Consider the following 70,533-nt stretch of genomic DNA (forward strand, 5'->3'; position numbering starts at 1 on the left):
CCTCCGTTTCGCAATACGTTGTTCCCTGTACCGCGCGTTCAATACGGACTGCCTCGTGAAATATTCAAGATCGATACTCGAAACGCTTGCATAAACTGCACCACTCGCCTAAGACGTTTAATTTTAATCTCTCCTTTCTCTTTTACCCTCTTCTGTTGTTACATATCGACGAAGAAAATTCTAAGATTACTCACAGGATGTATATACGTAAATATATCGGGAAAAAAAAGGAAAGCAAAATTCTCCAACCCCTTCTTCTTTCCTTAAACGCCTACGCGTGGATAGTCGACGGCCCAGTTTAATTTAATCCACCTTACAATCCGGCGGCATTCGAGGCAACCGAGGGAAAAAAGAAAGCGGGCACGCGTGTGACGGTGTGCACACGCGAGGATGGGGACACGGTGCTCGTGAAAGAGGGATAGAGCAGTCGATGGCGGAATTGGCTGCTGGTGCTCATCTCCACTGCCTAGAAGCCAGTGCATCTCCGAATATGATTAGCATATGTATGAGTCGGCCAACCCCTTTCCGCAGCCTCGAACGAGTGACCGCGCATGTCACCGTCAACGTTCTCCTCTGCCACCGTCCCCCTACCTCTCTCTTCAACGGTGGTCAACGTGCACGCACAAACGTGTAAACGTGTACACACAGGCACACACGAGTCTGCCCCAGAAACTTCAATAATACCTTCCACGTCCCTCAATTACCTCCTATTTAATTACAACGCCGCATAATTAACGTCGCGAGAACACCCCTCTGGGTGATGCGTCGCCGCTTGACCGGTCAACTCCTGGATACTGGCAAGGTCGTGTCCTATATCTAAGTTGCCACGCGTTGCGAAATCGAATCTCGAGGAAGGAATTTTCAAGTTGGCGTACAAAGTTGTTTCGAACGACGATCTTTCGTGGAAGGAATTTCAATTGTTTCGCTGACAATTATTCGTAACAATTGATCCATCAACAATTATATTTCTAATATAAAAGTTCGGCTTCCTGGTGGGATCATTGTTACTTCTTTTTTTTTTTAATTAATATCATCGAATTATAAAATACTGTCAAAGTATTGGGATAAAATCGTTGCTAGTATTTTTTAGATTTTATGAAGGATTGAAATGATGTAATCGATAATCTGTACGTGATTAAGAAACTTTGGTGTCGATGGAAGACTAGGTATCGATAAAATTTCAACCTCGTGCGTGAAAGAAGGAGAAAAGATGCGCGGGTGGCTTCTCACGGTTAAGGATAAATCGGGTGAAACTGTTTGAACAGCACGAGCAACGAAGCTCGAAATTCGTCGAGTACACGGAGAAAACGAGACACTTATCCGCTCTTCCGATGCACGTGTCCGTAGCATTCCTATGGACGCGGCTAAAAAGATCACGCACGCTCGATAAAACTTTCAACAGAGATCTCTGTCGGTTGCATAATGCACGAAAGCATGGACAGTGAGAAGCGGCTGCGAAGACGCGAGCAGTTTCTCACGTTGCATCCTTGCCAAGGAATTCTGTCCTCGCGCGTTGCTGACCTTCGTCCACTTAAGGAATCCGATGGCGACGGCAGGGAAATTAAGTTGGTCGAAAAGAATCGAGTCGATTCGAAGCGAGTGATTTCAGAAAATAAAATTCGATATAGGATAATCGTTCGAAGGAGAAAAGAAGGAAAAAAGTAAACCAGTTGTGAGTATTGCGTAATTTCCTATAATTTATAATTTCTTGCGACGATAATTCGCGTGTATCGTTTCACCTAATAACACGTGGAATTCGTAATTCGAAATGTAAGAGAGAAAGAAATGCTAAGCAATCAAGTTTTTCCCTTTTACGTTTCGTTAAAGCATCGCATCACCCTGTATAGATCTGTCATCCTCTTTACATCGTGGATTTAGCATTCCACCTTTCTCTTCTACCGCTGAAATCACCATTGAAAGGAAGGAAATTCCAACTCGGCGACGAGGACGCAGTTGGCCGCCATTCCAAAAAAGGACATCGTAAATTGTGAAAAGTGGAAGGAATGCTCGGATAAGCGTGCGAGATCCCGAGGGGAATACCTTAAAGCGAAAGGCTGTATACTTACACAATCCTCGTGTACACGCGCACACACATATATACATATATTGGACTCGAGTTTAGAACGATCGAGATATTGGACTAATTTGAGGATAATCGCAAATCGATGAACGATCGATGAATATAATGGAAACGTTCTGGGGCAGAATCGGAGAAACTGCATTACCAGGCAGAGAGCGTATATACAAATGGATAGGAGGTACATAATAGGAAACGATTGGTCTTTAATTGGCCACATCTGATTGGAAACGACCCTCCAGCCATTCGCCACTTCTATAGGCCGATTATAAACTCGAGAGGGGAGAGGAAGAAACGTCATAACGTTTTAAGCGCGGTTAATAGCGCGAGCTACCAAAAACATGAATTTCGCCTCGGTTGGGCGTAATCGGTTCAGTTTCGATCCTTGGCCAGAGAGAAAGGAAGGTTCGAAACTGCTCTTTACGAGAATCTCCGTGATTGAATAAAATTTGAATAACATTTTCGGAAACAATACTCTTAAACGAATAAAGTTAAAAGCTAATTGGCCGAGGTAAAATGTTTAGCCAATCGTCTCTTTCAACTTCGGGGATATTCGTTCGCACCTCCCCTTTTTTACCCCCTCCGCTGCGAATAGCCGATTTGGAAAAAAAAAGAAAAAAGATAATCGGAGCTATTGCGTGAAAGCCGGGTCGATGAAAATGAAAAACTGATTGAAAAGTGGGTGCCTTAACCGTTCTGATGGACTATCGATCGCCGCGACAAGAGCGAAAGATACAGTTTTGATCCGACTGGGCGGGTAATTGTCTTCCCCGGGATTGGCATACAATTTCCGGCCAAAAATGTCTCTTCCAGAGCGGATTATTTCTTGTCGTTCAACCTCTCGGTTAAGTGTTTTCCGGGAAAAAGTAGATACTTTCAACTTCATTCAAAATGATTCTGTCAACGATGAAAGTCGAAAGCAGACTCTTTTTCTCTCCCCTTCTTCTTTTTTCCATCCTTTGTCTCTTAACGAGCATCGCGAATCGATACCGGATAGATTCTATTAAAAACGAATAGACTTCCAAAAGTTCTCTCTCCAAAATCGAAAACTCTCTCGCTACCAATAAAAAAATAACGCTCCGTATCCTGTTGGAAACGTTAGGACGACGAAACGATCAACGATAGGGAAAGATTGGCGGAGAAACTGTGCCCTTTCACGCGGCAGCTTTCAAGGCGGCGGCGCGTCGAAGTGACGGACTTAGATTAACTTAGGAAAGAGGGTGGTGTAAGTTCAAAGGGGCGTCACGGCGCCATACGCCACCACGAAGTATTCGAAGAACGGCGGAGAGAGAGAGAGAGAGAGATTCGGTAATCTGAATCGAGAGAACGGCGTGGGAAGGGTTGGGCAACATCGCGCGAGAGAGAGCCGGAACTTTAACAAATTTACGCGCTGCAGGGTGCAAGAGGCGTGTGTGCGCGCCTCCTATCCCCGAGTTCCTTGCCTGTGACATTGAATAAACGCGAGACTTTCGTATCGATTATGGAGGAGATTATGGAGGAAAGGGCGAAACAACGAACAAACAACGCTAGTATCGTTCAGCTCTCTGGCCGATGGTGATCGCCTCGAATTCGTACATCTTCCCTTCCCTCCCTCTTTCCCTCCATTTCTCGAAAAGACGACGTTAGACGCGGCACGAATACGGAATTAGCTCGGAGGTAATTGATCCTTTAAATGAACATCTTGAGGGAGCTCGCCGGGATGAATTCGCGATGAGAACACGCTAGTGCGAAACGGTGTCGTCGTTAACGCTTTGTCGGGTGAAGGGACTTTATCAGTTCGCCGTAGACGCGGCGAAGTGTCTCGGAATTATACGGGTCCCAACGTTCATAAATCATGTAGAGCCGCGCCGCTAAATCATATTTCTGGGCTAGCAGCCTTAAACCTGCCGGGCTGCATGCGAACGTTACGCTTTCCGTGAGGAAACCACGGGGAATCGGGAAGAAGTGTAGAATTCGGCGCGTGAAGCGTGGAACAGGAGGATTTCCTTGCAAAACTTGAGTCGAGCGAGATTATTGATAAATTCGCGACGTCCGGTTGACGGAGAATTTCTCCTTCGATAGGTTTGGATGCTGGTCCTCGAATCTTGATTCGAGTTTTTTCACAATTTTATACCCGGTGTCCATACAACGTGAAAATTTGAAATTTCGCCCGACATTTTCACAATCGATACCGATATCGGTTTAAAATATTCAAGCAGTTTTAAAAGCTAAAAGGGGAAACATTGAAAGTTGGAGAAAAAGTAGGAGGGAATCGTCTGTCCAACGGAACGAACGTCGCGTTGGATTCTCGAAGTGAATATATAAAGGACAAGATTATACGAGGAAAGTGTACAAATATGTATAAATAAACGTATTGGGAGGGAAATACGTGTGCCGGCAGCGGGTGAAAGGGTGGCGCGTATCCGTGAGGCGAAGAGGAGCGAGCCATTTAATAATCAGTAAACTAGTTACAGCCTCGCATACATTCATGCAGAAGCGGCCTAGCTCGGTCGCATGTGCACCCTGAATTATTTACAGCGGAGGATGACCGCTCGCCAAAATGGACTTAGAATTCGCAATTAAGGTGCACAGCTCCATAAGCCCGAAACGCATTATCGCATTATTATTAAAATCGAGTAAAGCCGTCGCGTTCACCTTGCGGCCGCAAAATACAAAGACCTTGGTTCGTTCGCTTGAGCGGACCCCGCCTGGTCGGGAAGGAACGGGCGATCGAAGGAAAAGAGGAAAAGACGCATGAACGAAGAACGAGAATTCCGTGGGTGACGAATCGACGCGCAGCCCGTTGCGAGAACGAAACTTACAACAAGTTGGATTAAATTTTCATCGGAAAAGGGGAGTATAAGCTACACGTATAGGTTATCAGAGGGGAGTTGGACTAGGAAATTGTGGCACAGAAGACTTGTTTGTACAACAATTTTGTTCACGGGTGGGTGCAACACTCATCGCGAGCACACTCGCCACCACAATGCTTTCGAATAATCGAAATTCAATCAGAAAGCATTGCAATGTATACAAGGGAAGCGGCGATCAAGTGTGGTGGGTATGGTGAAATGAAAAAACTCGTGGATTAACGCGGTGTGCGTAGTCGGCATAGATACGCGATCAACTTTCTGTACCGGGCTGATTGATATTTAAACAAGCCGGAGATGTAAATAAACAAGCGAAGATGTAAATAAACGAGCTAAAAATACGTAAACAAATATACGAGAAATACAAACTGACACGCGTGTTCCAATTTTAATACAAGAAGTTTACACCCTTATAATAATAATCCGTTCGTAACGTGCAATATCTGACTTAGCTTTTCGAATGGATTTTTTTCTATAATATTTTCCGGATCAACAGTGCAAATTCAATTGTGAAACAGGTAATGTGAAAATTTAATTAATCAAGTGGATTTTTCCATTTTTGTTAAACCATTCGCCGTTTATTAATAATAGAGGAACGTTTCAACAAAATTCAACCACCTTTGAATTCATCGAGTGGACGGGCCGCGTTTGCTCAATTTTTTTCTCTCTCTGTCTCTCCTCTCTCTCCCTCTCTCTCTTTTTTTGCTCCCACTTTTTTACTATTATTTAGCACGGAAACACAGTGACTCCTGGACACGCAATAACGGAACAAAAATTTCCTAAAACGTTCCGCGACGCCAAGTGCAAAGGCTTTTTATTGAAACGCGCGGCCGAATGGATTGCGTACACATTCGAGACGGACCATGGACCGTGCAAATTTTATATAGGTTAAATAGGGCAAGTTCCAGAAATAATTATTCTCTCTCTCTCTCTTCATTCGTTGCCTTACTCACTTTTGTCATCGTTTTACACATGCTCCACGTTTGTCCTCCAGTCTTCGATGACCGTCCACATCGAAAAATCGTGTTTCCAGGAAATAAATGATTTTGAAAACAAAAAAAAATATATTCGCATAATTTCGAGATGAAATCGAAACGAGATCTCGTTATTTTACAAGAAGAAATATATTTCGAGGTATTCAAATTAACCAAGTAATTTATATTTTCGAAAAAATGAAACCTTCTTTCTTTTTCAAATTAAATATCTTTTAATTAACTCCTAAAAACGTTTGAAACGCTTTCTTATATTTATAGAAGTTTTTAAACGCGCGTTTTCTGAAAAACGTAAATGAGAGAAGAGAACAATCGTATCTATCGTGTGTAAAACGTATCGTCCCACCTTTAAAAAAATTATTAAGAACTCGACGCGATATTTAAGATGGATCGAATGGTAACTCAGAGGGTTGAACTACGATATTGGTTGAACCGTCGTTGCTAATTCCCAATTTCATGCGCGGGAAACTATAAATCGACGCGGAGGGGGAAGGAGGGGAGGGAGGGGAGGGTTAAACGGCAATAGGTAAACCGATCGGTGTACGCTCGCGTTCCTACACACTGCATAAATCCTCGATAAGCTGTAGCCAACTTTGCCCTACGTGCGAATCGCGCGTGGGCATTGCTTTTCGCCCCCGCGAATATCACCGTGCACGGAAGTAACAGAAAGTCTACGAATCGTCGAGCGGTCGAGGAAAACGAGCGCGTTAGAGTCGATCGTCTCCTCGTCAAAATTAATCGAATGCGAAGAATGATTAAATTTCTACAAACCGAAAGCCAAATAGATTCGATGCAAGGAGGATCACGAAAACAAGGCAATTGAAACAAGATTCCCTCTCAGGAATTCTCAATCTTATATATATAAGATAAGTTTTATACGAAATTTTAATTTTAATTAGCTCACAGATTTTCATTTTTATTTACTAGCTTTGATTAATTTTCATATCGTAACTGTATTACGATGTTGCTATTATAAATACGATGCGATAATGGTTTGACTTGTTGTAAATGAAAAAACTTTTGGTATCTTTTTTATGCAAATGCGAGAGGATATCGTAGATTTTAAGAGAGGGGTCGAAAAATATTAAGCAGCAGTGGATTAGACGGTAACGAGTAGAAAGAAAAATTTAATTCCAGACGTTGCACGCTTACCTCTCCGGCAAATTATCCTTCCCTCTCCCCCTCCCCCCACTCCTCTTCCTGGAATCGCGGAAATATGTAAGAAATGTGCGATATAAAATTCCTGGTCGGTTGAAACGAAAGGAAGACACTTTCCTTTTTTTTTTTTTCCTCTCACTATTCCCGTATTCTCGCGCGGTAAAGGAGGGGGAGGGGGGATAGGTAACTGCGCGCTAACTGAAATTAAAGTAAAGGAGGGAAAGTGCGCGCGAATTTAATAAGAGGAGTGGCCGGTGGTAACCCGTCGCGCAACATATTACAACGGGCGTAGTATGCGTCGAAAATATTACGCGTCCGTGTAATCTCTAACCCGTTAGAGGTTGCCTTCATAACGAATAATTAATTAGTCGAGCCCCTGGATATGGACACACATAGTCAAAATGTGCTCGATCCCCCCTCTCCTCCTCCTCCTCCTCCTCCTCCCTCCCCCATATATTCCGTTGGCAATACCTTAATTCCAGCCACCGCCTAGGAAGTAATTAAACGTCCGATGATTATCTATTTCCTACCCAGACCTCCGTCCCTATCTATCTCTCCGTCTCCCTCCTGCTCTCCGCCCCTCTCCGTTCCTCGCCACTGCTAGCCACCTTTGCACAATGACGATGCCGCCACCAGTTGAACCGGAAATTGCCACGGAATCAGGGTTAGCCTCGCACGCTCGGCAACATCACACATCGACATAACGCACGGTGTGCTTACACGTACACGCCATTATGGGGAATCGGGTACTTGGAAATTCCTGGCTGGGATGGTACCTGTGTACCTGAATTAGCATCCCTGCTCGAAACAGCCGTTTTGAACTTCCTAACCCCCTCCTCCTCCGCCCTACCTCGTACCTACCACCGGATCATCCTACTCCTTTGCCATCAAACGCACAAATCGCCTTCCGACGACGGGTTTAACGCCCGTACGTAGTTTCGAGAATGGAAAATGATGAGTTGCGCGATTCGGAATCGCATCGATCCGATAGTTGGATCTCGCTTCTTCGTCGTCTTTGGTGTTGATTTTGTGTTAGCCGTGAACGAAAATGTATAGGATTTTTTCAAACGTTTAAGCGATGTTTAAACGGGATAAATTTATATTCCGTCGATTCGGGATTGAGTAAGAGGAAAGAAGGGATCGGTGTAATGAATCGGCGTATGGAATAAGGAGGAGAGGATTCTATGAAAAGTGATCAATGAAGGGGGCAAATATTTAAACGGTGGAGCCGGTTCGATTTTAGATATTTGAGTTTCGGGAAAAAAATCCAACCGAACGCAGAGGGAATTTAATTTAAAGCCGGGTCAGGCTCTCTCGTCTTTTTCCTTCTCTTCTCTCTCTCTCTCTCTCTCTCTCTCTCTCTTTTCTCTCTCATTCCTCGGTGAACTTACGAACTTGTTCTTTAACTTGCATCGAACGAACGTGAGAAAGAATTCAAACAGCGAGTGGCTTCGGCTCGAACCGCGCCGCCTCGAACCCCGCTTTAATCCTACGCTCCTACCGTGATATAATTTACCGTGTAATCAAGTGAAGCATCGCAGTGGGTTACTCGAACCATTCCTTCCCGGCTCGAATTTTTCCGCTCCCTACGTTCGCGATAATGTAAGGTCGAGCAGGGTACACCGATGTTTCATCATCGTTTCGATAACGCTACGTTAATAGCGCGCCGTTGCACGTGCGCGAATGTAAGTGGTGGTGGTGGTGGTGGTGCACGTCGCCACGTATTAATTTCTCATCCGTTCACGGTATAGAGAATGAAACATGATCGAAATCATCGGCGAAAATGCGGCCCGAGTTATACACCTATGATGATAACGCGCCATCCACAAAAGAAACACGGTTTACACATACACGGAGTATCTTTTCTCGTTTTTCTTTTTTTTCCCCCCCTTTTTTTCTCTTTTTTTTCCCCCTCCGTGAAAAATAACGAACAACGAAAATGTACGCGCATATTCGACGAAAATTGAGACGGTGGCCGAATCCGTAACGAAACACTCTTTCCAACGAATCGTTATGAATGAAACATTTGTATTGTGTTTTTTTTTCCTCTTTAATCTCTCTCTCTCTCTCTTTTCTTTTCTTTTTTTTAATCTTATATAGCATACGCGGTGTAAATTTCAGGGGGATAGTTGCGAAATATTCAGAACACAACGTTTGCGTGCAAAACATGGGTTTTATTCGTATCCTCTCAAATCAATCGAATAATCTTTAAGAGAGAAGAACCACGTTATCTATTCGAGAGTAGCGGAGAAGAATAACGGGCTAAGGAATTCCTCCTGAAGACGTCCCGACGGTACTCGAACGTCGGCAATCCGTTTCACTATAGACAGAACGAAATCCGTTGTCACATGTTTCAATGAATAACGGAGCAAAGCGTTCATCTTACCCAATTTACTCACCATCCTTCCTTCCTTCCGTTCGAACAGGCGATGCTCCGTTACTTGCAAGCGCATATTATGTACAACGATGCGTGGTAATAGATTATCCATATGACGATGCATATTAGGTAGAGAGTCGCGTACATGATCGAGATCCGGAATATCCATACGAGGAAACTGCTCTTCCAATTCAGAGATTGATTCATGTTCGATAAGTAGAAGAAAATCGATGGTGTATCGATGGGTCCACTTCTTCGTCAAACAACGAACGATGCTCCGATCGATCGGAAACGCGAGGAGAACAACCGGATTGAGCCCAAAAAAAAGCAGCCGTTGTCACGTGCCACGCGATATTACGAATTCACGCATAGAAACGGAAAGACCACCGTCGCGTCCTTCTTTCCTCTCGTTCACGCGCGAGGCAATGAGAAAAGGAGAGAAACCTGGTCGACCGACACCGCTTTCCTCCGCTTTTTAATAATCGTCTCAGGATAAATCTCGAAGCAGCGTGAAATATGTGTGCGGTTGCAGCCGTTGCTCGACATCGACAGTTTCAGCAATAACTGTTTTCGCGGCTATGCAGCGCAGAGCGGAGCGTGACAAAACAGCGGAAACAAGCGACTGTAAACAAACGAGGATCTCGTCTCGTCGTTCCGCATTTCGTCGAGCATACTTCGAATTTGTTTACGGGGCGAGCGAGGTCCTCCTTCCGGACCCTTGGCCACCCTGATCGACATTGTATCAACGCGCACGTACAATAATTTTCGTGTTAGCCACGACTCGAAATCGTATACGCTAAACATTGACCGGCTCTTTCATCCGATTTATCCAGTCCATAATTCACATTTTCTTTTTTGCCGATTAAATGTATATATTGGAAAAATCGTGGATCGAATAGAAACAGCTCGATGTTAATTTCTTCGATATTCGTCATCGATCAGTATGATATTAATAGTATTACATCGTATCGTCCGCTTCACAGTAACAAAGATGAAATCGAATGTAGCATGAAATATATAAAAGGGACGATGTAGAAAGAGCTAAGTTTCTTTTCTTGGGAAGAAGAAAATACGATATCAAAGTTTAAAATATAGTTTGAAGCTCTCCGCACACATCATTTCGCTCTGTCTTTATCTCGCTTCATCGAACTTAAATTGGTTACAATTTATAATACATAAATTCGACATTTTTGTACGTCCACTTTTGCTTTATCCTTTAAAATCGAATCTTCCAAAATGTTTCCACGAACATCCATTAATTCTTCACAAATTGGATTCGATATTGTGATTGGATGAGAAAAAAAAATCTGTTTTCCAAAAAACGAATTTTCTTAGAAGCTGATATTTCAGAATATCAAGATTTCTGGATCATCGTCGTTCCTCCGGAACGTGACCTACCGTTTTTAGTTTGTGGCGGAGGATCTGTCGGAACTCGTCAAACCTCGTTTAAGACGAGGTCGGTCCAAAGTAGAAACTGCAACCTCATTCGTTAATTTACACGGTGGAAGTTATTGCCAAGAACCCCCCATCGGGCAACTGTCAATTCCTGGTGGGTGGCGCTTGTGTGTCGTGTAACGAGGAATTCTCACATAAATCAGAGTTATTAATGGATCCAAGGGTGTCGGGGAAGCGTGTTCCGGGGAAGAAGATCGACCGCGGTAATGCGCGTATGACCTCGACAAACATTTAACTAATCTTGTGTACTCAGCCTCAAACGAGCCCCCTAATTTAATAACAAACGTATGCTGATGCTAAGCATCCGAGCGTGTTGCATATTCATCCTCGATTAATGATCCTCATTTGGAACCCATTACGTAGGAAAAATCAAATTATCTTCATATTAATATTGATTTAAAGTGGTAGTAATCCACAGTAATAAATTATTTATCATACCAAATTATGATAAACAAAACTTTTCAAATATCGTGATCGTTCAATATAAATAAAACAGTAAAATTTCCAAAATCCGATGAATTTTAAAATTTTAAAATTCCGATCCCAGTCTCGAGCGAAAAAATTCGAGAACGAGTCTCCCGGGGAAAAAATAACGAAATTGTAGGAAACAAAGGAGGGACAAAATATAGAAAGGGCAAGAGGGGGGAGCCACCTATTTCGTGAAAATAATTACTCAGCAACTACCGCTCTTGTAGTTACCATTAGCAACGCAGCGAAGGCAATATTCCAAGCATCGGTAATCGTATTTAAAATTGACAAATTTGTCGCGATGTTCCTCCTATCGTGATGCTCGTCGAATCTCGTCTCCTTCCTGTATAATTTGTCCCGGGGTACCGCGCAGGGGGTTCGTTAACGACGAGCAATTTGTTCGTCGAGTGTTTATCGGGACACTCGTTTCAGGGAAATGTAATGAGGTCTGAAAAGAAACTGGCTCGGCGAAAGTATCGCGACTTTTTCACCGACATCGGTCGCTATCATTTTATTATTAATATACAATCTCGCGCTTGATTTCTTCTCCTCGATCGGGACTAGCTAACGATTGCTATTTAACGAGTTCAGAGAAACGACTATCGAGCAAGGGGAGGGATCTTGTAACGACTGGGAAAGAAGGGAGGGGGATAACGACTCGTTGGAAATTCGCGAGGTAAAAAATATTTAGGTCGGAGTGAGAAGCAAGAAATAGAGAATAAATGAGAAAGGAGGAGGGAAAGAAAGAAGAGTGAGGGGAAAGAGGATTTTTTTCCATTCCATCTTCGAAGAGACGTCGATTAAAGATAAACCGCGTTTGAATTAACGGGTGTGAGGAGAAAAATGCAACAAATTGCGTCTCGTCGATCCTTTTCCCTCCCTTCACTCTCCCAATTTCGTCTCGTTTCGGTTTCGTTTTTTGCGTGGGAGGGAGAAAATTTTGGCCGCTCGTTGTGCCGGTCGATTTAAGCGAAAAGAGTTGGAGTAACAGTTGGAGCGCACCGATGCGTTCGCAAAAGCTCAACGAGTTAAACCACGAACTCAATTGGACGTCTGAAAGAAACTCTGCAACAAATGCGCAAAGTCTGGCCCGGGCACAGCCAAGTGCTTAGTCGTTTGACTCCTCATTTCTGTTCCCGCAAAAACCTGGATAACGACCACCGACTTTGTACTTGATTCGCTATCGACGTTATAAAATACGACGTTATAAAACTTTCCTCCTCTCTCTCTTCCTCCTTCTCTCTTTTTCTCTATCTACGCCTCCATCATTGCATAACACGGACGTTCCGCTGTGTCAATATCGAAATCTCTTCGGGCGGGGATGTGCGAACAGGCTAGAAAATGTATGGAATAATATATCTCGATGGCGATAATCGGAAAATTAATTGAAACGATGCCAGGGAAAATCGCGCAACCGGGAGATCATTTTGACAAATAGTCCATTTAAACAAATAATTTTCGATAGTTTTGTATCGTAATTTCCATTCAAAAACAGGATATTATAAAATATAAAACGAAATATAATAAAATGATAGATATTTCTTATCATTAGACTTTTATGAAAAAATACGTATATTGTAATAATAATATTAATTATGGGGATATACGATTCCGATTGTGAAGACAGTATATTTAGAAGCAATAAGGAAAGGTTGTATCGCGTGATACATTGTTAAAAGTTGGCGATCTCGGTGGCACGCACGTATTCAGCGAAGGGATGGAAGAAGAACTTTGCAGAACAAACCGTTCGGAAGGATTACCGCGAAATAGGATACACAAGGTGTGGCAGGGAAGCATATAGGTACTTGTAAAGAAAACAATCTCGCGTGCGCAAGAAAATATTTTCAGAGAAAACGGTTCCCCCGCGTAACGAAATTAACCAGGTTGCGTACATGCATGCAACCGAGTATAGTAAAATTCCTAAAGCTTAATCCGCTTCGCGCAAAGATCATACGTTTATTTTCACGAAACGTGAATGAAATGGATATTTTTATCCTTCTTCTCAAATTCTTATTGAAAAATTAACATAATTTTATATATATATATAATAGTTATTTTTATATATAAGTTATTTATCTTTTTCTAATCAGTTAAACGTGATTATAGCGATCGAAGTAGATTACTCGGGAGCATTGGATACGTCGGCAAACTTGTAGATTTTTATCACACGTATGTTAAAACTCTATATTACAATGATCGCTAATGAGCCATTATCTCGTGCACGGAACAAGACGTTCTGCCTCTCTAAAATTCAGCTGACTATCACTGATTCTTAAGTCACAGCGCGAGCTGCCATCTGCATTTTTTAAACGTCTTGAGCATCCGTTAAGCGATGCACATACGAACGATGCTTCGTCGATGGCATCGTTTTAAGATTAAGGTCGACGGTGTTACACTTTCGCGTATTAACATTCTTGAGTGGCACAATTTGTCCCTTTCTTCCCTGCATCTAATAATCCGGATCGCTAGCGTTGCAACCCCGTCGTAAAATATTGTCACACTTTTATCTCGCGTTGGATTAAACGTTACTTAAGCCACACAAAAATTCTCGCCTAACTTTACTCGAATAATATTTTTTCCATCTTCCTTTAAAATATTAAATCTTTCTTCTTATATATATATATCCTTATAAATTAATAACTACAGGAAGAAGAGGGAAAGAAAATAACGATATATAATATCATCGTTACGTGTACAAAGAAAAATTGGTTAATCGCAGAGCAGTCCATAAATGTTCACAAACGTGCCTTCTAAAATGATTGCAACGAGGGCACGTGGCAGTCCATTCAGCCGTGCAGCAACCGATGTTGCCCGATCCCTCGTGTGCGCCCGATCCAGAGATAATATCGTAATTTTTATAAGCGCCCCTTCCCTTCCACCGATGATCCTCTATTGTTATATCTTGCACCTGCACCGTCCTCCAACCCTCGTTCGTACCATTGGAGGTGCATATTAGTCCACCACTTTCACCGGTTACTTTGCGATCGAACATTGATCGAAGGGGGACGAGGGTGAAAAAGGTCGATAACGGGTGGCCTACTTTCCCTAATTTATTTGTCCTTGATCGTTCCAAACACCGTCCAAAATGTTCCATCTCTCGATCTCGGTCTCGAATGGCCGTCGAATCGTATGGATCGGCCGCTGGCTGATCCATTCACGAACGGGCGAAAGTGTGGCGTGGCGTCCGCGGATCGCTAATTAATCAAACGAAAAAGCGATTTAATTAGCGCAAAGATAGCGTATCTGATTATCCGGCGCAGCCCGCGCCAACGTGCTCGCGTTCAATGTGTACGTAAAGTGGCGGCGGCCTAATGATCGCATTCCCAGAAATCCCACGCGAGGGTGGGTGTCGACGACGACGCACACAACGGTTACGTACAGACTTGGTGGACATTTCGTGTCGTAGGCGCGTACGTGTCACGGAGAATTATGCCGATCGATGGTGAATTGGTGGCCGAGGAACGAAGAAAAGAGAGAGAGGGAAAGAGAAAATGTGTGATAGATAGGTTTGCATGTTATTTATTATGTGCATAATTAGAGCGAGGAACAAGGAGCGAGCTGTTGGAAACGTTATGCGTTTCTTCGTGGAGCACACACCATGTCGTTGAAGAAGTCGTCGAGAATCACGGTTTGCCTTGAGGGAAACCGTTGTTTGTATACCTTTCTTCGTACCGTAAATATAATTTCGTAAAATAGAAAACAGAAGTTTCGTTAAATATATAGAATTTTGGGGAAATTAGAGATTTTGTATGGAATTAAATATTAGCTGTATTCTTCAATCTTTTCTTCGCGATGTATATATATATATATATATATACTATAGTATTGGATGGAAAGACTTAATTTGAAGGAAACGGTATCGACGAAGAATATAATTCATGCATGAAATCAGTTATCTCTATTCATTCGCGAGACTTGACTGATTTATGAGGGAAAAATTATATGGTATATTTTGAACGGAGACTTCAAATATAGACGAAACTTTCGATTTAATTAAAAACAAATAAAGTTCGATGAGGAAGATAATCGTTTTATAGATTACCCCGACGTTTATTCATGAAGTAGCTAATTCCTCCTAGCAACTATAAATCATCGATGGCACTCGAGGTCGGTACGAGGTAATTAAAATATCATTTGAACGTTCAAGGAGAATTATCGTAACGGTTGCTTAAAACCGAACGATTACTTGGCACCGTGGAAACGAACGTTAGATTCCAGGTGTCGGGATACCTATCTCTTATTATTATCCCGATAATAATAGTAATTAAACCATTTCCAGCAATTCGTAGCAACACTTTGCGCGTAATATGTGTTCCTAGTCCAAATGCAGCATATGGTCCAACATGCTCGCCGTGCCAGGATACCATCCTTTAAATTCGCCATTAAAGTATGTTACGCCGTTTACAGCTCATGCCAGATATTTCGCGGGGTTTATCGATCATTCATGCTGACGAGGGATCGAATGGGGTCCCTTTCTCTAGCTTCCATACCCTTCCTGCCTCGTTTCCAATATTCTTAAGAGAGGAAAATATATCTGTTGATACTGTGTTGGATATATTCTTTCAACGAAATGATCAATTATGAATAGAATGAAGATTTTATTCGCTGGATATCGAATCTCCATCGTTTTGAATAATCCTCGTTAATTTTTTACTAGTATATCTATTGTTACGTATCTATTTCTCCGATATTTTCGTGTCCTGTATCGTCAACACGCGACGCATTTCAAAATTCCCCTTGTAAAATGAATCACCTCGAAATCGTGCACACGCTACATTTAGATTTAAATAGCACAAAAGAATATTCAAGATATTAAGATATATATATATATATATATGTTTTATATATATATATATGTAAAATCAATCTTAGATATCAAGACAAAAAATTTACAAATATGTAGTCGATGTTTAAGAAATCGATAATCTATAAAATTTATCGATAAACAAAAATTAATAAACGAAGAGCTTTACGAATGAACACAACGAGTGTTTGCCTCATACCAACCTCGATATAATTTACGAAAGTTCACCCCTTTAGCATCAGCCCTTATTCTCTCTCTCTCTCTCTCTCTCGTAATGTAATGGGTGCATAAATTATACAGTTTGAAATATGCTAATGCTAGGCTTAACCGGAGCCGCTATATCAAGGGACGTAATCTAATAAAAAAGTCGGCATCCTCGGAGGAAAGTCCGAGAAACGTTCTCGCATTCAATGCCGTTTCGTGGCCAACGATAAGATCGGATGGTTAAAGCTGCGCGCGCAGCTTTTCTGTATCGCGCTAATTACGAATCGTTCTAATTAATCGACAAAAATCGGCATCAAGGTTAATATTAACACGCGATCGCATTGGTATTTATTAAAGGCGCATACAATATTGCCTCTCTTTCGCAATGTACAAGGATATTAGATACAATTATTTAATCCTTCGTCGTGATTGCTATAACCGGTTCGTCGATAAAATATCGTATATCGTCGAATAAGATATTCATGAATATTTAATAAAGCGCGAACGTTTTAATATTCGATAAATTATTTCTCAAATTATCGCGACGAGCCTTTCTAATGTAATCTCTTTGCATATTATTATCTTTTACTGGCCAACCTTTAATTTTTCCTGACGCGTTGCATTAAATAACAATGTGGCCGAATGTCTGTGGCGCGCTCGCGAGAATTCAATTCAATTCATTATAACGTTATAACGCCACACCTGAGAGATCCCGTGTTTCGTTGTCAAGTATTTCTAATCACGATGCGAGCGTACACAATACGATAAAACATGCTAATCATCGCAATCGATACACGGAAATGTTAATAATAGAAATATCGTGAAACCTAATCTTCAAATCTGAGATAACTCAAAAGATTTGATTGAAATTAATATTCCCGTGTATTTATGGTAGAAAAATCAGCGCGTTTAAACGTAGGATTGAGATAACTTTCGTGAAATCGCAACAAATTCATAGAAACGGTATTTTGGATCTCGTCCAAACGCAATACGCCGGAACACGATACCTTCCCATTATACATTCCCCATTGTTTTGCCGCGTTTTCAACTCCACGAGGAACTATTTGTTTTTTACTTCTAAATAGAAATTCTCGTTCAATTCGGTCGACGACAAGCAGCCCGTTAAATGGTGGAAGAAGGAAAAGAGCCACAGACCAAGGTTTCAACCCCTCGTCCGTGAAACTTTGGGAAAACCTATTTCACGAGCTGATCGCTTTCCTTCGAGTCACGTCAGAGTTCGTCTGCTTTCTCCCTTGATTCTTTTTCTTCCCTCCCCCTCCCCATCTTTCTTCTTTCTTTCCCTTTGTTTTACTTCTTTCACGGACAAGGGATCGTTAGTTCAAGATAACAAATTAAGGAAGGAATGATGGAACGAACGAGGGTAGGAGAAGCGGATCTCGCAAAGGTATATTACATTCATTTTACTGGCAAACGACCGATATATCTAATCATTAGAAATCTGCATAATGGTCAGTTAGCGTGTCCTGTATACGCGCACTCCACGTATACACCTGAAATGGTTACCTTCGTCTGCACGTTTGGAAATACCCTAGACAGGTGAATAAAAAATTTTTCGCTTTAACGTTCGTCCAAGTGCCCGTTTTATTGCGGCAATTCGCCATTAGCACTCCTGTAAAAATAAATTTCGAAAGATCGATGCGAAAAGAGCAATAGAGCACCGTGGTAAATATTTAATCAGTTAAAGGTCAATCTGTGCGACGTTAAGCTTTTAGATTTTTAATAGCAAGCTATCTCCGTGGAGTTTCCATTTCGAAAGATTGAAAGAAGGAAATACTAGCGACATCTATCCGTACTGTACTCAACATTCTCCCCGATCTCAAATGGTAACTTGACTTTTGCGGATTATTTTTAAATATACGTACAGAAATTGTTTCGACAACGATGATTTATAAAAAAAAAAAAAATTGAAGTAAAAAAAAGTCATCTACTTTCAACGATTTTGTTTAATTAATACTTCCAAAAGAGAGATTTTCTTTCTAATAAGTGAGCATCCATCTTGCACTCGGATCATTTCTCGGTTTCCCATAAATTTCCCTAAATTACTGAGTCGGGGGCGTTACATATTCGATGGGGTCAAACAAATAGAAGAACGAAACAATGAGTTTGACCTGACACGTTCTACTTTACATATAATGGGACGCCATAAGTTACAAGTACAGAGGCGGCAATACACCATACTGGTGTGTATATACCGTGGCTCATAGCTTGTTGGCGCAATTGTACATAATGGTCCAAACCATTGGTGGACCAACCGATTCGAGAAGTAAAAGAAAAGAGAAAAAGAGAGACGGAGAGAGAGGAAAGATCATAGAGCAGAAAAAGTCGAAACATTTGGATCCCACTTACCGAGTCGGATACAATGCATTGATTAATGAAGGACATCAAGACCGACACGCGGTACCCGCTAAGAATTTAATATGGGCCAACACCGTGTGATGCCGTCCGAATGTTTTACTAGCGTATTAAGCCTGTCTAACGATGCCCCGGGTGAGAGACGAACATATTTTCATCTTTGATATACGTCCCCTTGTCAAGGATGTCAGGTGGCGGATCCACTGAGAATGATTGCTAATAAAGAAGAAATAATGATCCTATTTCTTCCCCGAGGTTACCTTTCGGTAAAAAATGTACACGGTAAGTCGGCCGATGTTGTTTCGAATAACTTAATGCTTCATTTCGTATCCTCATCCGTGTCCTATAAGAAGAAAAAAAAAAAATTAGCCTATACCAAATTTTATTTTTTCTTTTTCCTTTTTTTTAAGCGTATCGAATAACGGTTTTCGAACGATTAACCTTAATTACCAATCGTTTCATCTCACTTATGGATCTTTTTGTCGATCTTTTATAATCGCGATGAAAGTTCCTTCTGGAGAATAGTTTCTTCTGGAGCGAATAAATAAAAAAATTCGAATAGGTGCTTCGAAGTAGGTGCAAAAGTCGTTCAATCTCGATCCATCCTGGCGATAATGAACGCGGAACAATTTCTTGCGTCCAACCACCTCCTCGAAATCGCGGTGCTGCAGTAAATTCTCCGCATCACGAACAATGCGCCCAGCCCTCGTTTCGCGGCGGATCTATATATTTTTTGATCCGCTGTTTCGCGAAACTTATCGCCCTACGCTGCCCAAGTTATTGCCGCGTGGATGAGCAAAAGGTATTGTTCGATGTATTCGCGCGGGCAAGGACAAAGTCACATTGTACCGGATGGAATGGGAGTAAGGACACGCGCCATTCGTCGTGATACGCAACGTGGGTGAAACAATGATGGACCATTAGTCAACGGTTACCGAGGTAGAGGAAAAGCGCAGCTTAAGGCTCGCCACTCGTGATAGAGTAATAAAAACGCCTTGAAAATCTGACTGGCTTCCACTCCGAACCTTTCTCTTTTCCTTTTCTATTCTATTTCCCTTCTCTCTCTCTTTTTCTCTCTTTGAAATAGCTCTGATTAACTTCATTCACGTGCTTGTGGAAAATCGCTTGAAATAATTACCGGCAGACTTAATTTACTCGATTCGCTTCGAAATTTTCTGGAAATTCGTAGAAATTCGGCCTCGTTTCAGAGTCGCGTGTTCTGAAATGAAGCGTGGAACGGAAAGAGTTATGACGGAGAATATTCATGAATCTTTACCAAGTTTCTTTTTCTTTTTTTTTTTTTCCCATCTAGGTTCTTTTGTATAATTGTATTAGTGGAATTATTAAAAAATATTCAGTTGTTTAACAAAATTTGACGATGAGATAAATGAAACGTTATAACGTAACAGATTTATTTTTCTATTTGATAGATTCATATCAAAGATACTTCTATGTATTCCTACACTCGTCTCCAAATAGAATAACGTAATAAAATAATGCAATATACGTAATACAATATAAAATATGATACATTACGAATTGAAATACGTCTACCAGCAGCGGATAAACGTTCGCAAATATGTTAGACATTTTGATCACGTTCCAACGCGTGTACGTGTACGCATGAAATTTCATTTGCTAAGTATTCACCGTCAACGTAACGCAGCATCACGTACTGTAATCGGTCATTCCTACCAATCGTTATTATCTATGCAAATATGTGAAATATATAACAATTTTATTGATCGCACGATGAAAACACGCATCGGATTGTATTATTCACTCGATAATATTATTCGCGAATTTTTTTTTTTTTTGTGAAATTTAACGAAACGAGTCTTTTACAAAAATTATACCATCTTTTTACAATTCGTCGTCCTGAATAATAATGAGGATATATATATCACTAAAATTCTTCAAGATTTCGTGTACTATACGTTAAAAAGTTTCGCGATTCTGCTAATATATCGCTGAACTCGAACTAACCCCCTTACTAAGACCGTCGTCAAATTTTTTTCCTCCGATCTTTTTCCCTATTATCCGAAATGGTCGTCGCGTACAGCTCGGGCAGTCTGAAAAATATGACCCTCCCCTCCCGCCACTCATAAGACTCAAGATTCAAAATGACGTAGAAACAAGTATAAGAACGATTCTACTCTCCAAAAAAAAAATTATTCTCTTCTCATCTAATAATTCATCGTGAACACGTAAGACGTTTTGTCAACGAGTAAGAAAACGAGATTTCAAATAAAAAAAAATATATATACGTATAGAGAGTATTCGTATAGAGATATTAAACGAATTATCCGGCCTGCTGAAGAAATACATAGTCTACAGCGATTCGCAAGTACTTCCCTCGATAGAATGCGATATATATTTTTATTAAAATCGATTCGTGGCGCAAGGCGCGTGCTACGCTCAACCGTACGATAAATTACGGCGTAATATCCGTATAGAGGGCGAAACAATGAGAAAGGATCACGTTGGAAGAATAACACCGCGTTTGAACAAGTTTCCCTATAGATACGTGTACGTACGGTCGCGATGTAAATTCACGCGAGACTTACGCCGGGCGTGGAGGAGGAGGGTGGTGGCAGGTGGTGGTGGTGGCAAGCGCGAGTGGAATAGAATTGGCGGAAGAAGGGGAGGGACGAGAAGAGGGCGAGAAAGGCACGTGAAAAGCATCGTACTCTGTTGGCCGAGCTTTTGTCGCCGCGTTCTACGCGCGGTACGAAACGAAAGAATGAAATTCGCACTGTCCCGAATGGTATTGTCCGCGGGAGCACTGTAATCGATCGTCGCTCGATGAATGGGCCGGGAATAGAGAGGCGAGATCGAAGGATGGAGGAGATGGGTGCTGCTGCGTGCACGAACAGATACGCAGAGCCGATTTTTATTGCCAGCCACCGCTTCCACGAGCTTTGTAATTCAGACGATCTATATGAAATCTCCCGGCCATCTTTATCCCTTCGTATAAAGGAGAAGGCTTCGGGTATCGAGGAAGTCGATCTCTCAACATTTTTCTTTTTTTTTTTTCCTTCGACGATGGAATGTTCGTCAAAACGAAATAGTCCCATTTTATCCCGATGGATAGAGGGCAATGAAAAAAAGTTTCATTCAGTAATTCGAAGAAAAAAGAAGCAATTCTTTCTCGCTTCTCTCGCGACAACGTTGAAAGCATGATATACGCGAAGACGTATAAATACTCGTTTTACAATTTCAACCTCCCCTCCCCCTCCCTCCCCAATTCTCCATGAGCGAAGGGGAGAAAAGCAATTTTTAGGTTAAAACTGGGACGCAAAGTAGCGCGAAAAGTTAGATTATTAAAGTCTCCGAATGGGTGGGGAGAAGGCGTATTATCCGCGCTTTGGTTTACTTCAGATTAAGAAAGTTCAGGGCAGCTCGTTTTCGCGTCAAAACCTGGTGAATCATAATAACGATCCGCAAATTCAACGTGTACTTGAGATATATAAAAAAAAAAGGAAGAATAGAGGAAAGAAAGAGAAGGAAAAATGCGAGAACGAGGAGAAACATGAAAGGGAGGTTGTATATCGGAATTATATCGAAAAGTATCTCCCGACAAGCGAATTAATAGTTTTTAACAAACACTCGGTGCAGGATGATTGGCGAACGTATACATATATATATATATATATACAGAAGTTACCGTAAGCGTGTTCGTTCCGTCTAAGTCTCGACCGTTATATTTATGCCAACCCGAAACGTTACTTTCCCACGCGAGGAGAATTACTCGCGTATCTCACGCACGCGCTTTTACAACAACGCTCGACGCTGATCGACGAAATATCAGATCGTACCCGATAAAAATGTCCTGCCTTCGCCGTACGTATGTAGGTACGTTTGTTCTCTCGCGTAATGGAATTATCGTTCCACAAGCACGCGATACTTCGATTACGCCAAATGCTCCCTTTCGCGGCTGCCTCGCTCGCAACCCTCCACTCTGCGCCACCCTTTCCACCCCCTCTATTCCACTCCATCCTTGATGCTCCGCGGTTGTTCGATGCATATAATTCCTGCTTAGACGCGTATTCGGGTTCAAAATTGACGACGGTCAATTACGATCGACGCTTAAGGGAGATTAGAGGAGGCAAGGAGGGAGAAAGATTGGAAGGAAGGGAGGAGAGTCGTCTCGCGTCGATTCACATTGCAAATCTCGCGTCGTGATCTAAGTTTTTTTCGAGTTTCGAGATCGAAAGGTGAATCGTCGTTGATTCACTCGGGAAGGAATGAAAAATCGATGAAAGGAAAAAAGGAGGGTGGGGGAGGGAAGGGGGAATGGCTCGTGAATAGTAGCGACGCGTCGCCGGCAACTTGAATGACTATTCTGGGCACAGAGAAGGAATTTCGTTGGAAAAATCTTTCTCGAGACGGTGTACAAGCGTGCGTGCAAATGGCATCGGCCGAGCATCGCCAAGAATGACGGTTTCTTTCTACATTTACGTACTGAAAGTCGTGAAAGGATACATAGATTTATAGATCCCGATGAAGAAGAATTCTGTTTTAAATGCTCGAACAAGGATTAATATTAATAAAGAGTATTTAAAAAAAGAAATAAAATATTACGAATTCGGATAGATTCGTACGGATTATATCAAATCGTAGATTAATAGGCAACTAACCAGTTATGATTTGCATCGAGATTATCCGGCATCGCATGGATGAATGGGACAAAATATCAAAATTAAACGATTCCTATATTATTATATATAACGTACAGGTATATGCGTTGTTGTAATTGCGAAAAATGGATCGAAACGGTCCATATACCTTTTGATACGCAGTCCTGAATTTTTTAAATTTCAATATAAATTTCACTTTAACGTAAAAATTCTATCATAAATATTTACCAGAATATTGTGCCAGACACAAATCAACGAAAAAAAAAGGCGAACGTAAGCTTGGAAAAGAACGATCGGTCTTGAGATGTAAAAATGCAGGAACGTAGTACGAGGAAGAAATAGGTCTCTCGCCCGAAGGCAATTTGTCGCGAAAAACTTGACGCGCAATCTGAAAGGAAAACAGAAAGCGTGTAGGGCAATGCCCAACAAACGGTATACGTATACATGTGGCCTTTTTGCAATAATATGGAGGAACGATGTGTGCGGCTCGCTCGTCTCCTCCGTGAAAATATTTCACATATTTTTGTTAGGAATTAATTCAACCCGTAATACTCGTTGGCCAGCGTGCTCACCGCTGAAAATTCTCTTGACAAACAACCCTCTCGGCTGCATTCGTAACTCCGTCTCGCTAAAGGGCGAATCGCTTTTGTATTTGTACGCTTCTCGCACAATGTGTACAGGGGGTAGGCGACCGTGTGTATAAGTGAACGGTGAAAACGCGGCTAGATCCGACGAAATGGTCAGCAGTAACTTCCGCCTCTTCCTCGGCAACCTCCGCCCCGTTCGCAATCCCTTACACGCCCGCGCGTCTCTACTCGTGGCACATGGAATTCCTCAAGTTTGCCCAGGGACAGAAATTAGTTGGAGCGACGTAATTGCTTGAATGTATGCGTTCGGCCGTTAACATTATGGCACCTCTCATTACGGTCCTAACAGCAGCTGACACAAGCAGCAGACGGGTTCATCCCGCGCGTACGGTTTATGTATTGCGGGGACAAAAATTTAAGCGTTGTCCTGGGAAATCCTGGAAAAATTCAGCGATAAATTCGTCCGTTAGTCGTGAGAAGTTTTTTCTTTTTTTTTTTTTTTTTCAAACGATTATATGTTCCACGCCCGACAGAAATGCAACCATTGTTAAAAGAGGTTCGATATTACTAGCAACATATTAAAAATAAATAAATGGAAACGCAATGATTAATAATTTTTATCGATAATACATCGCTTAACAATGGTTCCAATTTCGTTTGCGATCGTTATTCGAGATTGACGCGGTGAATGAACACTGGCAAATTATTATCATTCCATTGGGTCATCCCGTTAGTCATGATTAAGCAAATTTCATACCCGACCTATTAATATTAGAGTGGTTGACCACGCGATGTCCACAAAATTCCCTTGGCTAGTATAGAATGCATGTACTGACCTGACAACTACCGTCCACTAGCAAACTTCCTCAAGTTGATTAAACCAAGCTTCAGATGTTGCATCACACGTTGAGATAATTTTGTTTCGGACAATTAAACTATTGTTATTTAATCTATAATTATGAATAATTAAAACTATATTAAAAAAAAACTGTGAAATTATTATTGTATTGCTATACAAATTTTAAATATGATTAAGTAATTTTAAATATGATTTTAGATATTTAATAACTTGATTTAAAAATGAATATTACTATAACATAATAAATAAAACATAAAAATAATATAACATAATAAATAAAAATAAAGTAAAAAATTATATAAAAATTATATAATAAAAGAAAATAGATATTATTAATCTTCATAATTCAATATTTTACATAAAATTTGAATTTGACATTATATTCATGTAATTAAAATAATAAAAATTTAATTAAAATAATAAAAATAAAAATAAAAATAAAAAATTTTTTTCTGCATGGATATAATATATTCATTGGAACATTTTTAAAGAATCGATATTATATATAAATCAAAATAAATACAAAAATTGATATGCAAAAATATCGATTAAGATTTATTTGTTAAATTATAAGCAATTTAAGTTTGTATTAGATGAAGTAAGGCGGAAATAGAACGAAATGACGCGACAGTGGAAAAAGAACTATCTCACTCTATTTGTATCTCGCTTCATCTACAATCTTCAATTGCTTATAATTTACTGAATAAGTCTCAACCAATGTTTTTGTATATCAACTTTTGTATTTGTTTTGGCCCCTATAATCAATCCTCCAAAGTTATCTCACGAATATATTAACACTCTATATATTACAGACGATCTGTGATTTTAACTTCTTGTAAACTGCCTTTAGATATGTTGGAAAACTAGATTTCTAAAACATCGACTCTGTTTAACATATCAGAAAATACGAACACGAGCTCTTTGCGTACATCTGCCAGAAAGCTCATGATTTGTTTAAAGTAATGGCATTTGCGACAAAAAGTATACAACATTTATACAAAATATACAATGCAAATACAACAACGATATACTCAGCACTTCGTCTACCAATCGCTCGGATATCAGTTGTTCAAATGGCGCAAAGACATTATTATAACACTGAAGGTAAGTAAATACAAAAAATATAACCTTATTATAAACCGAAACACGCGCTAGCCGCATGTTGTTTATTGTGAAATTTTTTCAATGATATATAAATGAAATAAGTCTTTATTAACTTTTTAAATAAATAATACATTAATATTATATAAATAATTTGCTTTCTAATTTTTAGTTTTTATATAATAAAAAATTTTTAAAAAAATAATATATAATAAATAATAATTATTTGTTATTTTTATTTTATAGCACATAGACCAAAAATAACAGGTAGTCTGACAAATATTCAATCGTCTGGAGGAACTGTGCAATCTTTAACGCAAGATGGATTAGATAATAAAAAGTTAGAAGAAGAAGCAAAAGAAGAAGCAGAAGAAAAAGAAAAACGAGAGCAATCACAAAGAGTGCTTAAATATAGTTTTGCATTCTTGGGAGTATTTACCACTGTTGGACTGTCTTATGTAATATATAATTTAACAAAAGCTAAATATGATGAACATGGAAATATTATTGAAGATGAATTTTCAAATTTACCATTTTATGAAAGAATATATAAAATGCTTAAAAGGGAATTTAATTATTATACTAAGGTATCAAAAGTTTAAAATAAAATTAAAAGCACATATTTTAATTGTAATTGAAGAATATGTTTTTTAGATGGTTCAAGAACCTAGTAGAAATAAATTACTTCCAGATCCACTCAAATATCCTTATATTCAACCCCCTTATACTTTGGTGCTAGAATTGACAGATGTATTAGTACATCCTGATTGGACAGTAAGTAGTATTTTTTTTTAAATATTTAATATATTAAAAATTTTATGAATATTTATTTTTATTATTATCTCAGTATGAAACTGGTTGGAGATTTAAAAAGAGGCCTGGTGTGGATCAATTTCTAGAAGCTATAGCTCCACCACAATTTGAAATTGTAGTTTATACAGCAGAACAAGGAATGGTAATTAAAATTGTCAAAATTATTTATTATTTATTATTTTCATATATCATTTATATATATTTTTTAATATGACCTTTGTAGACTGTTTTTCCTATTTTGGATATTTTGGATCCTAATGGATATATCATGTATAGATTAGTAAGAGATACAACACGTTTTGTAGATGGTCACCATGTTAAGGATTTAAATGCTCTTAATCGTGATCTTAGTAAAGTAAGTATAAAATTTTATCTTACTAAAGTAAAATTTTTTATATATATTTTATTCTTTATTATTAGGTTATAGTAGTTGATTGGAATCCAAAAAGTACAAAATTTCATCCTGAGAATACTTTGCAATTACCACAATGGATTGGAAATGATGATGATACAACGCTATACGATTTAGCTGCATTCCTTAAAAGTGTGTGTCTTTTTATATCATTAATTATTATATATTTTATATATATTTAATTATTTATTTTATTTATTGTTACTCTGTAGCTATATTAGCGACAAATGTGGAAGATGTACGAGAAGTCCTTAATTATTATAGACAATTTGATAATCCATTACAAGTTTTTAGAGAAAACCAACGAAAATTTTTGGTAAGAATTATATTATATGTATATGTATATATATGGATGTACATATTGACTATAAAATTAATTATAAATATTATATTATTAAATTTAATTCTTATTATTTATAAAATTTATTTAGATGCAAATAGAAGAAGAGGAAAATAAAGCACAGCAAGAAAGTAGTAAGGTACTTACATCAAAATGGAAACCAACATTTCATTGGAATCGCTAAATCACTAAAAAAATGCAATGTTGTAAAATACAAAAATTTGTAAATTATCATTAACATATTCGTTCATTTTGTCGATACATATTGTGTAATTATTGTATAATTTTTGCTATAAATAAATAAACAAGTAATTCATATGTCGAAATATTTAATTTTATTATTTTATTAAAAAAATATAATTTACCTTTGTTATATATACAATTTTTTAAATATTTTATACCTTCCGTTTTTTTCGTATACTTCCTTTTTTTAAACGTGTAGTTTTAACTTTTGGTAAAAGATCTTGTAATGCATTACTGTCATCCAAATAAGTTATTTCCATTTCTTGAGATACACTTATTAATTCTTGTGTATTAATTGGTGTTGATATATTCTCCACTTCTTCTTGTGATAAAATTGGTGCCTTTGGATCTGCAGATTCTAACCAACTTAAAACTTTTTGATGAGGTGCTGTTGTTAAAGGTAATGGAACTTCTTCACATATTTCCCACATAGCTAAAAGTTCAGGTGCCAATATATCCATATAAGTATTTAATTTCTCAAAGGATTGTTTCCAACTTGGTTCAAAACAATTAATTGAATTATGTTTATGATTTTTCAATTGTAATTTCTTATTTGTAAAACCTAATTAAATTAAAAATATATATATATATAAATATATCTATATATGTATAATTCAATTTAAATAAATCTATATAATTTTTAATCTTTTTAGAATGAAAAAATTATTATTTATTTACTCTTAAAAAAATGTTCCACATTTAACTTATTAGATATTGTAAGAGGCACTATAGTATCTATTTGTACAGATACTGCATTTTCCCAAGCATTTAATAAACAGCATGATTTACCATTAATAAATGAATATTTATCTAATGCAGTATCATGTGTTAAGCATTGATAATATATATCTCCTAAAAAACATATTTGCATTAAAATTTTTAATTAGTAAAATACAATAAAGCATAAAAATAAATACATACCAATAGAATTTTGAAGAAATAAAAATATATTCTGACTAATATCTTTAATAATAAAAGATCCAGTATTTGATAATTCAAATCTATCTCTCAAATATGGATTTAAACACATTCCTTGTATTTGAGATTCGTTTAATGTCTCTTTAATATGAGGAGGAGTATATGGAAAATTATATGAATGTGAAATTTCATTAGTTGTCCAAGTATTTACAATAATTGTAGTTTCACCAGCAATTTGACTAGATAAAACAACAAATTCTTTATCTTCTCTAAAAGCATAAGTTTATTATTACATATTTAAATATGTTTATATTATATATATGAATAGTTTATTTAATTTTCTTTTACCTATTTATTACAGAACCAATAAGTGGTGGACCTTTGAATTGATGAATCCATTTTTGTTGAACACTTTTTTGTGGGGAACGACTATCACACATTAAAACACTATGATAAGTTCCTATATATCTACAAAAATTATTTTTACTAGCAACATCTAATGAAAGATATTCACATTTTTCTAAATAAAATTTTGGACATATTGTTAATGTTGGTCGATCAAATGGAACCTGTCACATAAAATTAATATATCATTAATTACATAATTTTATTAAATAATTTAAGCTATTATTACATTAATAATAATATATTAATATAATATATTAATAATTATAATAATAATAATATATTAATAATAACAATAACAATAATAATAATAATAATAATAATAATAATAATAATAATAATAATAATAGATATAATATTAAAAAATAATTAATATTTGTATTCTTACACGAATATCAAGATAATGTAGACAGCACCTATCTACAAATAAAAGAACATTAGGATCTATGGACTGAAATTTTATACTACTCCATGAATCATCTAATACAGTAGTATTTAGTATAGTACTAGAGTTTGTTGGTTTCCTATAAAATTAAAAAATATATATATAAATTTTTCATTTATAAAAACTTATATATTTATAATATTTACATTTTAGTCATATCCCATAATGTCACGCATCTATCAACATCAACTAAACAATATTGATTTGCATTAAGAGGATTTAAATCTGCACTAATATAAGGTATTTTTGATATCTGTGTATGTACTTCCGTAAGATTACATTTATTATCACGTTCAGATAATATATAAAAATTACAATGTTGTTTATATCTACCTAAAATCATACCTAAAATATTGAATTACAAATTATTAATTTCATAATAAAAATTCTATATAATAATAATAATAAATATATGTATATATATTTATCTTATATATATATTATTAATAATTGTTCTCTTTTAAAATATAGTTATTATAAATATATGTTACTTACAAATATCAACATTAACATTATGTTTTAATTCATACAATGAACCACTGAGTTCACATTTAGCTGCTTTTTTGAGTAAAGGTTTCCATAAAAACTCTTCTATATTATCAAGAGGTGTACTTACTAGAAATAAATTAAAACAAAAATTATATTGCTAATTATATTATATTAAATTATGAAGAACAAGAAATATTTTTATATTAATAATACCTAATTCTCCCATAAATGGAAAAAGTAAAATGTCCTTATTATGTAAATTTATATGATTCATAGATCCACCAGTATAATACCAATTATAAGCCTAAAAAAAATTACATGAATTTGATTTTGTATTATAAAATTTTAATAAAATTTTATTACAAAAAAAGTTTAAAGTTTTAATTTTTATCTTACTCCTTTAAAATAAGGATCTGGATCTTTATCAATAATTTGTGCTAAATCTGCAACATATTTAGGTATTTTAGCAGTAATTACATCTTTCATATGATTCCATTTTACATCTTTCTTATATATTAATTTTAAGTCTAAAAAATATAGTTATTATAAATATAATTTTTTTTATAATATTTTATATTTATTATTAGATTTACCTTTTTCATGTTTCAAATAATAATGTTTCATTCTTTCTATATCCTTGTTCATATAATTCTTAAGAATGACTAATTCTAATGTAGGATCTTCTTCATTCAATACTATATAATTTATAAACATAATATATATTAATTAAAAAACTAAATTAACTAAAAATATACTTTATAAATTATTAATTAATTCAATATACTTACCATTTCGAGATAATTTAGCAGGTGGTAATAAAGGTTTTGGTAAATCACAATGATAAGGATATTCTTGATATTGTTCTATAACATTTTCTAAATCAGAATCATCTACAGAAAAATTAGTATGTAAATTATGTCCAGGTACCAAATAATGAGGATAACGTTTTAAAAATGCTAATTTTAATTTATCTTTCAAATTTGTTTCTGCACGTTTATATGATTTTGACGTTAAAATACTTTGCTCCTCCATTTTTATTATTTCTTATAATTAGCAATGTTTATTATATTTAAAAATTGTTATAGAAATAATTCTTTCTTTATATATAAATTTTTTATTACATTTCTTTTTTTATAAGTAATTTGTTAAAAATTAAAAATTTAAAACAATTATTTTGTAATATAAAATAAATAAAATTATTTTAAAAAATAAAAGTATTTTAAAAAATATTTTTATTTTTTTATTAACATTTCATTTATTGTGTATTTTTAATACTAATTACAATGTTAATCAATATTTCTAATATTAGAAATATTGTCAAAAAAACATGTTTATAATAATATATACACGTGTATTTTCAGAATTATCATAGAATATAAAATTACATTAATGTAATCCGTATCGAATATTTACCTATAGAAAAATCTATTGTAACGCCCTCTACATTTTATAAATTACAATTAATAATTTTTCAGTTACAAATATCTTTATAAAATAATTTTATAAAAATTTTACAAAAAAAACAAATTCTATAAATATTAAAAATCTAACAAAAATATATAAAAATCATAATTTTTAATATATATAATTATTTACAATAAATTTTATATTTCGAATTTAGTTTAGGATTAATTTTTAATTTTAATTATAATATATATAATAAGGTTGAGTACTTTTATATTTCAAATTTTTGATAAAAAAGAAAATCACAAAACTGCAAGAGGAAGAATTAAAGGATTTGATGATATTTAGTTTATTTAATAAGTGCAATGCAATTAGAAAATACAAATGTATTTTTTTTTAATTTTAAACAATAGAATACATTTCAATTAATCATTCAATTATATTTCAAACATAAATTCAATACATTTTTAATAATTTTTTCATGATAAGTCTTATTGTACTTTACAGGATATTATAAGTAGCGAACTATTTAATAAAAAATAAAATATAATTATGCAATAAATAAATTTTATACATTTTATATAATAAATTTTTAAATTAATTTTTATGTCAATAAAATTGATATAATTATTGAATATGTGCAATACAAAAAAATATTTATATAAAAGTATTGATATTTAAATATAATTTACTCAGTCTGATTTTTATGTGCTTTAGCTACAAATGATCTGAAAAAAAAATTACTTTGAATAAAAAATATTACTAAACTTTATAATAAGATTATATTAATAGTTAATACTTACTTGATTACATTAGGTAAATTTTTATAACGACATATATATTTATGTCCAAGGCCATATAATGCATCAATTCTTGTCATTTCAATGCTATTTGTATTATTTCCATGATAATTTATTGCCGTTTTAAATAACTAAAAGAAGCAAATTTTTTAATAGTTTCAATTGTTATGAAATTTTACAAAAAAGAAACGTATTTGTACCTTTTCACCTAAAGCAAATGGAATGATATTATCATCTTCTGCATGCAATATCATAATAGGACATTGAATTTTTTCTACATGTTTATCAGATTCAAAACGAAGAAAATTATCATAAAATGGTTCAACAATTATCCAATGAAACCATGGTAAATGTTTGAATATCTAAAAACAAATTAAAATTTTTTAAATTTTTAGAATTTTTTTATTGATTAAATTGATTTTAAATAAATGTAAAGGAACCATATTTTTCTAATTAATTATTATTCTTAAAAGTACCTGTGCTAAAGGATGTTCACTTAATTCATCTGCTATATTATTAAATGGTGATTCTAAGAACAAACCTGCAGGTTGAACTTTTTTTATTGCTAATAATGCCAATACATGAGTAGATACTCTATAATATAATAAAAATTTTAATTTTAATTTTATTATTAATTTTATCACTTTATATAAATATAAATTTATACCCAGTTCCTAATGAATGTCCCCATACAAAAACAGGGGTTGTACCATTTACTATTTTTAATAGCCATTCAAGTACATATTTACTATCATTAACTACTCCCATTTCAGAAAGTTCTGCTTCTTCACTATCACCATAGCCTACATTAAAAAACATTGCAATTAAAAAATATTTGACAATTATTTACATTAATTTTTTATGAATTTCTTTTTTATAATTATAACATTTTATAATCTTACCTCTATAATCAAAACATATAACATGATAATCTAAATTCTGAAAAAGTTTATATAATTCTAAACGATGACTACTTGCTCTATTACCACTATTACCATGCATATAAAGAAAAATAGGTTGTTTAGCATTTTTTAATACAGCTTCATAATCATTAGCAGTTGTAATAGTGGAATCATTTAACAAAGATTGAGGTAGTATTTGCCTAAAAAAATAATATGCAATTAATATAAATAAATTGAAAATATATATCTATATATCAGTTATCAACCATAATCCTATTTTCACTTGTTCATCAGTTTTTAAATAAAAATTTCTTGTTCCTTTCATTCCAACTGACTCTGGTTTTGAAAAATCTACATTAAGTGGCCATTGGACTAAAAATATATCACATATATAATTATATTCATGAATAAAAAAGTTTATCAATAATTTATATAAATAAATTTAACTTACCAAAATTTAAGAAAAGAATCTTTTTTTGGAAAGCATAAGAATAATGAAATATAATAGGTAAAAGTCCAAATATAACAAGATATGTAAATATTGATACCTTCATAATCCAAAATAAATATCTGTAATGAATATATTTTACTATTATTATAAATGAATAATTATACTTTAGTATGTACATTTATTTAGTAGTAATATTCTTTATTTAGAAGAATAAAATAATTTTAAAACAAATTACATGAATTATACTATACTACTATATTAGTATATTTATTTGAGTTTTATTTTTCAATCAATCTTATTTTTTAAATATTAATTTTTTATAAATAAATAATAAAATAAATAATTAAATAAATAAATATACAAATAAAATAAAAAATATAAAAATAAAATATATTTATATAAGTAAATAAATAAATAAATATATCTCTTATTATAAAAACATTATTTATCTTTTTAATTTTAATTTTATCAGGATTTAATATTACAATTTAAATAAAGAATAAAATTGTATAAAAATTATATTTATAATTTAAATAATATTACATATTATTTGAAATTCAGTCAAATTAAATAAAACTCAAAAAAAATATTCTATTTATTTTATAAAATAATCTTTAAGATATTCATATTTAATATTCATACTATTATAAAAGATTAAAGTGAAAGATTTATATTTCATATTAAAAAATAATTTAAAAAAATAAATAATATATTATTATATTTAATAATTTCTTATTATATTGTTTAATAATGAAAAAAACAATATATTTTAAAATTATATAATAATTAAATATTAATATAAAATGCTTATTAATATATTAAAATTATTTTTCTTCAAATATATAAAATTTTAAAAATATTGTTATAGTAAATATATATTTTATAAAAAATTTTAAAATTGTATTAAATAAGATTATGTTAAATAAGATATTCTCTTAATGATGAATAGGAATTTTTTTTATTTTTGAAGTTATATTATAAAATTATTAATTCTAATAAAAAAAAGATAGATGTTGTATTATGATTATAACAAAGAGACTTACATTTTTGTATACCAAATATCAAGAGCGGCGAAAGGTAATATTGCTGCTAATAGCAGATAAGTTGTCTGCATATTTGTTAGTAGCTATCAAACACAAGGTGCTTTTTAAGTTCCCCATTAATGTAATTTATATGTGTCATTATAAACTACTAATATATATTAATGATGTAATAATAAATATATCATTTATTTAAACATGCATGAAAGTATAATTATATCCATATTTATATCATTATATCCATAGATTATATTTTGCAATAAATTATTATTAATATTGAAAGAAAATTAGAAATTTTCTGATATATATTTTAATATTTTTTACTATTAAATTACCTATGTAAATTAAAATGCAAATTTAATAGATATAGATGAATTATGAAATCATTGATTTATATAATTTCAAAAATTGAAATTTTTAAAGATTTAATATTAGTATATAAACATAAGATTTAATATTACAATCTATATATTATTTTGATTAACAAAACTTTATGAATATCTAACAATTTTATCATTTTTTAAAAATAAAATACTAAAACCTTAGATATAGTTATTTTGATTATTCTTGTTTGTTCTTATATTGTTATTCTAAAATTCTTTTTAAATATAATCATTTTTATTTTATTTCATTATATCCAATGAATCTAATATTAAGAATATAACATAAAAAAAGATTGAATTTATAATATAAATAAATATATATATATTAAAAAATATATTAAAATATTTAAATTAGAATCAATGAATTCATATTACATACTAAATAAAATTAAATTAGATTTATCAAAATATATACAATTTATTGCATATATAATTTTTGAAAATTTTTTTATTAAAACTAAAAATAAATTATCAAATTAAATTAATAAGCAAACAAATAATTATATATAATATTGATGTAAAAAAAATATATATATTTGAAAATAATAAAAATGATATTTATATTGTATGAAAAAAATATAAGTTAAACAAATACGATCCTAAAAATTTAACTTTTTTTAAATAATTAATAATTTAATAATTTAATTTAATAAAATTTTTTTAAACTGGAAATAATTACACTTATCGATAATTTAATCAATTTAAAATATTAATTAAATTAAATTGATATCAAAATGTTAGTATTTATTCGTAAATTTATACGATTGTATGTGTATTAAATCTAAGATTAAAAAATATATGATCAAATAAAAATAAATTATTAAAATCAAGAATAATACCTCTTTTTAAAACATTTTTTTGGTAACCAATGTACCATAGTAATTGCAAATTAGTGAAATTTCTGCAAACAACGTATCTCTATCTATGAAGTATAAAGATTTATGTAATTACGCTTTAATTATAATTCTAATTTATATACTTATTCATAATAAAAAGTAGTATAAAAAGTAAAATAAATTTTTAAAAATCATTTTTATTCTAACTTGCAAAAAGAAAATTATTCAAATTTTTCATTTTAATACCACCATATTTAATGATAAAACAATCTCACAAAAATATAAGATATATGGAATGTCCTCTATGTCACATTAATTACATAAAAATATAATGAAACATAAGTTAATAAGTTTTATAAATTAATAATTATTATTTTCTAAAATTTTTTTAAATATATTTTAGTAAATAATCATAAAAATAAAATTATAATAAACATCACTAAACTGTTATGTTTTAGTCTGTAAAGTTTTTTAATTTTTGTTTTATAAACTATATAATAAAATAATTGTATATAATTGTATATAATACTATAAAAATCTTCAAAATATATTAAAGTTGAATATAACTACTATTTCTCTAAATATTAATATATATCTTTTTTATTTTATATAAATTGAATTATAGAATATAAAAAAAAGTTAAAAAATAAATAGTAATGTTTAAATGTTATATTAATAATAATTTAAACATATGAAATATAAAAAAGTAAAAAAGTAACTTAATAGTAATTTTGTTTCATAAAATTCTATAAAAATTTAGTTTATGGTTATTATTTACAATTGGATTGGTTGATTTATTTTGAAATAAATAAAATACAATGTTCAATTAATGTATAAGTGTACATCAAAAAACTTTTTTATTTTATATTTTGTGTACTGTAGATATAAATATTTAGATTTACTTGTAAACGTACATTTTATTATTACGATTATCGATTCATTAAATCTCATCAATAGTATAAATTTATTAGGTACTGTGTATTAAAAGATAAATTATAAGGTAAAATTAAAAGGTAAAATTATAAAATTTTAAATAGAATATTTTAAATATAATTTAAAAAATGTCTAAAAAACATTAAAAATAATGTATAACAATAAAAATTACAAATGATAAAATTATCTCAAAACGATTGATTCTAACCTCATTTAAAAAAAAAATAATTTTATATAAATAAATATTTATTTTTTATGTATATAAATTTACAGATGAGTCGCAAAGAAGCATTATCTCAATTTATCCAACAGATACATGGGCGTCCTGTTGTTGTAAAGTTAAATAGTGGTGTAGATTATAGAGGTAATGTATTTGTGTATTATTGTATATAAAATAACTTAAAGTAATTTAATAATTAAGAAGTTATTTTTATTTTATAGGTGTTTTAGCTTGTCTTGATGGTTATATGAATATAGCACTTGAACAAACAGAAGAATATGTAAATGGCCAATTGAAAGATAAATATGGTGATGCATTTATTCGTGGTAATAATGTATTATATATTAGTACACAAAAACGTAGAACTTAAGTAAAATAAATATATAATTTATATTATGATCTCTTTATTTATTTCACATTACATAAAAATCTAAGAAGTATTCTTCAAAAATCTATAATAAATAATATATTTAACATATTTTTTTTTCTAATTGCTACATCAATACTTTTAAAGAATATAAAATTCCTTAATGAATTTTTTACAAGTTATATATAATATTTATATTCTTAGATCATTATTTTTTTAAAGTATTTATTTTTTAATATATAATTATATAATTTACTATTTTCTGATTGTGCAATTTTAACTTTTTCAAACTTTCATTTAGTTTTTTTTTATATTTCTTTAAATTTTACAATCTTTTTTGGATAACTTTTCTGATTTATTTTTATATGTTTTTTTATCTTATTATTGAATTGTGAAAAATTAAATATTAACTGTAGATAAAAAATTGTTATTATTAAGTTAAATTATTAAGTTCTAACTTTTTAAAGATTTTTTATTTAATTTTTTTCTTGCACTTCTTTAAGTTTTGCAAGTCTTCTTTGGATAGCTTGTTGCCTATTTTTTTCTATACGTTCTTTTATTTCATTACTTAATTGTGAAGAATTAGAAGTATTAGAAGTATTAGTTGTAAACAAAGAATTTGCAGTATTAGATTCTGATAATAACTTATCAAATGCATCATTATTAGTTGCAGCTATATTAAATGAAGATTGTTGCATAACTTGTTTTTGTTTTTCTATTTGTTCTGCAATCAATAAATCAAATTCATCAATAGGTTCATTTTGTTCTTTATTTTCTTCTATATCTATATTATTATTCTGGTTAATAATATCAATATCTTCATTGATCATATCTTGTCTATATTTCTTTATAAACACTTGAAGATCCTTTTTAGTACCTAATTTTTCTAATCTTTCAAGAAAATCATCAAAATCTAATTTAGGAAATAATCTATGTCCCCAATGTTCTAATCTTTTCATAATTCTATCCAAATCTAATTTTTCATATCCTTTTTCATAATATTTAAAGCCTTCAAAATATTTTTCAATAGTATGAATTCCTTTAGGACCCTTTAACCGTTCTGTATTTAATTTAGGCAAAGGATTTCTTACTATATGTTTTTTAGATGAAGTTGATGGATCAATTCTTTTTACAATATTCTCTTCTTTACTTTCTTCATTTTCCAAATCTGACTTTTGTTGAATAATATCTTGATCTTCCTCTGATTCTTGATTTTCATATTGAACTATTATGTCATGTTCATTTTCATTACAATCAGAAGTATCTGATAGCGTCGTCATATTCAACAAGTTGTATTCCCACTTTCTTATATACAAAATATTAATTTTTCGTTTAATATTAAATTTTTTAGAAAATTTTTAAATATAAATATTTAAATGCAAGAAACTCTGTAAATTTTCTTCTCTTCTTAAATAATATTCGTTCTTTGATAATTATACAATTATAGGATAATTTTGCCGGTTAATAGTATATGTAGGTTAGCTTTTATAATATGCACATTTATATTTAAAACTCATTATCATTTTGAGAATCACAACTGTTATTTCCTTTGTCCATAAATTTATCGAATTCACCAGTTGATTTATTCATTCTTTCTAAAAGCGATACCAATAATTTTTTATTTAATCTATCGGTTTGTGTTATTTCCCGCACAACGGGTTCATAATTTGTAACCGGAGGGCGTTCCGTTATTTGTAATTTCTGTAATGTATCATTCTTTTCTTTCATAGGTGTTCCTGGCATTTTAAATTGTTTAATTAAATTATTATAAGTTTCACTATCACAATCTAATTTTGGTTATATGATAAGTTAATAATCTTACGCGTGACAATAAAATTCTTTAACCTATATGAACTATAGTGTATATATATTGTCTTCTGCGCATGTGATAATTTGATTTTTTATATTATTATTTTAATTAAAATTTTTAGTAATTTAAAGTTTAATTATCATGTACATTTGTAAATTTATACAATCAAATTATATAATATTTTTAAAATTAAACTTATTAATAAAATAATTTATTAATAATTTAAATTAAATAATTCAAATTAACAGTTAATAATTTAAATTAAAATATAAAAAAATATAAAAATTTTAATTTTTTAATATATATATTATGAATATATATTTATATATTATATAATTTGAATTTGAAAAATTTAAATAAATTACATTTAATTTTAATTATTTAAAAATAATACATAAAAAGCAATATATTTTATATATAGCAAAATTAAAATAAAAAGAATATTAAAAATCTTTTTATATTATTTTATTACAGATAAATTATTAAATGATTTTGAACTTCTTTTATATTTATTAAATATATTAATGTATTAAAAATTTTTATAGAATATATTTAATATAAAGATATTAATGAATGAACAATTTTTATCATTAACATTACAATATTAATGTTACAATTAATATTAAAAAATATATTTTATAACAAATTTAAATTTGATATTTTTCATTTTATATTAAATTTCTCTTGTTTAAATCATTATATTTTATTTAATAATAATTTTATTATAAGTGTGAAATAAATTAATTATAAATAAATATCATATGATGAACATAATGACACAAAAAATGATTTTTCAAAAAACGAAGAAAACTTATTTTATTTAATGAAATTTGTAATTAAAATTAAATTGTAATGAAAAAAATATTTTATAATGATATTTTTTATATATTTGGAAAATTATAAAATTTTTATAATTTATTGCATTTCATTATTACAATGTTATTAGAATATCTATATTATAAATGATTACTTCAAAATAATATATTAAATGTGATTTACGAATAGTGAAGAATGAATAATGAAAATATGTTCCTCTATATATATAGAAATAAATTCATATATTATTTATATTACCTACAATTTATTTGAATTTATTCTTATTAAGTTCTTACTACGTAATAAAAGAATTATAATTTCAAGTATGACATCTTATATCAACTAAATCGTAAGTTGACTATGATTAGCGCGGTAAACTCAGAGTTTAATCAGTATCACTGCAACGTCTGTGCAGTACGGAGTTTTTAAGTAGAAGAAATCAAGAAGACTACTTTGAATTGTACGTAAATTTAAAATCGTAAAGTCATCATTTAAGAAAGAAAGGTAGATATTAAATTTGAATATTTTTTATTATTTATGTAAAAACTTAATATATTAATAATGTAATAATTAATAATATAATAATAAATATGAATGTAATGAATGAATGAATGTAATAAAATATTAATGATGATTTTAAATAATTCATAACTTGTATTTGTTGTTTGTGATAAAATATTAATGATGATTTTAAATAATTCATTAAATATACTATAAATAATCAAATAAATTTAATGATTATATTTTATTGAATTTGAAATTACATTCATTATTAATTATATTCATATAACATTCATTACTTTTCGATATATTAAATTCATCAGTATTACGTGATTTCTTTTGATTTCAAAATAATATATGATTTCGAGGTGGCGTGATCATTAGTAACGGGTTTAAGTTCATTCCCCACTTTTCAGATCCATTGAAATATGAAGAAAAACAATGAATATTTAATATATATTAAACATTATATATATGTATATATATCAAAACATAAAATTTGAAAGAATTTATATAAATTTAAATGTGACAAAGAAAATTATATTATATTAATTTAAAAATTTATTTTTTTTTTAAACATAATATAAATCGTGCATTAAATTTTATATATATTACATCTGAAGAATCGACCAATTATAGACTTCAACGTAAATGATGATTGATTCTAAATGATGAATAATGAATTTGATAACTAATCTATGAAATATTAATGTTTTTTTTTATACATGTATTATATAAACTATAATGAAATGATTTTAAAATAATAAAAGTGATTGTTAACATATTAAATGTCTTTAATTTTCAAATAAAAATATTTTTTATTTTAATTATTATGAATAGGTATTTAAAAAAAAAATGATTATAATAAAGATTGACTGAATTAAAAAAAAATTGATATTTAATTTTTTTTATAAAATATTTACTAATCTTGTTAGTAATTTTATTTAAATATATAAAAATTTTAATAATAAAATTCTTATAAATATAAAATATATTGATAATATATAATTTTTTGGAATAAATTAAAAATATAATGATTTCAAAATTATTCATACATTATTCTATGATTGGATTAAAACAATTTGATAAAAACAAAATAATAAAATGATAAAATTTCGTAAATGATAATTCCATATAAAATAATAATTTATATTTATAGATAATTTATTATTTAAAAATAGGAAAAAAAAAAAAACTTCTTTATGTCATTAATCATATCAAATTTAGATCTTTATTTTCATTTCTTACATTATCAAATACATTATAATTTTTTAATTGAAAAAAATTAATTATTCGAACTATAGACCCACTTTCTACCTTCGAATCATTGACATATAACGGTACTATTCTCAGTAGTACAGAAAGAAAGGAAATAAGAGAAAGAAAGTTCTATAACAAAATTGTCAATAATATTGCATTTATCTTGTTACTATATCTTAAATTCATTTATAAATCTAAAAAAAAATTACCTTTTTTTATTGTATGTTGTAGTTCATCAATTTTTAATTAAAATTAATAATTATAACAATTGGTTCGATCAAAACTAACATTTTTTTTTAAATTTAATAAAAATTCAAAATTTTATTAATTTATTTAATATTGAAATCAAATATTACAAGTAAAAAATTTGTATTTATATTTTAAATCAAATAATTAATATTTTAATTTTAATTATATAATAAGTGAAAGTAAAGATATATATATATATATTTTAAATATATATAATTTGAAATCTATATAATGTTTTTCTCAAGTTTTATTTATTTTCAAAGTAATTTAAATTTGTAATTTTAATTTGTTAATGGAAAATTACTATTTGTTATATAATCAAAAAATATCAATTTTATGTGTTTTGTGTTTATCATCTAATGACTTTGTTTGCATGTTCATTCTTGGATTTCCGAAATAAATTATCATGTCAATTATAAATGCGTTTCATAATTTAATTTTTTATTTTTTCTTCATAAAAGATATAATTATTACTGTGATTATTCATTAATTAAATTTTTCCATTTCTTTATTAATATAGATGACGAAATAAACAATATAAAATGTTTATACTTTTAACAATTTAACAATCAGTTAACAATTAATTATTTATATTAATAGTTAATATAAATAAAAAAGAAATAAAATGCTTAAATGTACCGTCAAAAAATATTATTTTGTTATTGACTTTCATTAATTAAATAATTTCTTAGATTAAATAAATTCTGTGAAATTTTATTTTTTAAAGATATCTTTAAGAATATTTGATTAATTTTAAATAATCCATAATAAATGGAAAACTGAATTGAATATAAATAGTTATTTATTAAATTAATATTTTGTAATTTAAATATATCAGTCTTTTAAGACTGATAAATGATAATCATATTATAGCGTAATTCAATGATCTATGATAAATGCGTCAATTAATTCCTTTATGCTATTTAAAAATATTTATAATTGCTATTGTATTTTCTTTATTATATTTTAGTTTTTTTATAAATCTTTTATATATTTTTATAATAATCTTAATGAACAAATTTTTTAAATACAATAAAATATTTGGGTATATTTAAAAAATTTTCAATTTGCGTTGGCATATTAATTGAAATCGATTCCATTTTATTAAAAAATTTCTATGTTATTTCTATAATAATTATTATTCTTATAAATCAATTATATTGATGTTATGAAACAATAAAATTTATACTTTTTATAACTTTTTTCGATTTTCTTATCTAATTTATAATATATTTGCAAAATAAGTTTTTTAATAGTATATTAAAAGATCAAATTGCTCAATGATAACATTTATAGTCAAGATAATTGATAATCATATAATTTTTAAATTTTCAAATTCAATTTTTTTGAAAATTAATTTTTAAATAAAATAGATTTATTTTAAAATAAAAAATATTTATTTTATATGTTTATTTTCATATGAATTAAAATTAGCTTTTATCGATTCATTCTAATCAGAAGACATGTGAGTTAATTTCATTTTTAATTTCATAGTTAAAAAGTTTTAAGATTTAATGTATCATATGATAATGATAATGAAATTTTAAATAAAAAAATATTTTTTTTTCCATTTTTTTTATATATAGAATCATTATCAGTCTTTTGGATTATGATTTTAAATATATATAAATATATATAAATACAATAAATTTGAAATGAATTAAAATAATATTTATATAAATTTATAATTTATAAAAATATCTATAAGGATGATGCAATATAAGAATACTAATATAAATGAGGCAATATGAGGTGATAAGTAGATGTTTACATATTAATTAACTAACTAAAGAGAAAAAAATATCAAAATATCACGTAAGTAATTTTAAAGATTACATTAAAGATTTAGTAAAAGAGTTTATAATTTAAATAGTTACGAGTAAAAAATTTAAAATATTAAAAAATATTTATTTATTAAAATATTAAAGTTATAAAAAATATTATATTCATGCAAATTAATTCTTTTTTTTTTCTTTTGTTAAATTATATAAATCATTATAGAATTATATAAATCAAACTTCCATTTCTATTTCGAGCATTATATAAATTATCAAATTTGAATTATAAACAAAATAATTTTTATTTATCATTAATTGTATCAAATATATGAGATTTATATTCAAATATATTGTTAATATATTGAAATAAAATAATTATTAAAGAATAATTATTAAATTTCATGAAATGTAATGTTTAAATTTAAGATAGGATTAAATTAACAAAATTAAATTATTACATATTATTATTTATGATTTATATTAACTATATTCATATTCGAAAATATTATTTATGCCAAAATATTTATTATAAAACAAATTAAATTTTAAATATTTTTAGTTTTATTTAATTATGTATAAAACTTACTATATGTTATTTTAGATTGACGACGATGCAGCCAATTCAAACAAATGGAATAATAAAGGATTTTACGATAAATGAAAAGGTGTGATAATTAAAAAAAAAAAATTAAATAATTTTTTTTAGAAAATTTATTTTTAATATCATTCGTCATGAATTTATCAATATATTTTTTTCTCGCATCTTCGATCTTGATAAGTTTAAAACTTGAAAAAATTATGAGAAAAATTCATTTAGAAAACATCATTTAGAAAAATTTTTTTCATTATTTCATTATATATAATTATATATATTATATATAATTCTGACATTTTAATAATTTCAAATTATTCATAAAAATTTTTTGATATTGACTGTATATTGAATTCTGCTTATATATATGTATCAATGAAGCGATACGTCTACATATATATATTCTTCTAAGCTATGTATTAAATTTTAAATAAAAGATGAAGTTCTCAATCTTTAAACAATTAAAATAATTTTTTTTTATTATAATAAGTAGCCAATAAATGATTAAATTTTTAATTTAATTAATACAAATTTAATAAAAGATAATCTAAGACTTAAAATGAAATTTATTCCATTTCATAAATTAGTTTGATTATATTATACTAAAATATCCATGTTAAAATAAAATAATATATATGTATAATATATCTAAAGAATAACAAAAAATGTATATAATATATCTATATATTAATTAATTAAATATGTGTAATGTATTTAAATTGAAAATATATTATATTCTTATCATTTTATTTATATAAAAAATTTAAAGAAATATGTATATGTAATAAGATAAGAAATGATCGCGTAATACCGTAAACAACGTACACATAAGCAAAATTCAATAGTAATATCATCATGAATTAAGTAATTTTAATATCAAAAGTTTTTTATGAATAACTCGATAATTAAAATTAATTATTGTCACGTATAAAAAAAAATTATTTAAAATAATTTTCTTTATAATATATTTCAAAATCATTAAAATTGATACGGAAAAACATATCGCTAGGTTCGTCTCATTTCATATTTGTATAATAAAAAAAATAAAAGAAAGAAAAAAAAAAGTTAAAAATTAAAATTTTTAATCTTACAGGACAATATAACGGACAAAAATTTTATACATTACAACGAAACTGGTCTTGATGGTAAATATCCAAATTTTTAAAAAGTTAAAAATTAAATTATAAAGCACATATTTATTTCATTTATTTTATTTATAGGACCTGATCAAATTTTACCTGCTGATAGTTTTAAGACTACAGAATATAATGGACGTGTACGAATACAATTAAATAATGAAGATAATTCAATGCCTATATCAATTCCTGGATTAATGTCAAATACAGTAAAGAAATATTCTAATCATTTAGCTTTGGTGGCAAGACCTGATGAAAATGGTATAAGAAAAACATATACATATAGGTAAGCATTCTATAAAAATAAAAAAAAATTTAATATCTAAAATGGATTTTTTTATTAATATATATTTTTAGTGAATATGAAAGTCAAGTGAGAACTGTAGCCAAAGCTTTCTTGAAATTGGGTTTAGAACGCTATCATGGAGTTTGCATTTTAGGATTTAATAGCCCAGAATGGCTTTTTGCAAATCTTGGTGCAATATATGCAGGGTAAATATTACATATATGAAGAATAAGAAGAATAATATATCTAATTTTAAAATCACATTTTTTAAAAATAATTTATATAATTAAAAATTTTCTTATTGTGTTAAAATCTTCAATTAACAAATTAAATGAATAAGTATTTTCATAGTAATAATTAATTTAATTAACTTATCAATTAAAATTTTTTTAATCAATAAAAAAATTCTTATTTGTTTAATTTAATTAAATTTAAGAGAATTAAATTATATAAATTTAAATTTTTTAGCTTTTGAATTCTTATATGTAAAAATGAAAAAATTTACAACAATATTTTATTCAAATATTTTATGCAGTAAATATTTATATAATATATAATTAATATATAATATAATATAATTTATAATTTTTTTTAGAGGATTTGCAGTTGGAATATATACTACAAATAATCCAGAAGCATGTCAACATTGTGCTATAATTAGCAAGGCAAATATAATAGTTGTTGAAAATAGAAAACAATTAGAAAAAATATTACAAATAAAGCATAATCTTCCTCATTTAAAAGTAATTGTTCAATACGAAGGCAAACCAGAACAAAAAGATATTTTAAGTGTAAGTCATTTCATATGATATCAAATATATTATTAAACTATTTTTAATAGTAATTTTTATTTATTAGTGGAATGACTTAATAAAAATTGGCGAAGCAGAATCTGATGTCAAATTAAATGAAGTTTTAAAAACAATTGCAGTGAATGAATGCTGCACTTTGGTTTTTACGGTATAAAAAATCAATTTTTTATAAGATTTTATTATTAAAAAATAATTTTTTAATTATTAAATTAAAAAATGAAATTACTACATTTTTTTTACAGTCAGGTACTGTTGGAAATCCAAAAGCTGTAATGTTAAGTCATGATAATTTTTTATTCAATGTTCGAAGCATGAGTACTGTTTTAAAATTGAAAGAAGGTTACGAAACTTTAGTTAGTTATTTACCACTGTCTCATGTTGCAGCACAGGTAAATTTATAAATTTTTATGATTGTTGACATGATTGAAAAATAATCGATGTGAGCGATTTCGAAAAATGCAAATTTTGAATATGTAGTATTATTATAATTATGTATTTTTTAATAATTCCAGGTAGTTGATTTATATTTCATGTTATATATAGCTGGCACAATATATTTCGCAGATCAAAATGCGCTTAAAGGTAGTTTAATTAATACTTTGCTTGTGGCACGACCTACCACATTCGTAGGTGTACCAAGAGTATGGGAAAAGATTTATGAAAAAATGCAAGCAGTTGCAGCTAACAATGGATTTATTAAAACATGGATTGCTTCGTGGGCAAAATCACAAGCACTTTATTATAATATAAATAAAATGAATGGCAATGATCATAAACATTGGAGCTATATAATTGCTAAATGTCTAATTTTTAATAAAATAAGAGCAGCACTAGGTTTGGATAGATGTAAAATGTGTATTAGTGCAGCAGCACCTTTAAGTTCCGAAATTAAACAATATTTTTTAAGTTTAGATATTCCTATATTAGATGCATATGGAATGTCTGAATGCAGTGGTGCACACACTCTGAATACACCAATAAATTTCAAGTAAATATTTATTTTTATATGGAATATTCAATTTAATTTCGATAGTTATAAAGTTTTTAAAATTTTTGTTTTACTGAAATAAAAGTTGAATGTTTTAAAAAATATATATTTTAATATAATTATTTTATTATATATACGACGAATATATTGATTACAAAATATAAAAAAAATATATGATTTTATTTTAATTTATAAAGCTAATCTTTATATGATTTTTGCTTTATGTGATATTTTGCTGAAAAAAATTATTTTTATCAAATTAAGTGCTTTTCAAAACTATTTAACTTATATTTAAAATATTTCTTAATGTTATCAATATTTTTGAATATTTGCATTAATTAATTTAATATATTTATATTTAATTTAATTAATTTAATATGAAAATATTTTATCTTTAAAATTATATTTCTATGATCTATTTAATAGATTTTTTTTTTATTTATTTTCTATTCAGATTAAATAGTGTTGGTCAATCTATATCTGGACTTAACACAAAATTATATAATCCAGATAGCAATGGTGAAGGTGAAATTTGTATGCATGGAAGACACATATTTATGGGATATTTAAATGAACCTCAAAAAACAAATGAAGTATTGGATGCAGATGGTTGGTTACATTCTGGTGATATAGGAAAATTTGATTCAGATGGATTTTTGTATATTACAGGTATACATTTATATATATAAATAGAATATCTTACATGTATAATATTTCAGAATGAATAATATTTCAGAAATTAATTTGAATCATAAAAATGACTAAAAAAAATTATATGATCTTGATCTTGTTTATGAAATTTATAATTAATTTTCTGTCATTTTATATTTGATTACATTCTTTGATAATATAAAATTGAACAGATAATTATATCGATAACAAAATTTTTTTTATTTCTTTTTTATTTATCTTTTTTATTAAATATATATTAAAAATTATTATTTTACAAATATCTTATAAATAATTTCAAATAAAAGATATAAATTTTTCATTTTTATATTTTATATTTATTCCTCGTATGTTGTAAAACACATATTTGCATATATTATACGTATAATATATATTATATATTTTATATGTTTTATATGTTTTATACATCTTTATATATTGTTTAATATTATTTAATATCTAATATCTAATATATATATTGAATATAGGAAGAATAAAAGAATTAATTATCACTGCTGGAGGAGAAAATGTACCACCAATTTATATAGAGCAGTTAGTATTAGCTGAATTATCTATATTAAGTAATGCTTTATTAATTGGAGATAAACGAAAATATCTTACTATGTTAGTTACTCTAAAGGTAAGATATAGATATATTGAATTTCTACATTTAATATTTATATTTTTTCAAATTATATAATTTTTATTTTCAGACTGAAATTAATGCTGAAACTGGTGCTCCAGAAGATAACTTTACTTTAAGTACTTTAAAATGGTTACAATCTATTGGAAGTACATCAAAAACAGTTTCAGAAGTTTTAGAAACACATGATCCATTTGTAAGTTTATTAATATATAGAAAGTATTAATTTCTAGAATATTTTTAGAGTTAATTCTAAAGAATTTAATAAATACAAAAGTTGGTATATAAAAATGTTGATTAAAATTTTAAGTAATTTATAATATTAAAATAAATTCATATTAAATAAAGCAAGGAAATAATTTATCAATTACATATAATTTAAATAACATTCAATTAATTTTTTATATACTTTTATATTTCTTTTGACTTTTAGAATCAATTTTACAAATATCTTGCATATAACAAAAAATTTTTCAAATAGAAAACAAATTATTTATAAATATATGTTTTTATAGGTATATGAAGAAATTGATAAAGCAATTAAAAGAGCAAATACTAAAGTAATAAGTCATGCACAAAAAGTACAAAAATTCCAAATTTTGCCGCATGATTTTTCAATTGTTACTGGAGAATTGGGACCAACACTTAAAGTTAAAAGAAATATTGTTCATAAGATGTATGAAAATTTGATAGAAGACATGTATAAATAAACATATGGAAATTCTAAATGTAATTACAAAAGAAAAAAAATATTTCTAAAATAAAATGTTTTAACATTTAAAATATGATTAATAAAAAAAAATTTATTAGAATAATATTGTAGCATATCATTTAAATTTAAATTTACAATTGTGTAGATTTATCAAATTGTGTAAATTTAATTATTAAATTTAATATATATATTTATAAACAGTGGATATATATATTAATTATATAATAGTTGATTTTAGAATACTAAAAATTTTATTGCAAAATAAGAATTTATTCTATAAAACTAGAACAAGATAGAAATAGAATATATTTATAATATTTATAATAGCAATAATAAAAATAATAGCAAAAATAAATCATAAGCAAACATCATTACATGTATGATTAAAATATAATGTGATTTAATATTTAAAATGTTTTATCTATAAATTTATTATTTTTTTACTAATTATTTCAATAAATAATATTTTACATATAGAAAAATTATTATTCAATATATATTTCATCAATCAAAAATTAATACAAAAAAACAATTTTATTAAAATTTCCATGTACTTTAACAAAATTTATAAAAAAAAAATTAATAAAAGTTTATTATTCAAATTTATTTCTTCTTTCTTGTCAAAATAATGGGAGTAATTAAATAAATATTAGTAAATTTAAATTGCAATATATTAATAATATAGTTTACAATAAACAAAACAACTGCTATATTAAGATTATGTTAAGTTAAATACAGATTTTAAGACAATCTGACATCTTATAAGAATATAGTCTAAGCACATCACAGCAACTTTGGAAATGCAGATCTGTATAGTATCTCATTCTATTGCATATACAAATGGTTACAACTTATTTTTTTTTTATCATCAATCTTGTATTTTTAAATATTTAACTTCATTATTTATTTTAAAAATAAATTTTGAAATTCTATATTTATGTTTCTAAAATATCATTTCAAACAACACAAAATTATTAACACTTTCACTTTAAATAAAAGAAAGATCAGAATAATATTAATAATATTTGATACATGATACATTATCATAAAGTATATAATTTTTTTGAAGTACCTTAAAAACTTTCGTCTTTGGAATGTTTTTATGGCACATGATATACTGAAAAGATATACATATTATGAACATAAATCTTTTTCAATATTGATAATGTATAAGCATTCAAAAAACATAAAAGTTGAAATTTCAAAATAATACCATTTATAAAATATAAAGATATTGAATCATTTAAAATTCAGATTGCATATAACCGCATTATATCATTTGAGTTGCAATACTTTTAAAACAGTACAAAAATTTATGATGTAGTTGTTGTATTAAATTTTTGTTGAATTATAGATGTTTTTCGTTGTGGTACTGTTTCAGGTGTAGGTATAGCATCACCTGTTGGCAAAACACCAGCTGGCTTAGGCTTAGCTGTATATTTTTGTTTTGCCATTTGATAATCTCCAGAATCAAAATATTTTTGCTGAAAATATATTACATATAAGTTATAAAATTTTTATTATCCTAATTTTTATTATATGTATTTATTATAAAATTATTATTATTTTTAGGAAATTTAACCAAATATTAAATCATAGATATTTAAACAATAAAATTATAATAAATAATAAATAAACAAAAATTATAATAAATAATATTTTTACCCCTTTAGCTAGCCTTTTTTGTAGGAATGCTGAATGTCCACTAATTGGACGTCCAGTATTTGGAAATTTTGCTCTTAATTTTGCTTCTTCTATTTTCTCAATGTCATTGGAAGATAACTGAAACAAAAATTATTTTTTTTATAATTATCACACAAATATATTTTTAAATCACTATATTAATAAAATTTTTATTTAATTATGACAATATAATATAATAAATAATATAATAATGACACAAAATATTAATATTAAAATATTAAAGAAATTTAAAATTTATAGAGAACTCAAATATAAACTTTTAAGATAAATAAAAAATTAAAAGTATTTATTTTAAAATTTTACCTCAACTGTTTCAGACAATTCGTTTGCTTGATCGTTGCTCATCGTTGCTGTTTCTAACCACTTTCTTCGATGATAAATTTAAAAATTTTACAGATATTGGTCAAATATTCGTTTTAACACTACTACATAGAATCATATAGCAAAGAAACACAAATACTATTTACTTACATTAGTTTTTATTTTTATAAGATTTATTCATTTACTATTTTACGAATTTTATCCTTACCAAAAACAAATAACTGCCAATGAAAACTGTACATGAAAGCGTACAAAAAACAGCGTTTTATATATAATTATATATTTCTAGACAGCCGTTATTAAAATTCAATCTAGATAAATACGAATTTTCATTGCGTAAAAACGATAAAAATTGATGTTTAAATAACGATTTATAAATGTATACTATTATTAACTTGTATAAATGAGTTATTATCAAATGTGCTAATAATTCAATGCATATGTACATTTCTGATCAATAAATATAGTTAGTATTTTAAAATTTTATCTTAATAGGTCGCTCATCATCTACGTGAAAATATATCCTAAATTTGTAAATAACTTTTAAGTTTTAGAATTCTATTTGTAAAATATTATTATAAACTCTAATATATAAATTTAATATATATCGAATATAAATATATTATATAATATAAATTAAGTTCATTAATCAAGAATGTATCTTTCAATTAACAAAAATTTATGCATTTAGGAACAGTTAAAAGTGATTTGTAACGACTTTAATGAAGTGTAAAATTGACATGGAGTATAACAGTGAGGTAATATTTCTTGTGATAAAATTATAATATGTTGTTTAAAAATAAAATATTGTAAAATTATGTAATAATTAAAAATAAATTTTAAAAAATAGGTAGAATCGTCTTTACAAAGTGATTCTATTTTAAGTACTGCATCGAGTACAAAGTATCGTGAAGAAACTATTTCTATAGAGGAACAATCATTATTAAATTTTTTGCAAAAAGGAATATTGGAAACAAGTGAAGAAAATATAGCTTTTGGAAAACAAATATTACCATTATTGAATAAATTAAATTTGGAACCACAATCTTTGCCTAATGACATCAAGGAAGGATTGCAAAAAATAGCTTTAGTATTAAGATGTGAAAAATTGAGTGATTTTAATGATGTTGCATTGAATATAGTAAATGAAAGAAAGAAAATAGAAGAAAAGAAAAAACAGCATGAGGAGAAACAATTGGCATTATTATATGATGACCTTTTTAGAAAATATTCCAGTTTTTCAAAAAAACTCAATTATTTACAAGAAGCTGTAATTTCTCTTGAAAGCTTTATTGAGAAATCTCAAAAAGAACAAGAAGATATTTATTGTAATCATGCTTCATTATCTACAAAATTAAAAGAATATCAGCAAACTGTAGAAAAGTTAGAAACTGATTTAATAGATATGCAAGTGGAAGATCTTTACCCTACAAAAATATTAAATAAATATCATAGATATTTAGAAATGTCTGGTGAATTAGCGGAACTCAATCATTATCTTAGTCAGTATAAAGACTTGCCACCAAATTTACTACAAGCTAAAGCTTTAGTTGATGTTAAACGAAAAGAATATGAAACCTTGAAGAATGCATTATTAGACAAAACAAATTATTTTCTTGAATGATTAGATAATAAGTAATAATATAATTAGATAATAAGTAATATAGAATTATCAATTATTTTTTGTAATTTTTTTCACTTTTGTATAATAATAAAAAAATATATGTATATTTTTCACAAGTTTTTTTTAATTTAGTTTTTTTATCAATTTATTTATTATATATTATCTATTGATTCTTCAATTTCATTTTCATTTAACTTGTGCTAAACATTATTTAATATTCATAATTATACTTCGTTTGTAACAGAAAATATAGATCGGATATAAGAGAACAATAGATTAATTGTATGAATAAGATTCAAACTTAATTATTAGAAATATAATCAATTTTGATATTAATTTCGTTCTTGGAAATGATGTGATAAAATAATTAATTAATTAAAGTATTAATAAGAATCAAATAATACATGGTTATGTGCTGTTTGGCAAATAGTTATTATTCGATGCAGAAAAATAATTTTTTTTATAAGCAATATTGTCGAGCGAACAAAAATTATGGTGATTATAGATTTGTAACAATAAAAATTGACTAATGAATAAAATATTCGCGATTTTTTGATATCGTACTACAAATAATATTTATTAAATAAATTTATTAATTAATATAATAAATATAAAAAGCAAAAAAATATCTTGAGGAATTTTTTATGAAGTTAACCTTTATTATTACAATAATTTAACAATAATTTAATAATCATGTTTCTTGACAATCTAAAAATATCAAATTTTTAATAATATATATTATTTGATATATTTGATAATATTTTTAGATAATCAATTATTAAGGATAAGTTGAATAAAATAAAATTGAAAAGAATTATTATAAATTTTATTATTACATATATAACACATACAAATTAAATACAATAGTTTAACAAATATAATAACATGAACAAAATATATAAAAATGAATTTATCATTTTTTTCAATTAATTTTCAGTCAGTTTACTTTTAACTATTTATAAACATATCATTATTATTAATATCTATATAAAAAATAGAAAACTTTAAATGCATTTCATTTTAGTTCTATTATCACTTTATGTATAAATACATATATATAATGACAGAAATTCCGAAACAATTTTCATGACATTATATATATTATCTGTGAAATAGGTTATCTTTATTTTTTACAAACAATTATAGCTGTCATTTTTTTGTGAATTTTTAATTATTTTTTTTAATAGTTTATTTAACTCTAGAGATATTTATTTCATATATATATATATATAAGAGAAGAGTTAAAGAGAGAAGAAAAAAAATTGTCATTTTTTTGTTATTAACTGAAGTTGAAGTAAATTGAAAAATTATTAATATACAAGATTATTAAATATATATTATATATCTTTAAAGAAAATAATAAAAAAATCAATTTTTATTCCTTGTTTATCTTTTTTCTATCTAATTTATCTATATTTGCACTGTAAGATTTATTTTTTCTTCTGTTCAAGAGACATTTATGTATGATGTGATATGCATTGACTATTAATAAAATTAATAATTAAAAGAATATATAAATTCATTTAATATATATATATATATATATATATGTGTATATATATATATATGATAAATTAAAAAAATTATTTTTAAAATTTGATAATTTTAATTTGTTTATTAATTTTTGTTGAGAATTACATTGAAATGAATTAATGAATTAAATATAATTCTTCATTGCCATAAGATAATTTTTATGTAACGATACTTCTAATGAAATCACAGATTTTTATATCTAATCTATAACAAAATCATTAATTTTTCTTTTTAAAAATATATATTATTTATTATATAATAATTAATAATAATTATTGTTAAAAAAATTTAAATAATTTCACTAACCTAAATCTCTTATTTAGCTTCTTTTTTTACTATTTCGTTAAATAATCATAGATAATTGATTACTTTATAGATTTAATTTATAACAGATATAATAAGAATTGATCATCAATGCCATCTCTCGAGCGCCAAAAACACTTTTGAAAGTGCGATAAAGTAGAGTAACAAATGAAAATCAACGTTATCTTTTGAGTATTTTTAAAATGATGATTTCGATAATGAAGATTCTTACTTTATCTTAATCTACTTTCGGAAAGATATCTTTAGCACTCAAAAGATGGCACTGATTTCCCAATTTTTACTTTATTTCTGTCTCCTATTATTTACTCTTTTTGTCTACACTTAGCGCGTAATCATAGACGAAATATCAAACAATATCAAATTAAATATGTTTTTATCATTTCTCTTTTTTCTAATTTTAAATTAGAATTATAAATATTATATTTTCAGCTTTATAATGTATTTCTAGAATAATGATCTCATAAAACATAATATATTCTTATACAATTTTCTCACGGATATATTTAAATACTATTTTACAAGAAAATTTATTTAATCCGGAAATTCTAATTCGAATAAAAGTTTGATTTTGTATGTATAACATTATAAATTAGTTATGAAACAATAATTAAATTTTTGTCTACAAAAAATTTTTCTGAAGGAATAAAATTAATTTCCGAAGTTTCAATACGTTTTCATTATATTTTCGTATTCGGAAATTTTTGTTATAATAAGGTAATAAAGTTTTGATTTTCTAAACGTTTCGTAATTTAAAATAATTTAAAATTTCTCTATCTTATATTATTACAAAATTATAAATATAAAAAATATACAGTATTGATTTTGTTTTTTTAATGATATTTCATAAAAAAAATTATACAATTTATTATACTTCATGCATTTATAAAGTTTCATTAAAAATAAAAAATTAATCATTAAAACATTATTAAAAATAAATAATATGATAGCGATAGAACGTAAACAATATCGAATTCGGCAAAGAAAGTAAGAAAAAATAAAAAATTTTTTTTTCATAAGTTTATATAAATATTTCTAAAACATATGGTTAGTTATTGGTTAGAAATACTTAAGAAAACAAAGAGTTAGTATCATATATTTTTAATAAAAGAAATTAATAGAGTAAAATATTAATTTTCAAATTATTTTTTTACTTTAAGATTTAGAGTACGTTTACAAAACATATTTGGTTTTCAATCTTGTGCACATCTTATCACATTTCATCAATTAATGTGTAATGTTTGTAATTTGTAATAACAACAATTTTTTATATAAAATATATATAATAGCATGGAATCTATTCTAATTACCTTAAATATATATGATGATATATATATATATATATATATATATATATTTTATATACAAATATTTGTGTTATTTTTATTTGTAATTTTATATTGAAAATTTTCAATTCCAAATTATTAACATTGTTACTTTATTCAGAGTCAAATCGATAACATTGAGAATAAGAGTAAAATAATAAAAGAAGCATTAATATTCCTGAAGCATTAATATTCCTATGGGACAAAATAAATATTAGATAAGAATTAAATGTTAGATCTATTTCGTAAGTCTGTGATACACGTATGATTAATATTTTATTGCGATATAATAAAATATATATATATATAAAAAAATAAAATAGATATTTATAATTAGTTAGCATCTATCTAGCTAATAATAAAGATAAATAGATATTTCCAAGTTAAATAAAAGATGACAATAATATTTAACCATTTAAACGTATTTTATCTTTTTTCCTTTGTGATTACAAAAACATTTAAATACTGTGTGATTAAATCTTTCGAACAAATTTTCCAGCTTATAATAAAAAACGCAAAGATTCGTAATTAAAATTTGAATCATTCCTCGAATTATTCTTACATTATTTCTTTTTTGAGAGGATGTATAAAACTGAACGAAGAAGAAATCGCAATATATCGATATTACATTGAAACATAACATATCTTTCTGACAGGTTTCAAAAGAATAACTTTTCGATCCTCGATGATTTTTTGATTTTTCGATCTCCAGACACGTATTACGTACGTATATAAACATCAATAAAATTCATCTACATTTCTCGGCGAGAAGAAACTGGTACATAAACGAGGGAAGAAATAAAAAGTGTATAAGTTAAAAAGAAAGAAATCCCGATTCGGTAGCCTCGGAAGCATTCACGGCATAACTCTATCCGTATATGCGGAGGTTGGCGACGAGGAGGGATCACCCCCGACCCTGATTCGCTCGTCTGAAAACCTTGCTCTTTTACGCAATTTTAGCGTTTATTAAAGTTTGCTCGCAAATGAAACGAAGCCCATATAACCTACCTAATTTAGCGAGTAGCATTTTCGAGTGGGGGCCACTCCAGGAGAGGAGGAGAGGCCGGGTTCTATTGACAGCGGTTATTGCCTAACTGCGTGCCTCCACCTAATATGCCCGCTCGGGGATTCGCATGCAGGGCCGCTCGAACGAAAACTGCGAAACACGCCTGTGAATCTTTAATTCCGCCGGTGGTAATCCAGCATCCCTCTCTTCTCTCACTGCACTCCCTCCCCTTCCAACCCAGTCAGCCGGCCTATTCGAGCTTGATTTTTCCCTGGGCTCGCGAGAGGCGAACTGTGTATCGTATGGGAATTCTTTATCGTCCGTTTGCAAACGAACCCCCGGCATCGTGCTGACTTTTCATTTATACGATCGTCGATACCTGCATCACGCATTGATTTCATCCTTTTCCTTTTATCTTTCTCTTTTTTCCTTCTTTTCTTCACCCAAGTAAGTAATACGTGCACGCGCCTCTTTCTTTTTTTCTCTTTTCTTCCATTTAACCTATTTGCTCCATTCCTTTTTTCTTTTTTTTTTTCCCCTACACATTTTGATTTTAATGACGACGTTGTTTTGTTTCGAAGTACCCGATTTTTTTTTCATCTATCCTCCATATTTTTTCCTCTCCTCGTCATCGTATAAATTTTTGATGGAATATCCGGTTGAAGTGCGCGCGCCACGAGAGGTTCATTTAGTTATCAGTTATGAAAAAGTATTATTTTTTTTTTTTTTTATCATTTTTATTCCCTTCTTTTTTTTCCCCCCTCCCCCATTGTTTTTCGAACGCGCACGAAATAACTTGATCCTTTATCCTCGTGATCGAGTGTCATCATCGTATATCATGATACGAGGAGCGTATCGTTCAATCGTCGAAAAAAAAAGAAAAAAAAAAAAAAAATAAAGGGGAGGAAAAAATGCGAAAAAAGAGAGCATGATGCACTCGAAACGATTATTATTACATACACGAATACATTTTTTTTGTTGCGTTATAAATATTTTTTCCCCTCCTTTCGAAATAGTTTAGAACCGTCCATCTATTCGACACGCACAAAATCATCGAATCGAAGGACACTATTTTCCGAGAAACGAGATCCGCCACGATCGACATCGCATATTTTTTTCTTTTTCTATCCTGGCGTGGCACGATCGTGAGCGGATGCGGGGGCAAATGACGGCCCTGCCTGCATTTGAAACTCTGTTAACTCTCCGAATATTAGCTCGTCGAGCGAGATTAACCCCATTGTACCCCGTTGAAAATGATGACATCACCATTAAACTCCCGTCGGCTTACGGAAATTGATTAAACTATCAAATTAGCTCTACTAATATCAACACATCAACACGGAATACCGTGTGTCTGGCTACGGAGGTTTAAATCCGTCGTCGCCGGCGACGATGACGTGAATTTACGTGTCCAACGATCGGTTCGACGTTCGCATTCATCGAATCTGATTATATTTCCTAAGAGGTCCCCAATCACGAGTCTGTTGCATGCACGTTGGATTTGGAAGGAGCGAGCTTAATACCAATAACCAAAATCGAGGGGTGTGTAACGATCTCGGGATTCACGAGTACGGATGAATGAATAAAACAAGAGGGGGATAATAATTTAAGGGGGTCCAGGATCTTTCGAGAATGATTTATAATCCTTCCAATGATTTTAAAGTTTAAACATTAATTCTCATCTCACATGTAAAATTCTCGTATGCTCGGCCTCGAGTAATTCTCCATTCGAAAAATCATCAAAACGATAATTGTGCATCAAAGACTTTCCGGCTAAGTCCAGTGATTTATTGTCCCGTTTCAGCGCATCGTCGTTCCTCGTTTCCAGAAACAATTCTACCGAAGGGTTTGTATTAGACAAATGCGGTTTCTAATCCATTTACCTCGTTTTGTAATTCTCTAACCTCGTAAACCGGTTTACAAGCATGACAACTTATACAACGTTTCCGGGAACGGTTGCGCTTTCATGTTTCCTTCCTATTAAATTTTCAGATTAGAAATCCGATTATAACAAACGCTACACGTCCATTCAATATGATATAAAGTGTAATCCTCGAATTTGAATTTATATCACTATTATTCCTCTTCTTTCGCTTATTATTCTTTTTTTGTTTCTTTGACAGTGACAAATTGTGCCTGTCACTCTCTTTATCGCTCATTAACAACCGATAATTATCCTTCTTCCTCATTGTTTCACGCGTATCGATACGTTATTTCAAAAGTTTCTTCTTCATCAGAGAGATCCATTGAAATGAAAATCTCGCAACGAGAGATAGTAACTTAACTCTCTCTCTCTCTCTCTCTCTCGTCTCTTTTTTTCTCTCGAATAAACGATTACACGGTTACATACGCGATTTATAACGAGTGACAATTCGATCGTGCAACAGCAGAGGGAACAGCGTCGGTGTGTCGAGGCAAGGCATCCCTTTGCATCTGGTATCCAGGAACTACGGAGCGTTAGATGTACTGTCAAGGGAAGTGTGAACAATTTCGTGCATTGTCGAGACTATAATATGGATGGCTGGCAGGATAATTATTGGAGGCCGTTTGAATCTAACTGTTTCCTTCATTAGCAGTCTCAGTTCGCTCGGCTGTCTCCTTCACCCCTACCCCTCCTCGCCCGCCACCCTCCCCTCCCTCGCCCCACCCCACCCCTATCTCTATCACTTCTTCTCGCGTTCCCTCCCTCTATCTGAATTTTGTGCCCAGAATTACCCACCATTATCATAATTGCGCTATTACCGATAATATCTGCGACTCAGCTTCGAAACTGTACCTCGATGCTCTTAATCCATTTTCTATTTGGACAGCGGGCTTTCGGTGGACGAGAAGTCGCAAATTCCGTTGCGTAATTTCCGCCCCATTGAGCGTCTCTCTTAGGTATGGAATTATGTGTTTCGCCTATGGACGGTGTAACACCGATTGCCAACGCGGAGAACGAACCTTTGACGGCGTTTCGTGACAGCGCGTCGATTAAATAAGGGAGGGAGAGATGGGATAAAGAAAATATTCGCCCAGACGATTGTCACTTTTCAAACGCGATAAACGATCAATGGCATTATGTCTCGATAGGAAAGTTAAAAAATTGAAGACGTTTTAGTCGGTGAATGAAAGGTGAAAAATAACGATCGCGTTAGGATCATCAGGATTCATCTTCGACGTATCGATCGATTTTTGTATACCTCGTTGGCAATTAGAAGGGACAGCGGGCGGTAAGCTGAACGTGACAGTTTTTAGTAGGGTTGGAAGAACGGAGGGCTACCTCAATACCGCAAATAAATCCCGACTCCATTATTGTTTAGTAACGAGGTCGGTCAGAGAACACCGAGTGAAACCGGCGCGCCTCCGTAACATTTGCCTAATGTTCCTTGGTTTGCGCCCGTGTTCCTGCTAATCGTGCGTTCATTCCACCGCGGATGCGACCAGTTTATCAGCTTGATCAAGTATATTTAAATGCACGACCGAGATCGAGATGATTACATAAAACGTAACAACAAAATTTAATTCGATTTAACACTTGATCTTAACGATATCCTATGATAAAAGAATAAAAAAAATTTAATCCAAAATCTGTGTAACGTACACGCAAAGGATAATGGGAGAAGCATTAGGCTTTTTTTTTCATGGGAAATCTTTTCGAGGAATTTTTCGAATCACGCGAATTTTCATTCTTCTGCAGCGTAAAACTGCAGGAAAACTTTTTTCATCCTTCGCTAGCAGACGCAAGTGTCGTTGTATTGTCGTTAAAATAAAAATACGTCTCGAAAGGATGAAAATCTTTTTCCAACGGTTAATCGAATCGAAGAAATTTACGTACACCTCCGCGCAATCCTTCTTCGTTATCCGTCTATCTACCTCTCGTCCGCTCGTTGTGAACAAGGAAAGAGAGGAAACGAGAGAGGAAGAGGAAGAGGAAGAAGAAGAAAAAAAAGAAATTAATACCTTGCCGATGTCGTGATTGCAACTTATCTCGTTAAATTCCCGTTTCTTCGACGGGACTGGGAAAGTAACCCGTGGAATACGTAGACGAAGCATCGGATAGAAAGCAACGAACGGGCTGAGAGGAGGTCTAGAAGTGGAGCGTAGGTGGGGATGTGGCATAATTACGAATATTAATTGCGTTTCCAACGAGCTGCTGGAACCGGGGGCTGCTGAGTGCAGATGTCAACCTATTATCATCCCTTACGTTACAATGGAATATCTCGCTTTCTGTGTGTTGCTTTATCCATCCCTCCCTTTCCCTCTCCCCGCCTTCCGGAACCTCCTTCTCCCTCCCTCTCTCTCTCGTCTTGCTTATCCTCCTATCCTTCCTCTTCCCCCTCTCCCCCAGCTTCCTCTTTCACCCCTCGGCTGACGGTATCACCCCAGCTTTATTGCAAAGTTAACAATGTTACTCGTTCTTGAATAGCTGCGGAGTATCATTATCAACGTGTCATCGGCAGCGACGAGGATCGTCCGCTTTTAAGTAAAGTAAGAAGATGGTATGGAAACAGGAAGGAAGGAAGGAAGGAAAGGAAAGAAGGCGCGGGTTAACGTACGATGATCACGAGAAGGTGTCCCGTTTCATTTCTTGTTCCGAAATCGAAATCGTCCCCTATTAACCGAGGTTATAAGCGACAGGGGCGAAGAAACCTGTTGGATACGACGAATCGGTCGATGAGCTCGCTTTGTCGAGGGAGAGGGGAAGAGACGATAATACGTACAGAGTATTTTTCTCGTTCGAGCACCCACTCGGATTCGTCATCGATGTGACAAACGAAAAGTATCCGTTGTTCTTCTTCGTTAACCGTTGAATCGACTTTCCGAGTCCCGAATTCCGATTCTCATCGGCCGAACCACTCTCCGGCGAACAACAGAGAGAGGCTGGCGCAGAAACCTGGCAGCCTCTATATAAAGGTATAATGAAATTTCCTGTCACTGATATTCCCGGTGACGATTACTAAAAAGCCTGATTAATCGTCGGAACTAATTATTTAAGCGATTACACCGGTAGACATATCGTTGTTATTCGCATCACGACAAACGGAGGAGAGCCGGGTAATTACATTCTCGGCGATTGGCCACAGAATCGCGGCCTCCTCCTCGACCGGAAGGACAATGGAATAAAATAGTAGCAGAGGGCTTAATTTGCCGTGAGTGCCGGCTATACATCTCCGATCGACGCTGAAGTAAAAAAAAAAAAGGGGGGAAAAAGAAGAAGAAAAAAGAAGAAAGGAAAGGGAAGAAAGGGGTGCCAGTCGAAGAGGGGCGACGGAAGAGGGATGGAACGCGGAGGAGGGAAAAAGGTGGAAGGAGAGAGAGAGAGAGAGAGAGAGAGCCGTTTAATAAAAGTATGAATATCGCCAATAACTCGTCGCTCGTTCCCGAATAATTTCCACTCTATCGGAAAATAATTATACTTTATCGCGGCGGCCCTGTCTCCTCTTCTTTTCTTCTCCGCACCCCCGAACGCTCCTTCGCTCCTCTTCTTCGCCCTCCCTTGACGACGTCTCAAATCGCTCAATTATATTTCCTCTTCGTTCCTTCTGCCTATTGTCTCCTGAATCCTGCCACCGACCAATCCACCGTCGCCGTTACCCACCGCCAGAGAAATCCTTTCGGCGACGATCATTTCCTCGTTCTTCGTTCGCCCGTCGATTTTCAGCCCGCTCCTCGAGCCCGACTATCCCTCTATCCGGCCGCCTCTTCAACGGCTAATCGGCGTCTCGTTCTCCTCCACTCTATCCGACCGATGCTCCCCGTTAATTCGATCATTCTTCTTCGTTCCGACGAAGTGTACCGAGTAAGTATCAAGTGCTCGTGAACGAGTCGCGCATATTGGATGGCGAGGATTCGGATGATCGCGACGACCTCGACGCGCTCCAATCATCGCGAACACATTTTAAGGATGCGTTTAAAGCGTTTACTCGCTCCTTTCTTTTCTCTTTTCCCCTATTTCCGGATACGAGTACGATCGTATCCTTGGAGCCGACGAAACACGAGCAAAAGAAAAAAAAAGAGAAAAGAACAAGAGAAACAGAGAGCGTAGAGAGAATCGATGCGAACCAATCGTTCTTCTTCGGCCGGCAACTAATCGTTCATTCCCCCTCCCCATTCGTTTCAACGACTACGTCCAACACGTAGCCGACGCGCACACGTCGCAAACAAAGTGCCGCTCCTCTTTCAGCTCCTTTCAACGAGCGATTAACGCGCGATAATCGGGAGAGCGCGCGGTGCGCGTCCAAGTTAATTGACTAAGATAATTCCCGATCGGCCCTCGAGGCCGACGTTGAAAGCTGCCAGGCCTGAAGATAAAAAAGGAAAAGGGAAGAGGAAGGAGGGGAGGGCGAGCGGTGACCCTGGACCGTCGTATGGTGGTGCGACGATGATGGTCGCGTCGAGGGTTGATCGTTTGCCGGTGGGGTGCGGAAAGAGATCGGCCGTGAAGGGGACGCGGAAGAAGAAGGAAGCGGGCCAATGAAGAAGGACGCCGCGAAAGGAAGCGAGGTGGGGGAGGAAGGGGAGGGCGAGATGGGGCGAGATATAGAGTCCTTAACGTGCGTAGGGGGATGGATCGTTCGTGGATGGCACGCGTGAATGCGCCTTTATAAAGAGCAGTCGGTGAATTGATATAAGTGAGCGGTTATTTCGCGATCATTTGGAATTCCCCGTGAATACAGGGTGGAGGACGAGGACTTTGGTGGTGGTGGTGGTGGTGAGGGTGTCTTCTGGGATCGGTGGTGGGACTCGTGGGGGGAGTATTCAGCCACGTGTAGCCACGGTTACGCTACGTAACGGATCAAAGCCAATGGCCCTGATCGGACTTCCGAATGTTCCGCCGCTGTTCCTCGAACATCCACGAATCCCTTCTATCCAATCCCGCTCACCCACGTACCACGACTCGCGTGCACACAGATGCGACACAGGGATGTGCCGCGCGATTCGCTCCATCGGTCGCCTCGTTTATACCCAGCTCGTCGATTCTCACCTCTTAATATCATACCTTCGTTACAGGCTTTCGATCGCGTCTGGCTGCGTTACCGTAATTGGCATCCCTGATACCGAACGCGAAATTTTCTCTAATTTATCCGATCGATGAGACCCATCCTTTGAGCTCTGATTAAATGTTTGAAAAAAAAAAAAAGAAAAAAGAAAAAAGATAAAAAGAGAGGTGGAGGAATTTTAAGTAATCCGAATTGGAACGTATCGAAGTGAATAATTCAGTTCGTTGAAAGGTCGCGTTGAAGTAATTAGGGAACGGGAATTAATTGTGATTGTTTTAAAAAGAATACGAGTAGAAGAGGAGTAATTTTTGAAAAGTATAATTTTCACGGAATTAATTAAGATACGGATACTTTTCCGAGCGATGGTTTTTAAAGAAGGGGCAATAGAAGAGAGATATAAAGACGGATGATAGAGAGGGTGGGATAGAGGTTAAAGTTTATGGCGCGGCAAGGAGAGATTGAGGGAGTGACGAGGGCACGGGCCAACGAAGAAATAAACCGGGCACAAACACAATAATTACTGTCTCTTTATTTGGCTGTTTGTTGGAGACGAGGTCTCGGCCTTCTCTGTCCCTGTCTGGTTCGGACGGAACGTGGTGCGCGTCGTCGTTGTGCAGAAGTTAATAAAATCCCGACAGCCGCGTCGGGGTGCGCAGTAACCACCCTCTCTGCCTCTACCGATCCTTCCCTCCGCCCCCTCGGGGGTTAGTTTATTTAGCAGAGGCGTAGTCAGCATCTCCTTGCCTCTATCCTTCCTTTTTGCCGATCTATCCATCTATGCGGTTAGTAAGTACATTTTAATCTCGCCCACTGTCTCGTCAACACTTTTCGTTTCTTTCCGATCGCGCAACTTACAACTTATTTACCGCAGCATTGCTGCATCCTAATTTTTTCCCGTGCCTCGATTTAACTATCATTTAATTACACGCACAATAATTCATTATTATCATCAGTTAAATATATTCGTAAAGTAATCTACTCGTGATATTTCTTTTTCGCGTAATAAGGTTAATTGGGTATGTAAATAAGATATTCGTATACCGTAAAAAAAAAGAAAAAAAGGGAGGAATATGTGCAGAGAAAACTGTGACACGATAAGGTCGGTAGCTGGGTAATCCACCTTTACCTCTTTCTTCGCCACTCTTTCATTTGTAGACAGCGTGTACAAATCTACTTGGTTGTGTGTACGTACGTAAAGGATCGTTGGTGGTAGTACACGTTCACAGAAAACGTAAAGGGGTAGTCTTTACCCCGTTTATCCCATAAAAGTCAGCGGTTCTTCGGTCTCGGTTTATCCGGTGTGCGGCGTGCCACCCGACAAAGCCTGGTGGCGCCTCAGGGGCCAATAACGCGACGCCCCTGATATACAACCACGAAAGAGCGTCCACCCCCGACCACCTACCTCTTCGTGGCTGCTCGACCGCGTTGTTATCGCTTGAAAAGGATCCGAGCGTTAAACAAAAAAAAAAAAAAAGAAAAATGAGAAAAAAAAAATAAAGGAAAGGAAAAAGGAAGAGGACGGGGTAATTTTGGGAAAGGATACGGGTTGTTTCGCTTTTCAGTTTTTTCTTACCCTCGTTCGACTCTTCTTAATAAAACCAATGATAAAGTAAACACGCGAGTATCTTATTTTAATATCTACTTATTTATCGAAGATGAAACGTTAAAAAATGATTTCTCGTTATCCTATCTCTTTCTATCTGATTAAAATAAAATGTTTGCTTGAAAAAAAAAAGAAGTACTTTTTACTTTACGTAAAAAAAAAAAAAAAATAAAAAAAAAAGAATGTTTTGTAATCTGTAAGCATGGAAGAGAGTTTATCAGCGAACGGATGAAGCGGATAGGAATGGGAAGAGTGGCACGATAATTGTAAGATTAAACGTTCGAAACCGCCGATTATTTCCTGCTCTCTCTCTCTCTCTCTCTCTGTCTCTCGTCTGGCTTCAATTCGATTCGAGCCACGTCGATTGCTTAAACATGCAGTCTTCGCCTCGTTTGTCTCGTAAAATTCAATGGTTCTCTCCGGTTCATTCGATGGTAACAATACGCGCGTGCCCCCGGGGGATAATAACTACGTCCTTGATACCGTGACTTCCCTTACAGAATCCACGCTAAACTCGTTCTCCCTCTCTCCCACCCTCCCATCCCCCTTTTTCCTTAAAAAGAAAGGACGCGGGCCAATTTGAGGCTCGTATTATCTCGTTGTTTTTACACGCTCCAATAAGCCGGACTACGACACGATGCATAGATAAACGATTTTATACCCCTTGGCTACCATCGTTTTTTTTTTTTTTTTTTCACGATGAAAGGAAGCAGAGATTCATTCATTCATTCGTAATTCCCCGATGCCTTTTAACATTGATTTAATATATACCCCTCCCTCGTTCGTTACCTTCTTTGTCATTAGCATCGATATCATTTCCCTGTTACGCGATATTAACGCGTTTAACTACCGCCTCCGTCGTCGTCCACCCGCTATCGTTACGATTCCGGTGCTTAATGAATTACATCGAGATTAATTTAGATTATCGACGATAATAATTTCTATCTTGATATTTTATTCGATATTTTCCAAAGGAAACTATTTTCCACTCCAGCAGTGTCGTCAAATTCCTTCTTCCCCTCTCGCACGCGTACATCTTGATTCGATCGTTCGATGATTTTCTTTTTCAACGTTCGATTATCGATTCGATATGGTATATAAAAGCGTATAAAGGCTAGAGAGAGAGAGAGAGAGAGATGTAAAATGCGAAAATAGAAAACAGGAGGAGGAAGAAAAAAAAAAAAAGAAATGAAAGTAGGCAGGAAAACAAGGAAATGAACGAACGAATCTCTTTTATATTCGTTCGAATTAAACTAGCAGAACGATTGCTCCCTCCCTCCCCTCCGCTTCGCCATTATTCGTCACAACGCTAATAAAATACAGTGCTACCGCAGCGTGAAGCTGATAGACAGGGAAGATTCGGCGATAAGTTCTTTTTTTTTCCACCCTGTTTCTTTTTTCCTTTTTTTCCTCCCCTTCTTTTTCCCCGTCCTCCGCGTTCGTTTGGCTCGCGATCGAGTTATCCTCGCATATCCTCGTCGTCGTCCGGCAAATACGCGAGGGGGAGGGGCGGCGATGCCTCGACCGAACTTTCGACACTCGAAGACGCGCGCCGGTTATATAGGCGCGTCGGTAGTTCTTGGCAAGGGGCTTGCGTTTGATCTTCGAGCCGGTTCGTCGGCTCTATTGTGAATTGTATCTGCTTCCTTTACGCCCGATTCCATCCCTCTCCTCCCCCCTCCCCGCCTCCCTCAACCCCCGTCACGCGTTACCGTCGCGCGCGCGGCACAGAATCTCCTCTCTTTTGCAGATTTAATGTTGCCTATTGTAGAATCTCGCCTCGCATGCCTTCCTTTCCTGTCCCTTTCCCTTCTCCTCGCTCCTTCTTTATTCAACCCTCTCCCCTCCCACCTTTCGATCCGTGATATAACAATTACACCCACGAGTTATCAGCTCCTATCCTCTCCAATCCCCTCCATCTCAATCGTGTCAAAGGAACACCTCTCCTCCTCTTCTTCTTCTTCTTCTTTTTTTTGTTCGATCGTTTCGCGAGAAACGAAAACTATCGACGAACGAACGAGAGAACTGGTCCGTTTCGTTTCGTTTCGTTTTTCTTCATCGATTTCTGTTCGTATATCAAAGTGGTACAAAGTCGGTTTACGCATCGCCGGATTCCTATGATTTTTCGCGGGAAGAAATTTTAAATTTTGTTTCTACTTCAAGCTCGGAAAATTCTTTAACGTATAATGTAATCTAAGGAAACGATGTGAATAATTTTTGCTTATTAGATACGTGTATATGTGAATGAGATTTGTTCATTAAAGACAAACATTATCTATGTTAGATAGCAGGAGAGTTTTCAAAGATGTTCAAAGTTGAAAATAGATTGGAGGATAAAGGATAATTAGTTTCGTGAAAATTTATCTGATTGTCAATCTCTTGTTAATTAGATGACAGTGTTCGGATAACGTCATTTCATCGGGACATTCGGTTATTATGTTACCGATCGTGGATCTGCTTGTTGAAAATTTATTGAAAAATTGTTCGCTCATCACTTTTTCGATATCTCATTCGATATCGTGGCCCTCTCTATTTAATTTTTTACAATTCCATATATGAGCATCGCAAACAAATAAAAAACAAAAGCGGTGTCGGTCGAAATGAATTCGGAGAAAAATTCTGCTTGTTTTTACCTATAGTTTTTACCCGAACTCTTTTGTACGATAATTTATTAACTAATAATATCAATAAATTGACAATTCAACATGTCATACATGTTTTTAAATTTTATAATTTAACGTCAATATGGAATAATTAAATGATTTGCAGTTTCTAATATTTATTCAGAAAATTTTATTTGTTCCGTTAACAAATTTGTTATTGCGAATAATTTGCAAAATATCTCGTTATTTGTAAATTTATTTGCAAATTGTTATTATATAAATGTACAATAGTATCGCTTTAATAATATATAATACAATATAAAAACTAATCTTGATACAAAGTTAGTAGGCTACCAAGCGAATTAATTATTTCGTAAAATAATTTGCGAAATAATTAATAATTTATTAAATCAGAAAATGATTAGCTCGATAAATCATCCGGATAATCTTTTTAAATGTTAAGATTATCGAATTGTGTTCGAAATCGGAATTACCTCCAATTACTTTTCTAATTTTTTTCTACACATCTGGAATCATCAACGATCACGCTAAGAAGAATTAAACATCTGTATGGAATTAACCGTTCAACCATCTACTTGCGGAGGATCATCCTTTCACATCGTTTCTTGGATACGAGCGAGGACACTTTGACACATTGTCGTTCCATTACATCCTTCCTCCTCAACTTTGAACAAATACCTCACTCGATTAAAATATATACGATGCCCTCGTTCGTACATTTATTACATCGAGGATAATCATTTCGCAAAATATCGTTTCGTAAAAAAATCATCGTTCTCTGATCGATTTTTAACCCGCGCGATACATTTTACGCGCGCAAGATCAATTTTCTATTTTTTTTTTCTTTTTTTTAATATACCGTTCATATGCATCGTCCATCCCCTCCTCTCTGGACCGAATAATCTGCTTTCGTATGTATGTAAAACCATGACGTCGTTTCTCGTCGACAAAGCGTTCTGTTTCCAAAATCATCCGTGTAAGAGATATTTTTTTTTCCCCGGCGATACGGTACCGCGATATTCCCAAAAATCTGGTTTGTAGCGTGACGAAACGCGAAGCCAGTGACCCAAGCCCAACCCCCTTTTCCTGTCCCCTCTGCCACGGTTTATTTGCATTATAAAGTCCACTATACAAAAGGGGAGGGATGGGACACGACACACTGTACACCCACACCTTTACGTGATTGACGGAAGATACTCCGTTTGGTTAAATAAATCCCGGAAATTTAATATTCGATCGACGAACAGGCTTGTAACGATCAAATTTTTCCCGATTATACGTATGAAATTTAACCGTTTAATTGCGCGACTTTGTTAAACGTACAAGCCTGTTAAATTCGTTTAAACGGCTGCGTCGTTCACGTTGGCGTATTTTGTAAAATTACACGCAAACGCGCCGGAGACAAACATTAAATTAAGAGGAACGAACTATTTCGCTCTTGGGCGTGAAAGATATCCGAATAATCGATGTTTAAACTCGTTTATTGGCCGATAACGATTTACGACCGCCATCTTTATCGCGTTACCTTCTAACGCGATCTAACGTTACGAATTTCCAAACAATGTATAAAATTATTAAAATTCGGAAAAATCAATCGAACGTAATTATCATCGAATATTAGGATTATTATAAAATGGTCAAATTGAATTCGAATTTTTTGTTTTTTTAAGAATTATTAAATACGCGTAGATATCTAATTATTTAAAAAAAATATATATATATATATTCACATTGCTAATTATAAAAATATTATTTCATGTAATTTACGTTTAATCGGGAAACAATGGGTCGTCGTAATGCCCGAAACAGCGATTTTCGAAGGAACGGTTGAAAAATCTTGACAAAGACGCTTTGGATTAACAACGGGTCACGAGGGCCAGATTATTTCCGAA

General features: G+C 31.4%; 8 protein-coding genes and 1 long non-coding RNA gene across 19 annotated transcripts; 4 read left to right on the forward strand and 5 right to left on the reverse strand.

The window, feature by feature from the left end:
• Positions 1–21,775: 21,775 nt before the first annotated feature.
• On the reverse strand, positions 21,776–25,372 carry LOC114578069 (uncharacterized). The gene is made up of 2 exons (XR_003698679.2): positions 24,821–25,372; positions 21,776–24,421 (listed from the first exon to the last, which is right to left on the reverse strand). It is a non-coding gene; the product is annotated as an uncharacterized LOC114578069 (long non-coding RNA).
• Positions 25,373–25,805: 433 nt separating this feature from the next.
• Positions 25,806–27,835, forward strand: LOC108001998 (mitochondrial import inner membrane translocase subunit TIM50-C). The gene is made up of 8 exons (XM_062076014.1): positions 25,806–25,947; positions 26,191–26,531; positions 26,599–26,718; positions 26,792–26,899; positions 26,981–27,112; positions 27,178–27,301; positions 27,382–27,485; positions 27,601–27,835. The coding sequence occupies exons 1-8, from the start codon at positions 25,806–25,808 to the stop codon at positions 27,691–27,693; spliced, it is 1,164 nt and encodes a 387-aa protein (XP_061931998.1). The 3' UTR covers positions 27,694–27,835.
• On the reverse strand, positions 27,822–31,385 carry LOC108001997 (uncharacterized). 3 transcript variants are annotated; one of them, XM_062075839.1, is made up of 11 exons: positions 30,798–31,385; positions 30,603–30,704; positions 30,406–30,452; positions 30,223–30,313; positions 30,016–30,135; positions 29,667–29,865; positions 29,464–29,599; positions 29,019–29,239; positions 28,674–28,939; positions 28,431–28,604; positions 27,822–28,314 (listed from the first exon to the last, which is right to left on the reverse strand). In XM_062075839.1, exons 1-11 carry the CDS (start codon positions 31,039–31,041, stop codon positions 27,905–27,907), a joined length of 2,010 nt encoding a protein of 669 aa, XP_061931823.1. In that variant the 5' UTR covers positions 31,042–31,385; the 3' UTR covers positions 27,822–27,904. The 3 variants fall into 3 exon arrangements, with proteins under 3 accessions (XP_061931823.1, XP_061931779.1, XP_061931723.1); XM_062075795.1 differs by having other exon boundaries at positions 28,674–28,909; positions 30,406–30,536; XM_062075739.1 differs by having other exon boundaries at positions 30,406–30,536.
• A 399-nt stretch (positions 31,386–31,784) lies between these two features.
• On the reverse strand, positions 31,785–36,359 carry LOC108002019 (lysophosphatidylserine lipase ABHD12). 3 transcript variants are annotated; one of them, XM_062076111.1, is made up of 11 exons: positions 36,271–36,289; positions 35,829–35,911; positions 34,610–34,692; positions 33,567–33,685; positions 33,382–33,487; positions 33,116–33,315; positions 32,881–33,016; positions 32,690–32,807; positions 32,414–32,575; positions 32,217–32,344; positions 31,785–32,141 (listed from the first exon to the last, which is right to left on the reverse strand). In XM_062076111.1, the coding sequence occupies exons 3-11, from the start codon at positions 34,678–34,680 to the stop codon at positions 32,102–32,104; spliced, it is 1,080 nt and encodes a 359-aa protein (XP_061932095.1). In that variant the 5' UTR covers positions 34,681–34,692; positions 35,829–35,911; positions 36,271–36,289; the 3' UTR covers positions 31,785–32,101. The 3 variants fall into 3 exon arrangements, with proteins under 3 accessions (XP_061932095.1, XP_061932132.1, XP_061932064.1); XM_062076148.1 differs by lacking the exon at positions 34,610–34,692 and having other exon boundaries at positions 36,271–36,359; XM_062076080.1 differs by lacking the exon at positions 36,271–36,289 and having other exon boundaries at positions 35,829–36,082.
• Positions 35,734–37,374, forward strand: LOC108002035 (U6 snRNA-associated Sm-like protein LSm6). 3 transcript variants are annotated; one of them, XM_062076933.1, is made up of 3 exons: positions 35,734–35,932; positions 37,032–37,122; positions 37,200–37,374. In XM_062076933.1, exons 2-3 carry the CDS (start codon positions 37,032–37,034, stop codon positions 37,346–37,348), a joined length of 240 nt encoding a protein of 79 aa, XP_061932917.1. In that variant the 5' UTR covers positions 35,734–35,932; the 3' UTR covers positions 37,349–37,374. The 3 variants fall into 3 exon arrangements, with proteins under 3 accessions (XP_061932917.1, XP_016918883.1, XP_016918882.1); XM_017063394.3 differs by lacking the exon at positions 35,734–35,932 and adding an exon at positions 36,418–36,825; XM_017063393.3 differs by lacking the exon at positions 35,734–35,932 and adding an exon at positions 36,484–36,838.
• Positions 37,366–38,625, reverse strand: LOC108002014 (protein TIPIN homolog). Its single transcript, XM_017063372.2, has one exon. It carries the CDS (start codon positions 38,623–38,625, stop codon positions 37,822–37,824), a length of 804 nt encoding a protein of 267 aa, XP_016918861.2. The 3' UTR covers positions 37,366–37,821.
• Positions 38,626–40,361: 1,736 nt separating this feature from the next.
• LOC108002150 (long-chain-fatty-acid--CoA ligase ACSBG2) lies at positions 40,362–49,700 on the forward strand. 3 transcript variants are annotated; one of them, XM_062070890.1, is made up of 13 exons: positions 40,362–40,475; positions 44,361–44,424; positions 45,445–45,496; positions 45,572–45,773; positions 45,845–45,979; positions 46,369–46,564; positions 46,632–46,733; positions 46,828–46,974; positions 47,098–47,573; positions 48,028–48,242; positions 48,731–48,882; positions 48,956–49,081; positions 49,401–49,700. In XM_062070890.1, exons 2-13 carry the CDS (start codon positions 44,371–44,373, stop codon positions 49,593–49,595), a joined length of 2,052 nt encoding a protein of 683 aa, XP_061926874.1. In that variant the 5' UTR covers positions 40,362–40,475; positions 44,361–44,370; the 3' UTR covers positions 49,596–49,700. The 3 variants fall into 3 exon arrangements, with proteins under 3 accessions (XP_061926874.1, XP_061926875.1, XP_061926876.1); XM_062070891.1 differs by lacking the exon at positions 40,362–40,475 and adding an exon at positions 43,611–43,796; XM_062070892.1 differs by lacking the exons at positions 40,362–40,475; positions 44,361–44,424 and adding an exon at positions 45,159–45,360.
• Positions 49,701–50,250: 550 nt separating this feature from the next.
• Positions 50,251–51,966, reverse strand: LOC108002149 (alpha-endosulfine). 2 transcript variants are annotated; one of them, XM_017063646.3, is made up of 4 exons: positions 51,831–51,966; positions 51,605–51,668; positions 51,263–51,379; positions 50,251–51,081 (listed from the first exon to the last, which is right to left on the reverse strand). In XM_017063646.3, the coding sequence occupies exons 2-4, from the start codon at positions 51,644–51,646 to the stop codon at positions 50,911–50,913; spliced, it is 330 nt and encodes a 109-aa protein (XP_016919135.1). In that variant the 5' UTR covers positions 51,647–51,668; positions 51,831–51,966; the 3' UTR covers positions 50,251–50,910. The 2 variants fall into 2 exon arrangements, with proteins under 2 accessions (XP_016919135.1, XP_016919134.1); XM_017063645.3 differs by having other exon boundaries at positions 51,773–51,912.
• Positions 51,949–53,362, forward strand: LOC108002148 (uncharacterized). 2 transcript variants are annotated; one of them, XM_028668849.2, is made up of 3 exons: positions 51,949–52,088; positions 52,314–52,380; positions 52,473–53,362. In XM_028668849.2, exons 2-3 carry the CDS (start codon positions 52,345–52,347, stop codon positions 53,244–53,246), a joined length of 810 nt encoding a protein of 269 aa, XP_028524650.1. In that variant the 5' UTR covers positions 51,949–52,088; positions 52,314–52,344; the 3' UTR covers positions 53,247–53,362. The 2 variants fall into 2 exon arrangements, with proteins under 2 accessions (XP_028524650.1, XP_016919131.1); XM_017063642.2 differs by lacking the exon at positions 51,949–52,088 and adding an exon at positions 52,092–52,154.
• The last annotated feature ends 17,171 nt before the right edge of the window (positions 53,363–70,533 follow it).

Source organism: Apis cerana, linkage group LG1 (genome assembly GCF_029169275.1).
Source record: "Apis cerana isolate GH-2021 linkage group LG1, AcerK_1.0, whole genome shotgun sequence".
Lineage (NCBI taxonomy): Eukaryota > Metazoa > Arthropoda > Insecta > Hymenoptera > Apidae > Apis > Apis cerana.

What these genes read in the sequence shown, in the direction of transcription:
- LOC108001998 (XM_062076014.1), top strand. Translation starts at nt 25,806, where the DNA reads ATGGCATTTGCGACAAAAAGTATACAACATTTATACAAAATATACAAT. An exon ending in AATTTAATTATTATACTAAG is followed by an intron (nt 26,532 to 26,598) that starts GTATCAAAAGTT and finishes TATGTTTTTTAG; the next exon opens with ATGGTTCAAGAACCTAGTAG. An exon ending in ATACAGCAGAACAAGGAATG is followed by an intron (nt 26,900 to 26,980) that starts GTAATTAAAATT and finishes TGACCTTTGTAG; the next exon opens with ACTGTTTTTCCTATTTTGGA.
- LOC108001997 (XM_062075739.1), bottom strand. Translation starts at nt 31,041, where the DNA reads ATGGAGGAGCAAAGTATTTTAACGTCAAAATCATATAAACGTGCAGAA. An exon ending in TGCTAAATTATCTCGAAATG is followed by an intron (nt 30,705 to 30,797) that starts GTAAGTATATTG and finishes TAAATTATATAG; the next exon opens with TATTGAATGAAGAAGATCCT. An exon ending in TAATGTTAATGTTGATATTT is followed by an intron (nt 29,866 to 30,015) that starts GTAAGTAACATA and finishes TCAATATTTTAG; the next exon opens with GTATGATTTTAGGTAGATAT.
- LOC108002019 (XM_062076111.1), bottom strand. Translation starts at nt 34,680, where the DNA reads ATGCAGACAACTTATCTGCTATTAGCAGCAATATTACCTTTCGCCGCT. An exon ending in CAAGTGAAAATAGGATTATG is followed by an intron (nt 33,316 to 33,381) that starts GTTGATAACTGA and finishes TTATTTTTTTAG; the next exon opens with GCAAATACTACCTCAATCTT. An exon ending in TATATGTTTTGATTATAGAG is followed by an intron (nt 33,017 to 33,115) that starts GTAAGATTATAA and finishes TTTTTAATGTAG; the next exon opens with GCTATGGTGATAGTGAAGAA.
- LOC108002035 (XM_062076933.1), top strand. Translation starts at nt 37,032, where the DNA reads ATGAGTCGCAAAGAAGCATTATCTCAATTTATCCAACAGATACATGGG. An exon ending in TAGTGGTGTAGATTATAGAG is followed by an intron (nt 37,123 to 37,199) that starts GTAATGTATTTG and finishes TTTATTTTATAG; the next exon opens with GTGTTTTAGCTTGTCTTGAT.
- LOC108002014 (XM_017063372.2), bottom strand. Translation starts at nt 38,625, where the DNA reads ATGACGACGCTATCAGATACTTCTGATTGTAATGAAAATGAACATGAC.
- LOC108002150 (XM_062070890.1), top strand. Translation starts at nt 44,371, where the DNA reads ATGCAGCCAATTCAAACAAATGGAATAATAAAGGATTTTACGATAAAT. An exon ending in AACAAAAAGATATTTTAAGT is followed by an intron (nt 46,565 to 46,631) that starts GTAAGTCATTTC and finishes TTTATTTATTAG; the next exon opens with TGGAATGACTTAATAAAAAT. An exon ending in AATACACCAATAAATTTCAA is followed by an intron (nt 47,574 to 48,027) that starts GTAAATATTTAT and finishes TTTTCTATTCAG; the next exon opens with ATTAAATAGTGTTGGTCAAT.
- LOC108002149 (XM_017063646.3), bottom strand. Translation starts at nt 51,646, where the DNA reads ATGAGCAACGATCAAGCAAACGAATTGTCTGAAACAGTTGAG. An exon ending in AATTGTCTGAAACAGTTGAG is followed by an intron (nt 51,380 to 51,604) that starts GTAAAATTTTAA and finishes TTTTTGTTTCAG; the next exon opens with TTATCTTCCAATGACATTGA. An exon ending in AAAAAAGGCTAGCTAAAGGG is followed by an intron (nt 51,082 to 51,262) that starts GTAAAAATATTA and finishes ATATATTTTCAG; the next exon opens with CAAAAATATTTTGATTCTGG.
- LOC108002148 (XM_028668849.2), top strand. Translation starts at nt 52,345, where the DNA reads ATGAAGTGTAAAATTGACATGGAGTATAACAGTGAG. An exon ending in ACATGGAGTATAACAGTGAG is followed by an intron (nt 52,381 to 52,472) that starts GTAATATTTCTT and finishes TTTAAAAAATAG; the next exon opens with GTAGAATCGTCTTTACAAAG.